Source organism: Mustela nigripes, chromosome 10 (genome assembly GCF_022355385.1).
Source record: "Mustela nigripes isolate SB6536 chromosome 10, MUSNIG.SB6536, whole genome shotgun sequence".
Taxonomy (NCBI): domain Eukaryota; kingdom Metazoa; phylum Chordata; class Mammalia; order Carnivora; family Mustelidae; genus Mustela; species Mustela nigripes.
The window spans coordinates 40,554,391-40,625,182 of NC_081566.1; the positions used below are offsets into that span (position 1 = coordinate 40,554,391).

General features: G+C 43.3%; 3 protein-coding genes across 6 annotated transcripts; all 3 read right to left on the reverse strand.

The window, feature by feature from the left end:
• Window positions 1-2,169: 2,169 nt before the first annotated feature.
• On the reverse strand, window positions 2,170-32,900 carry KLHL12 (kelch like family member 12). Of its 3 annotated transcripts, none has more exons than XM_059413128.1 (12): window positions 32,741-32,900; window positions 30,178-30,411; window positions 25,256-25,409; window positions 23,732-23,949; window positions 17,820-17,969; window positions 16,195-16,309; window positions 7,600-7,706; window positions 6,334-6,529; window positions 5,060-5,218; window positions 4,432-4,530; window positions 3,886-4,072; window positions 2,170-3,704 (listed from the first exon to the last, which is right to left on the reverse strand). In XM_059413128.1, exons 1-12 carry the CDS (start codon window positions 32,897-32,899, stop codon window positions 3,578-3,580), a joined length of 1,905 nt encoding a protein of 634 aa, XP_059269111.1. In that variant the 5' UTR covers window position 32,900; the 3' UTR covers window positions 2,170-3,577. The 3 variants fall into 3 exon arrangements, with proteins under 3 accessions (XP_059269111.1, XP_059269109.1, XP_059269110.1); XM_059413126.1 differs by lacking the exon at window positions 32,741-32,900 and adding an exon at window positions 32,273-32,469; XM_059413127.1 differs by lacking the exons at window positions 4,432-4,530; window positions 32,741-32,900 and adding an exon at window positions 32,273-32,471.
• Window positions 32,901-38,840: 5,940 nt separating this feature from the next.
• ADIPOR1 (adiponectin receptor 1) lies at window positions 38,841-54,774 on the reverse strand. 2 transcript variants are annotated; one of them, XM_059413129.1, is made up of 8 exons: window positions 54,580-54,774; window positions 46,719-46,953; window positions 45,109-45,225; window positions 43,667-43,838; window positions 43,034-43,220; window positions 41,634-41,821; window positions 40,034-40,227; window positions 38,841-39,714 (listed from the first exon to the last, which is right to left on the reverse strand). In XM_059413129.1, the coding sequence occupies exons 2-8, from the start codon at window positions 46,857-46,859 to the stop codon at window positions 39,586-39,588; spliced, it is 1,128 nt and encodes a 375-aa protein (XP_059269112.1). In that variant the 5' UTR covers window positions 46,860-46,953; window positions 54,580-54,774; the 3' UTR covers window positions 38,841-39,585. The 2 variants fall into 2 exon arrangements, with proteins under 2 accessions (XP_059269112.1, XP_059269113.1); XM_059413130.1 differs by lacking the exon at window positions 54,580-54,774 and adding an exon at window positions 54,274-54,562.
• Window positions 54,775-58,171: 3,397 nt separating this feature from the next.
• Window positions 58,172-63,341, reverse strand: LOC132026160 (NADH-cytochrome b5 reductase 1). Its single transcript, XM_059414080.1, has 9 exons — window positions 63,260-63,341; window positions 62,801-62,950; window positions 62,606-62,678; window positions 62,051-62,157; window positions 61,681-61,810; window positions 60,894-60,977; window positions 59,893-59,978; window positions 59,333-59,432; window positions 58,172-58,992 (listed from the first exon to the last, which is right to left on the reverse strand). The coding sequence occupies exons 1-9, from the start codon at window positions 63,272-63,274 to the stop codon at window positions 58,820-58,822; spliced, it is 918 nt and encodes a 305-aa protein (XP_059270063.1). The 5' UTR covers window positions 63,275-63,341; the 3' UTR covers window positions 58,172-58,819.
• Between the last annotated feature and the right edge of the window lie 7,451 nt (window positions 63,342-70,792).

The window sequence follows — 70,792 nt, forward strand, 5'->3', positions numbered from 1 at the left end:
CTTTTTGGTGTTGGAAAAAGATGCCTCGAAGCTTTAATTGCTGGTCTCTGTTCTGATCATACTGTTTACTATGTGGCAAAACACCGTGTTGATACGCTTTAGAAACCAATCTATTGAATTATCACAATTTCCGTATGGGGTTGTCACTAATTACTCTCAGTGCAGAACTGAGAAAGGTAAAGATCAGAAAAAGCCACTGCTCTTGGTGATTACACTATACTTTCCTGTTCCATTTGATTAGATCTCTAGCTTGCCCCCCGTTTTAGTGCATTAGGCCATGGATATCCTGAAATGTCAAGGGAAGGAGAATATGAAGGAACTAAGCTATTGATTTTAGGTAACATCTAATCTACTACCTACCACCACCATCTGCCTGTTTTTCTTCTTCCTCTTTGTCCTTCAGTAATTCAACATTTAGTGAGTCGTTCTGTAATATAATTACACCCTGACAATACAATGGTAATAGGGACCCTATATTTGAGAACAGGAAGTCATACTCCAAACTAATGATATGTGATAAAGACTACTATGGGAACAAAGTAAATGGAAGCCAGGATTAGGGAATAATCCTCACCTGGAGAGTCAGAAAGGCTTTTCCTAGGTGACATTTGAATAAGGCATCTGAATGTGACTAGGATTTTTTTTTTTTAAAGATTATTTCAGATAGAACAACAGCAGCATACACAGTTGAGAACAAATGTAAGAATGGTTAGTAGTTCACTGAACTACCTATACCTACGGGAAGAAAGAATAGTAGAGGGAAGTAAGATCAGAATGGTAGAGCAGGCCCAGAGCACCATGGGTCTAAAGTCACGTGAAGGAATTTGAATTTTTTTTTTTAAGATTTTATTTATTTTTTGACAGATCACAAGCAGGCAGAGAGAGATGGGGAAGCAGGCTCCCTGCTGAGCAGAGTGCCCAATGCAGACTCGATCCCAGGACCCTGAGGATCATGACGTGAGCCAAAGGCAGAGGCTTTAACCCACTGAGCCACCCAGGCACCCCCGGAATTTGATCTTTGTAATATGGGCAATGCGAATCAATAGAATTTTGGGCTAGGAATAATTTTGATATTCTCTGAAAATTTGCTGTATGTTAGGTATTGTAATGATCCTAGTTGTACTTTAGGAAGATCACTGATGACAAAATGGAGGGGTTCTAGACTGGAAGAGTATAGGTAAAACTATCAAGAGGCTATTATTCCAGGAGTCTGGGCAAGAGATATAGGTCTGAACTATGCAGTAGCAGAGGGAATACATATATAGGAATGTATTTGGAACTTTAAAAGATAAAATCATGTAATTTAGAAATGCACTGGATGTCTGTATTGTAATAGGGGTGATACAAGATAAATGATAGATTTCTGAGACAGGATAACTAAGTGGCTGGCTGCCATCTAAGAGAGCTAGAAAAACAAGAACCACCCCTAAATTAGGGGTACCTCTGTACACGCATGAGCAAAGCTTGTAAGACTGGGAGGAGTGGAAAGAGAGCAAAGAGTTTCAGTTTCTGCAGAATATTCAGTTATGGATGCCATATATGAATGATTTGGGAATTTGGTCTGAAACTCACAAAAGTCAGCAGTAAAGATAGCCATCGGTTCTTTACCCCCTCACTTCCCTGCCTCCCCTGGATCTCTTCCTGATAGGAGGAGTCACATGTTTCATAGCTGTGGTCTGATCAGCAGGCGCAATCCATCTGCTGAGGAAAGGTTGGCAGGCTCCTTTACAGAAAATAACTTCCTCTTTGGCTCCCCCTTCCCTTTTCTCTGGAAATATCAGGATTTTTTGCAGTGTTGCAGGACAGGCCTTCCGGATAGCTGTTTACGTCACGTGACATAACTCTAAGCGAAGAGTGAATAAAATCCTAAAGTCAAGAGGGTATGTACTAAATGAGCTCAAAATTGAGTCCTCTTTATTCTGTTTGGCTTTCATGTAAACTCCAAGTGTGAGAGGAGTCGATACCTATGCCATTTTTATATAAATATTTTACCCACAAGGATAAAGGGATAGGCTACCTCTTACCCATGTCTAACAGAGAAACACAGAAGAGCTACTTGGCTAACATGTAAGGTGAATGGGAAGAAGAGAAAGGACATACAGCTGATCGCCTGCTCCCCCCAAATATCTGCAAGACAGTGCTGGTTAGCCATAAACTCTCTTACAGGCATTTGAGACAACTGATTTTTAATATTTTCTTAAAAAAATACAAAGGAAATGAACTCTTGAGGTCAATACAACTCAGGGGAAGAGGACAAAATGAAATTTTGGAATAAAGGGAAAGTGCATCCTTGTTTAGGTTATCACATCCCCAACACTCCCAATACCCACAAAATCAAGAATTTCACTCCAAAACACAGGGGAGCCTTGCATGGTGGCTCAGAAATGGCGATACCAAGTACTGGAACTAACAAAAGGATTTTGGTTGTTCTTGATTATTCTGTCCTGGGATGAGTAAAATCCACTCTAAGGACAGGTGAGGGAACCTTCTAGTAGGAAAAGCACTCATTGTACCAAACACAGCAGTAAAAAAGCACTCCTCAGCAGGAGTGTGCCCTTAAAAGAAACGGGGCTGTAATCGGGCAGCTGCATTTGTATGCTGCTCAAATCCTCAAATAAATAGTAACAAAGTATAATAGTGTAGTAGTATTTGATTCAACACAGAAAGAGTGTCTCACCCCCTCAGGGCAAACCATGCCATGGATAGGCGAGCCCTGGCAGGAAATAAGACGATTGTAAAATCACAGGTACTTCTAGTTTGTTCCCAGGCATACCGAACTCCCACATTTATTCCCTATCTGTTCACCCCAACATTTGTTCACTCTTATTCTGTCAGTCTCCAGTGCCAAGATGCACACCATTCTAGTTCAGAAAGACCATGGGGAAATAAAAAGATCCTTCCAATAATACACCCTTGTAAGTCTTCCAGGTTATACTTCAGTGGTGTTCTAGGTTCATTCACATTCCATTAAATTCCATTGACTTCCCTTACTCTAAACCCAGTCCTGATATACCAACCCGGTCCCTTAAGGGAGTGCCAGGTCTCTCCCCAAGCCCTCCAGATTTTGACAGGGGGCTTTTCCCTTTGTTATTCTCCGGAATGGAATTGTGTTGCCCCTAGCTACTGTAGACTAGGAAAGATATTCTTGGAAAACAAGACTTGGGTTTTACCCAGCTTACTCAAGTTCGTATCCTCCCAATCATCTACACGCTGGATACTGCCCACATCTAGTAGGTCACACTCACCGTCCTTCTCTGCAATACATGAGGCACAACAGACACAGATTCTCCTGAGCACACGAGAGTGCTCTCTACACCAGAAGGGGAGGTGATCTGGCCTCTCAGATCCATTCGGTGTGCACGGTCTTCCCTTGAGTGTCTGTTACCCACCCTCCTCAGGGACAACTACCAGTGCAAGGCGGAGTGTGTGTCAAGTAAGTACAATCATCACTGCGCTGGTGCTTGTAATCATCCTGTGCACACAGTGAGAAATAGATATTCTGGAAAGGATCCTTGACTCTCCCATAAACTGTCCCCCTTGGACTGGTCACTAGCTCTGGATGGTGCTCCAACAGTGGTCACTTCTCACGAAGAACACACACGCCAGCATCACAGCGCTGGGTTCCCATGGATGTCACTACTTCCCAGTTGTCGATGATAGGGTCATAGCACTCAATGCTACTCAGCAGGGAATTCCCATCATATCTGAGTGGGGAAGAAGCAAAAGAAGAAAATAAACTTTCTCTTCCTTTCCATACAGTCCTACATTAAAGGCTGCCACTGGAGAGATCTCCCCCAACCTAAAGTCTGTCTTGATCCAAGGATTTGGATTGGATCACTTGGTCCTGGATGCATGACGACTTTAGTCTGGCTTCCAAATCCTTACCCTGCAATAGCATAAAGTCTCCCTCGAAGCACCGTGGCCCCTACATAGCATCGTGGAGTGGTCATACTAGTGACAGTTGTCCAGGAATCGGTGCGAATGTTGTATGCTTCCACAGAAGAAAGGTGGGCTGTACCATCAAATCCCCCTACCACATAAATATGGTCATTCAGCAGGGCTACTCCTGCACCTGGGGGAAAAAAAGGCATAGCAAGTGAATACTACTAACCTTAGGATCAGAATTCTAAAAAAACATGATCACTAATGGCTAGCTAAACTCTAAGGTAGTTGAGGGATGTGGACTAGGGCCAGACAGGCCTAGAATTATCTAGTTGTCTTTATTATCACTATACAGGGATAATAAAGATAGTGATAAGATAGGCAAAGAGGAGAACAGAACCTCACTCCTTTTACTCTTAAGTGTATAGTGAAGAAAGAACTTCAACTCTGATTTGTTGATCTCTCATTTCTGACTGTAGCACCACTGCATAATGTAAAGATTTGTCAGCATGGTCTACTGTCCTTTCCCTTAGATATGACTGGTCTTACCAGAGCGTTTGGTGGCCATGGGTGTAACATTAGTCCAGTGTCCTGTGTGGGGATCATATTTCTCAACTGAATTTAAGATATTCAGGCCATCATATCCTCCTGAAAAAGCAGAGAGCATTTCGGAAAGAATGGGAAATCCTCATGCCCATTCCCAGGCTGCCTTTCTCTTGGGTATTTCAACTAGTTCTTTTAATTTCAGTTCTTAAGAGTTTCAATAATCCAGAGAGAAATCTGACAGTAACCTAATTTTTGCTTCCACAAAAAAGTCCCAGCTAAGAGAAAAGATATGAAGATAGACTAGGATTTTAGTTGAAAAAGTCTATGAACTTTATTTTATTAAAAAGGGATCCCCATCTTGGGGCGCCTGGGTGGCTCAGTGGGTTGAGCCTCTACCTTCGGCTCAGGTCATGATCCCAGGGGCCTGGGATTGAGTCCCGCACAGGGCTCTCTGCTCAGCAGGGAGCCTGCTTCTCCTCATCTCTCTGTCTGTCTCTCTGCCTATTTGTGATCTCTCTCTCTGTCAAATAAATAAATAAAATCTTAAAAAAAAAAGAAAAAAAAAGGGATCCCCACCTAGAAGTTGCCACCCATTAAGTTCCCTCCCATTGCTGCCTCCCAGACTGAATACCTAGGCAGTAGATCACTCCGCTGGCCACAACTAGTCCAGCACCCTCCCGGGCTGTCTGCATATCTCCTAGCATGCTCCACTGGTCAATGTTTGGGTCATATCGCTCCATACTGGTATGACGCCTGCTTCCGTCAAAGCCTCCGGACACATAGATCATATCTGCTCAGAATGAATGAATCATAGACTATTAGAAGATGAGAGATTTCTAATAACTCCTCTCTTTATAAATTCCCCACAAGTACTTCAAATGTTTGGGAACAAAAACAAAGTGTTTTTCATGGGTATGTCAAGTCTTATAGATAAGGAAGGAAGACATCACAGTTAAGACATCTGAAAAGAGGGGCGCCTGGGTGTCTCAGTGGGTTAAAGCCTCTGCCTTCAGCTCAGGTCATGATCTCAGGGTCCTGGAATTGAGCCCTGCATCAGACTCTCTGCTCACCAGGGAGCCTGCTTCCTCCTCTCTCTGCCTGCCTCTCTGCCTGCTTGTGATCTCTCTCTGTCAAATAAATAAATAAAATCTTAAAAAAAAAAAAGACATCTGTAAAGATGGGGTGCCTGGGTGGCTCAGTCACTTGGGCACTTGACTCTTGATTTTGGCTCAGGTCATGATCTCAGGAGGACTGTGGGATTGGGCCCCACGTCAGGGTCTGTGCTCAGCAGGGAGTCTGCTGGAGATCCTAACCCTCTGCTCCTACCCCTACCACACCCCTGCTAGTATGTGCCCGTACTCTCTCTAAAATAATAAATCTTAAAAAAAAAAAAAAAAAGACATCTACGGGTATCTGGGCATTTCAGTTGGTTAAGTGTCTAACTTTGGTTCAGGTCATGATCTCAGGGTCCTGGGATCAAGCCCTGAGATTGGGAGGGGGGTGGTCCCTGCTCAGCAGGGAGTCTGTTTCCCCCACTGTCCCTCTCCCCACTTGTGTACTCTCTCTCTCTAATAAATAAATAAAATCTAAGGAAAAAAAAAAAGGACACCTACAAAGAATGGGGTCAGATGGAATCCTCAAAGACTGGCTCGAGTTTGCAAAAATACAACTAGGACCAATTCTCCACTCAGCACATGGAACTTGATTTACCAACTCTGTTGTCAGTGCTGAAATATCCATTAATCCTGAAAAGCTTTGGTAACATTACTATTTCCAAAAGCAAAAAGGAATATTTATCCTTACCAGTATCTTGCACATTTCACATTCCTGCCAGCTAACAGGAGAGGTAGGAATACTGATCCAGCCACAACAGAATGGAAACAATGCCCTGCACACCAAGCATACCTCCGAGGGTAGTGGCTCCAGCGAGGCCTCGTCGGACATTCATAGGGGCTACGGAATACCAGACCCCATCCTCATCTGCTGTGTAGTCGAGGCATTCCACTGAACTGAGGCGGGAACGACCATCATAGCCACCAATTACATAGATCCGGTCATGCAGGGACACGGAGGCCACATAACGTCTCTTACGAGTGATACTCTATGGGTTTAGGAGAGAAGAGATACAGATCATTTTAGGCATGCAAGTCGTAGACTTTACTTTTTGCCAACCTTCCTATTTTTATCTACATTCCTCTCCTTCACTTGTCACCATAAACCCTTTCTAAGAAAGGGGTTCACACTCATGTGGTCTCCACTGTCTACTGAATGAACACCCTCTTGCTTGTTACGATGCTTTTCAAGATGCAACCCTTCTGAACATTTGCCTCTTTCCAAGGTTTCCAAAAAGTTTAATGTCTTCCCATTATCCAGCATCTGATTCCTTTCTAATCTACTATCTATTCTAGGGCTAAAGAACTATATATCCTTTATATCCTTCTATAAGGCAGAAAAGTATCCCCAAACTGCTGATCAAAGGGCCAGCGATCCTAAAAGTTAGGAGGGTAGATTAAAAGATTTCCATGTTTTGTGGGGTACCTGGGTGGCTCAGTTGGTTGAGCTCGTCTGACTCTTGATTTTGGCCCAGGTCATAATCTCAGGGTGGTGGGATCAAGCCCCAAGTTGGGCTCCTACTTCAGTGGGGAATCTGCTTTTCTCCTCCTCCTTTTCCCTCTGCCCCTGCCCTGACTTGACTCCTCTTGCTCCAAATAAATAAATAATCTTAAAAAAATTTTTTCCCATGTTTTCTCAGAATTATTATTGTTCATCCAGCACTAAAAAGAGACATATTGAGGGAGAAAGATAACAAAGACTTCAAGTAAATACTAGCTCAATGTAATATAATTTAACATTGAGTTCAGTTTAAGAGAGTATGATAATAGAGCATGTTGAGAGTTACACAGAGAGCTCAGGAAGGTGCCCCAATAGTGGTGGGCCAGGAAAGTTTAATTTGACACAGGTCCTTTCATAGTTCTGAAGTCTGATCTCCTACCTAAATGGTCATTAACTACTGACAGACTGATCTAGAACCCACTATGTGCATGACGCCATTATGAAGAGCATCATGCGGTTACTAGACTTTGCTACCTGCAGGGCTGGATTAGTTAGAATCTCGAGTCAGGGACTGAGGACATTTACTCTTTCCCCATGACTGGTTCTCCTACTGCTTACTGGCAAAAAGCTCCACTCCTGGGTCTTGGGGTCATATTTCTCTACCACATCGATGGGAGACTGCTGGCTTCCGAAGCCCCCGACCACCAGAAGCACTTCATTGGCTCCTGAGGACAGAGAGAGAAAAAGACAGGTTACTTTACCATCCCAGGGGAAACGTAAGTAGAAACAGTTATAAGATTTTGTTTTATGTGGCACAGAGAACAATCTGCAATAGGACCTTCATCATAAGGCTGCCTAATAGGAAACTACTTCTTTCCGAGGCACTAGCTCTTGAGGACCTGGATCTCTGAAATTAAAATTTTAAGACAACATCAAAACTCCGAAGGCAAACTTGAACACGTTTTCCAACCTATCTAGATGACTCTGGTTGACATAATAAGTGAGGGTCTCAGTGCAGGTAGGGGACTAAAGCGGGCTTCCCTTCTCAGCCTGTAAAACTCAAAATGGGAGTTTTTGGTAAGGGGGAAAGAACATTCTCCTAATGTAGTCTCAAGAAAGTTAGAATTTATGGTTTAAGAACCAAGTTATAGATTTTAAAACTCTCTTTCCATCAGTTTTTTCCAATTTAGCCAACTTTAAGATCATGTTCCCTGCCCATTCATCACAACTGCCAGGTAGTCGTAACAGCAGGCTTTTAAAGAGACTCTTTCCCTACTGTTTTCCCAAAGAAGGTATTCTGGTGGCCTTTATATCTTCCCCTCTTCCTTAAAGGCTTCTTGTGATATCTCCTCCTTTACCTCTTCAAAGAGCAAAATATTGGGCGCCTGGGTGGCTCAGTGGGTTAAGCCGCTGCCTTCGGCTCAGGTCATGATCTCAGGGTCCTGGGATCGAGCCCCACATCGGGCTCTCTGCTCAGCAGGGAGCCTGCTTCCTTCTCTCTCTCTCTGCCTGCCTCTCAGTGTACTTGTAATTTCTCTCTGTCAAATAAATAAATAAAAAAAATCTTAAAAAAAAATTAAAAAAAAAAAAAGAGCAAAATATTTCGAGAAAATCCTCTGTACATGTGCTCTCCTAGAGTTCATGGAGAGAATCAAGCATTTTGTAAATTCAATTACTAGAAGGGCACTGAGGAAACCAAAGCAATCTTATAAGTAACTAAACTTGAAAGAGCGAATGGAGTACCTTTAAAAAACACAGATGCAGGGGCACCTGAGTAGCTCAGTGGGTTGAAGCCTCTGCCTTCGGCCGAGGTCATGATCCCAGGGTCCTGGGATCGAGCCCCACATCGGGCTCTCTGCTCAGCAGGGACCCTGCTTACCCCTTTCTCTCTGCCTGCCTTTCTGCCTACTTGTGATCTCTGTGTGGTTGTCTGTCAAATAAATAAATAAATTTTTTTAAAAAAGATTTTATTTATTTATCTGACAGAGAGAAATCACAAGTAGATGGAGAGGCAGGCAGAGAGAGAGAGAGGGAAGCAGGCTCCCTGCTGAGCAGAGAGCCCAATGCGGAACTCGATCCCAGGACCCTGAGATCATGACCCGAGCCGAAGGCAGCGGCCTAACCCACTGAGCCACCCAGGCACCCAATAAATAAAATCTTTTTTTTTTTTTAAAAGATTTTATTTATTTATTTGAGAGAGAGACAGTGAGAGAGAGCATGAGCAAGGAGGGAGGTCAGAGGGAGAAGCAGACTCCCCATGGAGCTGGGAGCCCGATGCGGGACTCGATCCCGGGACTCCAGGATCATGACCTGAGCTGAAAGCAGTCATCCAACCGAGCCACCCAGGTGCCCCAATAAATAAAATCTTAAAAGAAAACCAAACCACAGATGCACCCCAATGAATAATGGCTCCGATAATCATTATCAAAAGCTACTATAATCATTAAGGAAAAACAAAAATACTACTTCATAATGCTCCATAGGAAGTACACCACCATCACCAATGAAGTATTCTTGCTAAAAAAAATGAACCCAAATCTTGAAACTTACTAGTCTAACCACCAGTTTACAGGCAATTCAGGGGACAGAACATACTAAATGACACTACATGGATGCAATCAGCAAAACTGAGAATGTGGTAAATTCTACAAGTCAAACAGCTTGGTTTCTTCAACAAATAAATTGCAAGGAAATATCAAAGTAGGATGGAAAAACCAATGGATTAAAAGAGCCTAAAGAGAGGGGCACCTGGGTGGCTCAGTGGGTTAGAACCTTTGCCTTCAACTCAGGTCATGATCCCAGGGTGCTGGGATAGAGCCCTGCATCGAGCCCCACATGGGGCTCTCCGCTCAGCAGGGAGCCTGCCTTCCTTCTCTCTCTGCCTGCCTCTCTGCCTACGTGTGATCTCTGTCCGTCAAATAAGTAAATAAAATCCTTACAAAAAATAAATAAATAGGGACGCCTGGGTGGCTCAGTTGGTTAAGCAGCTGCCTTCAGCTCAGATCATGATCCTGGCGTCCTGGGATCAAGTCCCGCATCGGGCTCCTTGCTTGGCAGGGAGTCTGCTTCTCCCTCTGCCTGCCATTCTGTCTGCCTGTGTTCGCTCTCTCTCCCTCTGACAAAAAATAAATAAATAAATAAATAAACAAATAAAAGAGCTCAACGCAACATGTGGACCTTGTCTGGATCACAAGTGGGGCAACATAAGTGTTCAAAAACAAAACTGGGGGAATATGAACATGTCCTTGATATCTGATGAAAATAAACTGGTTGTGGGTTTTCTTTTTTTAAAGGCTTTATTTATTAGAACACGGCAGGGGGAGCAACAGGCAGAGGGAGAAGCAGGATCCTTGCTGAGGAGGGAGCCCAATGTGGGACTCCAACCCTGAGATCATGACGGCCAACCGTCTGACCCACCCAGGTGCCTCTGGCTGTGCAATTCCTTTGAAGAGTGAGAATGGCATTTTTTTTTAAATAATTTTATTTATTTGACAGACCAAGATCATAAGTAGGCAGAGAGTCAGGCAGAGAGAGAGAGTGAGAGAGAGAGAGAGAGAGAGGAGGAAGCAGGCTCCCCGCCGAGCAGACAGCCTGATGCGGGGCTCAATCCCAGGACCCTGGGATCATGACCTGAGCCAAAGGCAGAGGCTTAACCCCCTGAGCCACCCAGGTGCCCCAGAGAATGGCATTTTAAACACATTTTTTAAAAGCCCTTTATCTTTCAGAGATACATATGAAAGCATAATATATATGGGTAGAATTATATCTTGAGATTTGCTTCTAAATTGGCGATGAGTTGCTAATTATTGAAAATGGATGATGGGTATGGGGAGTCTTTATATTATTCTGTTTCTGTGTATGTTTGAAATTTTTCCTAATAACTCACACATGAACCCTTAAGTTTAACCTCATTAAAGAGAGCATCTGTCTTGTGTACTTGCCAAATAAAATAAGTGGATCCTTTTCCAAGGTGAGCCAGTAAGCAGGTCTCAGGAGTCCGTTCCTTTTAGAAAAGCAAAGCATTTGAACAAAGGGTTCTTTCATATTATGCTTATTTGTGCATAGAATTCCTTCAAGCTTGGAGAAGCCAGAACCACAAAGTATTTGCTTCTTCCTTGGTAGCATTATTCCCCTATTTGTCCCTTTCTTATGGCACCTTTTCTCTCCCTTTGATTTGAACAGAGGCAATAAAGGCCATCCTTCTATCCAAACATATTTCCCCTGATAGACAAATATGATGCTAGGGACACCTGGGTGGCTCAGTTCATTAAGTGTGAGACTCTTGATTTTGGCTCAGGTCATGGTCTCAGGGTTGTGAGATCAAGCCCTTTGTCAGGCTCCATGCTGGGTGTGCAGCATGCGTAAGATTCTTTCTCTCCCTCTGCACGGCCCCCCACCCCCGGCCCAAGTAAGAAAACAGTAATAAAAAAATCTAAATCTTTTTAAAAATAGTGATGCTAGTGAATGATACCGGTATGGCTAAGACAATGAAAATACTCCAAAACTGAGAGGTATTTTCTATGCTTTGTACATTTAAAAAATTTCCACTGATTTTCAGCTTTAATTCCTGCTGCTTTATGTAATTACCAAACAAAAAATGGCAACAACAACAACAACAAAAAACCTAGGGAAAAAAACATTCTTTCTTGATAATCTGATCTCACTCAGGCAGATTTTGAGGGATGGGGACATAAAAACACATAGGAAATATTCAGATTATGCTACAAAACCCAGAGAACTGACAATACTTCCTCTTATTTCAAAGTTTCTCAGTAACTATATGTCTACAGTGGAACATGGACAAAGGTGTCAGTGAGTCACTCAGTTATTTTATGGCTCTAAATGCCTAGCACCCTAGATCATTGGTTCCAGAACTTCTTTGCCACAAAGCACTCTTTTCATTATTTTTCCAAGATAGACCTCATGTTCTAAAAAACGATCTACCAAGATGTATTAATAAACTAACTTCCCTATTACTGCCAGGGTTACATATAAGTGCCAACGTAAGTATGAGAACACCAGTGTTTTCACAATGAACAGATATAATTTTAGTTTTGATGTCTTTATTTAGTGTAGTAGCTTTGTCTAGCAGAAAAGCCATTTCCTTTTAGAAAATTTGAGAAATAACTTGAGGATTAGTATATTCTTATCTTTACTTGCATACTAACCCCCACTGGTTAAAAAGACTTAGAAATCATTTCTTATGATTATAAAACGTAAGTAAAATACATGCTCACTGGTAAAAGAACTTAGAAAATAGAGACAAGTATTATGCAAAATGTTTACCTGTAATTCCACAACATGAAGACACACCAAAATTTAAGAGATTATTCCCTTCCAGCCTTGTTTTTAAATATTTATATAACATAAATGGGACCACATTTTTTGTATCCTAGTTTTTTAAATTATTTTTTTATTATTTTATTTTAAGTAATCTCTACATCCACAACCAATGTGTGGCTTGAACTCACAACCCTGAGATAAAGAGCTGCATGCTTCACCAACTGAGCCAGCCAGGCGACCCCCTCCAGCTGCTTATATATATATATTTTCAAAAATTTTATTTATTTATATGACAGATCACAAGTAGGCAGAGAGAGAAGGAAACAGGTCCCCACTGAGCAGAGAGCCTGATGCAGGGCTTGATCCAAGGACCCTGGGATCATGAACTGAGCTGAAGGCAGAGGCTTTACCCCACTGAGCCACCCAAGTGCCCCTCCAGCTGTTTATATTTAATTTCCCGAAGATATTAACAAAAATCTTTTAATGCATAATTTTACTATTCTTAGGCATTTCAGGTGCTTGTAATTTGGGACTATAAATAATCACATATAGTCCTGTAATAAATATGCTTGAATATGAAATCCCAGTTATTTTCTTAGGACAGAAATAGGAGGGTTGCTGGAGTGAAGAATGTGAGCTTAAAAAAAACTTCTAATATACATTATAAGAGGAGCGCCTGGGATTCTCAGTCAGTTAAGTGTCTGCCTTCTGCTCAGATCACGATCTCAGAGTCCTAGATTGGAGTCCTGAGATGGGCTCCCTGCTCGGCATGGAGTTTGCCTCTCCATCAGCTCCCACCACACCACCCCCCCGACCTTGCTGGTACATGTGCTTGCTCTTTTTCTCTCTCAAATAAATAAAAAATTTTTTAAAGAATATATGTATATTCTAAGAATACTTTCTGAGGTTTAAACCAATTTATATTGCCACCAACAATATAAGGTTGCCAATTCATTCTACTCTCTGTAGCTAGATAGTTTTCTAATCTCTGATGCTTTGGTAGACAAAAACAAAAAATTGTAGTTATTGTTTTAATTCTTTCCTTATTACTAATAAGACGTTACTAGTAATTAGGTTGAATTTCCCCCCTCATATTTAGTAGTCAATTGTACCTCATCTGTGAACTATACGTTCAAGTCTTTAGTGTTTCTCTCATGTATTTTTATTATGAGCTCTTTATATACATATATACACACATGTATATATACCTTTATAGATATATATCTTTATATATAATATATATTATATACAAATAAATAACTCTTTGCCACGGTTGTAGCAAATCTACCTAATCTGTCTTATGATGTTGTGCATGATTTTTATTTAGTCAAATACACTGACCTGTTCCTTTGTGATTTCTTCTATTGCTTTGTGCCTAGGAAGTCTTTCTCTCCCAGGAGAACTCCCAAGTGTTTCAATGTCTTCAGACCCTAAGCTGGGGACACTACTTTAACAAGCTAATGTGAAACGAGCTAGTGAAAGGAATAATTAGAAGGAACCCTGTTTCTTCTCTACTAATGAATGGCGGGCTGGGGGGACAGGGGACTGGACTTGTTAAGTTAGATTTCTCTGTATCATGAAGAAAGTATGCCTAAAACACCTGACAAAAAAAGTATGAAAAAAGCACATTAGTAAAACTGAGACATCTTGACAGGGCCACTGTCATTACTGGGTGGTGGGGGCAGGGGACGGAATGTGTGTGGGCTGTGGTGTGCTGTCAGAGGACTACAGCAGACAGCCTGCAGGACTGTTAACATCACAGGGTTCAGAGACTACATTTCCACATGTATTGATTTTTAGCTTAGAAAAGGAGATGGTGACAAATTAGCAACTGCAATTTCCACTGTACCTTCTATAAAAGAATAATGGGTAAAAGGTAACTAAGACAAAATCCCCACCCATTATCTGGCATCAATTTTTATGTAGCTGTAAATTTAATTTCCTTATGTGTATGCAGAAGAATCATTATCCTGGTAGCTGGTTTAGCAATCTGTGTAGAGAGATGGGTAAAAAAGACATGATGGTAGGAACAAATTTACTTTTAAGGCACTGACAAGGAGATGCTAAAATAAGAATCTAGTTGGAGACAGCTTCAGAATTTCTTTTCTGGAACTTCTGAAAAATAACCTCACCACTCTAAGGGCATGTAGAATCATATACTAATCTCTCAAGATCTTCTCTGTATTTCTAACATTTCTACACTGAAATACATCGACGTACAGTGCTTATGCCGTTAAAAAATTATAGGAGACAAATCATCATTCTACTTAAAGCAGTAAGTAAAGCTTAATTATCAATTAACAACTTCATATATATGAGTCCACAGTTAGATAAGAGAAAAAGTAGACAAGAACAAAAAATGCCCCATAGATCATTTATAATCTATAATAGTGGAATAGGAAAGATAGGAACCAGAAGTTAGGTAATATCTGAGTACTTATTTAACCTGTCAGCTACAATGTCAGGCATCTTACATATACTATCCTATTTAACCTCCACAACAACCCACTGAATGAAGAAATTAGTATCCTCATTTTAGACTTCCTTTAAAAAAAAAAAAACATTTTATTTATTTATTTGACAGAAAGAGAGATCACAAGTAGGCAGGCAGAGATAGAGGGGGAAGCAGGCTCCCTGCTGAACAGAGAGCCTGATGCAGGGCTTGATCCCAGGACCCTGAGATCATGACCTGAGCTAAAGGCAGAGAGGCTTAACCCACTGAGCCACCCAGGCACCCCAGTATCCTCATTTTAGAGGATAAATTGGCTCAGATAAATTGATACCTTACCTAAGGTCACACAACCATCATTGATGGAGTTGTGATTTGAACCTAAGTCTCTTTGCTAAAGTAACAGCTAATGTATGTGCCAAGAACGGTCCTAAGCCTTTTAAATAAATTACTTCATTTACCCTTCCTAACAAACTTGGACATAAGAACTGTGATGATTCCCACTTTACAGAAGAGGCAACTGAAGCACAGAGAGGAAGTCTCCTGCCAAAGTTAGTATACCTAGTAAGTAGTAAGCTGGGATCTGCACGCACAGAGTCTGGCTCCAGAGTCAAGGCTCTGAACGACTGCATGTCACCACCAAAACCCCTGTACTGCACTCCCATACTTGTACACTTCTTTTCCTTCCTCTTCTCATTCCAGAATGTGAAACTACTACATGGCGTTTGAAATAATTTCTAATCCAGAAACTTCCAAAAATAGTGAGATTAAGGGGCACCTGGGTGGCTCAGTGAATTAGGCCTCTGCCTTTGGCTCAGGTCATGATCCCAGGGTCCTGGGATCCAGCCCCGCATCAGGCTCTCTGCTCATCGTGGAGCCTGCTTCCCTTCCTCTCTCTCTCTCTGCCTCCCTCTCTGCCTACTTGTGATCTCTGTCTGTCAAATAAATAAAATCTTTAAAAAAAAATAAGTGAAATAAAATTATATCTTTCTTAAAAAAGAAATATTTTATTTATTTATTTCACAGAGCCAGGCGGAAAACAAGCAGAGGGAGTGGCAGGCAGAGGGAAAGGGAGAAGCAGGCTCTCCACTGAGCAGAGAGCCTGATATGCGGCTCGATCCTAGGACCTGGGATCAGGACCTGGGCTGAAGGCAGACCCTTAAGCTAGTGAGCCACCCAGGCACCCCAATGAAATAAAATTATAACTTCTACTGTCTAATACTTGACAATTTAGAAAGTGTTGTTACATACTCTATTCCATTTAATCCTCCAAACAGTTATGTGAAAGAGATAGGGAAGTATCCTTAGTTTATAGGAGAGCTCAGGGTGGTAAAGTGACTTGTCCAAGATGACACCATTACTAAAAGATTAAAAACAGGTCTGACCCAGGTCTTTGTACTTCTTACTGAATGTTTTCAACTACATCAGCCACCAAGAGGTGTTGAGAAATATCCCTTCCTCCTGCCAAGATGCTAGCTTACCTAGACGAGCCCTCGTCCTGGGTCCCTGCATCTGACTTCGCAGTTCAGGCCTCAGATGAAACTTCTTTGCTTCATCAACTAGATCCCTGCACTGCAAACTACAGCGGATGAAAGGCTGAAACACAGCAGACAGTACAGTGACCCCCAGGGGCCACATCTTTAATATACAAGTATAAATGGCACACATAGGAAGTAACTTCTTGATACAGAAAATCAGTTCCAAAAGGGCTGCTGGTAATAACTATGCAGTGGGCTTCCACAAATTAAGAGAACAATTTTTTTAATAGACAATATATTATTACATGGTTCAAAAATCAAATGACGTAAAAAGATGTATTGAAAAGTATTCTCTCTCCACCTTAGCAGTAGGCATTAACTCTTTTTATTAGTTTGTTTGTACAGCCTTCCAGCGATTACACAAATATGAGTAGGAAATAGCTAATAACAATCTTTTTTTTTTTTTTATTCCTTCTAGTGTTTTATTTTGTACATTTATATGTGTGGGTAGCTAATAACAATCTTAAGGGAAAACTGAAAGGCCTCTGTTAATTCCTGAAATGGTAGGAAGAAGTAAATCTTGCCTGAAATAATTTCCCCAAGGTTCATAATAGCACCATCAGGATGCCTGTGTCTCCTGACGGAGCTCTGTACTGGGCAGCTCTCCTTTACATCCCCAGATTCACTCCACATCCTTTCCCAGTCTGCTTGCTGGCTTAGAAGGCTGACCTACATGAAGAATGTCATAGGGTCCGTAGGCCCGCTGGCTTCCGGCTGGGCTGAGCCAAGGAGGAGCTCTAGAAGAGCTCAGAGGGAGAAGGGGAGTGAGGCCAGGCTCCCTCACTGCGGGATGAGTGGTGAATTTGGGATTTCAGTCTCCTGACTTGGACTCAAGAGTCTGCACTATGAACCACAGTGTAAAGAACAGAGTGATGGCTATATGAGTTGTTAGAAATTACAAATATGAGAAAAAGTTTGACACGTGACACTAACCAGCCTACAACTTTTCTAATGTGACCTGGAAAACTGTGTACGTAGTTAATTCCCTAAGAGGTCTGGGGCTGGTCCAGGAGGAAGAACACATTCACTGACCTGATCTTTATTTATATGTTAAATGGCAGTATTTGCCCAAAATACGGTCTAGGTAAATCGGTGATATATATGGTAAAAATTATGAAAACCTACCACACAGGAAGAACTTGGGTCAGAAAGACACTTTTATAAATAAACACAGTATACCCCAAATTGGTACTAAAAATGCATCGAACTACTTTCATGTTGGAATCAGGAGAAGTCAAAAATAGACTTGATAATCAAAGCATCTTTTTCAGGGCTGTTTGGAACTGGAACTAATGGAGAAGGGGACATTTATCACCTCATGTTGCTTATATAAAACACATAGGGACATATAAAACAAAAAGACAAGAAAACAAAAATTAAACCATAGGTTTCCATCTCCAGAAGGCTGACTTGCCAAGCGACTGTCTAGAGACTAGTACCTAGTGCCACCCTCCACGTCAATCCTAGACAGGCTAGCTAATGTAGGCTCATAAACAATTTTGAGGACACAATACTAAGTTGCAAGAGATATTCAAGGCTTTGGACCCTGTGTGTTCTGCGTGCCTTACCTCAGCATCTATTACGTCTGTGATGTACCTGGGGGTCAGCAGGGGCATCCGGACGTACTGCAGCAGGTCAGGCAAGGATTCTTCTCGCTCCTTCTTGGCATGCTTCACCCAGTTGATGACAGCTTCAAAGACGGGCTCTTCAGAATCCACCTAAAAGTGTGTAATTACACAGCAGGGAACTCTGTTTTTCCAATGATCTCAGAAAGCAATCGTGCTTTCTCCTTCCTGTTCCCCATGCTCTCCCACCTTTATTTCTTCTCTTCCAGAAATTGCTAAGCACTTGGGAAAACAACACTTGTCCCACACGACTCACTAAGACCAATTAAAGAGCTGCAGTCAAACTGGATAAAAAAAAAAATCTGAGGGGCGCCTGGGTGGCTCAGTGGGTTAAAGCCTCTGCCTTTGGCTCAGGTCATGATCCCAGGGTCCTGGGATTGAGCCCCATGTCGGACTCTCTGCTCAGCAAGGAGCCTGCCCCTCTCTCTCTCTCTGCCTACTTGTGATCTCTGTCAAATAAATAAATAAAATCTTAAAAAAAAAAAAAACTCTATTAGAATTCTTTAAAACAACAACAGCAACAAAAAATCTGAGATGGGGCCTAATAAACCATCAGTCACAAGTTGGCTTTTACTTCAGAAGTTTTTCCATTTCTGAATTTTTTTTCTGGTCATTTCTGAAACTTTACAAGGGGAGGAGGAATCTGTTGCCCTATTCAAAAGTGGGTTTTTGTTGTTGTTGTTGTTGTTTTTTAAAGTATGCTCTTTGCTCAATGTGGGGCATGAACTCACAATGCTGAGATCAAGAGATGCATGCTCTACTGACTGAAGCAGCCAGGTGCCCCCCAAAATCAGCTCTTAAGATAACTTCTGTTCAATAAGTGTTGTCTGAGGACTTCCAGGATTGCTCCCCAACTCTTCCATCCAAGCCGATGAGGCGGGAACTTCTCTTATGTCATTATGCTATAATGCTGCAGTTTCCTAAGAAGTGTCCATTAGCATCTAAACAATTCCTATTTATCAGGCACTGTGCTTGGAGATGATAAATATAATTAATCATTTGGGGAGTGTATCTGTTCTGAGGTACCTTTCAGAATGTGACAGTGCCTAGATAAAGACATCATTCGTGAACTAAAAATAGAGAAAATGTCTCAGAATATTCATTCATTGGCTTTACTAAACACCTACTAAGTGCCAGCCACAGGGCTGGAAGCTGGTTATACACTGGTAACAAATCAGACATGAACTTTGTTTTTATGCAGGAAGAGAATGCAAAAATGAACAATCCCACTTTGTCATTATATACCATGTAGGAAAAGTACAGGGGCTAAGAGACAGAATAACATGAGGTTTCCTAATTCAGACTGATGGGTCAGAAAAGGCCTCCCTGTAGAAGAAATACATTTCAATCTGATGAATGGGTAGCAGTTAGCCAGGAAGAGTGAGAGAGGACTCCAAGGCAAAGAGAAGAGCACAGCAAAACCCTTGAGATGTACTGCCTAACACGGTAGTCACTAGCCATGTATGGCTATTTGTAGTTACACTAATTAAAATTAAGTTAAGTTAAAAACTCAGCTTCTCAGTCAACTAGCCACATTTCAAGTGCTCAGCAGCCACATGTGGCTACGGATTAGCAAACCGGACGGCATAACTATCGATCCTCTCCGTCTTCACATCACAGTCTACTGGACAGCACTGTCCTAGAGCAAAAACAGACAGACTACAGGCTGGTGTAGTAGAATGAATGAGGCAGGGGAAGAATGGTAAAAGATCAAGCTGGAGAGGTAGCCAAGGGATAGCTCAGAGAGAGCATTAGAAGACTGGAATTTACTCTAGCAGCAATAGAAAACCACTAAAAGGTTTCAACCAAGCTTGTGATAGGATCATACTGATGTTTGCAGATTACCCTGACTACCATGGGTAGAACAGTTTAGAAGGGCCAAGAGCTGGGATACCAATTAGAGGCTCCTCTGGTACATTAGGCAAAAGGTGATGGGTGCTTTGGGGTACCTGAGTAGGGTGCCTTGGTGATGGGTGCTTTGGGGTGCCTTTGGCTTAGGTTACGATCCCCAGAGTCCTGGGATCAGGCCCTGTGTCAGACTCCCTGATCAGTGGGGAGTCTGCTTCTCCCTTTCTCTCTGCCACTTACCCTGCTTGTGCTCTCTTTCTGTTAAATAAATGAATAAGACCTTTAAAAAAAAGGGGGGGGGGGGACAGGTGTTTAGACTATGGCAGTGGTGAGAGAAATTTATGCACCAAATCTATGGGAGGTCAAACTAACCCAGCTGCCTGATGCATTAGATACAGAGACCTGTGCAGAAGGTGGTCCACAATTAAAAGTCTTTTTTTACAGACAAGGACAAGTAATAGTTGTAAATAGCTACATGTTAGGCTCTGATATAGTCTAGGTTTAAATGAGATTTATCAATTTATAAAGGGGTTTTCCAATCCTAAGCAGATATCCTTGATCTCACTGAAGATGGAATAAACTAGTATTGCAGAGAAACAACTAAACTGGGAGGAAAAAACCCCTGCATTAATACTTCACTATGGAGAAAAATTTCCCCATCATAAATTTTCACAGGGAACTATTTTATGTATTGGATACTGATATTTAATGATCAGAATAGCCCTATGCACAAAGCACAATTACTATCTATGGCAGAGGAAACTGAAGATTAGTGGTTAGGTTAACATGTGTCACACAGCCAAAATAAACCCCAGGATGATTCTAAACCCCACGTCGTTTTAACCAGTACAATATACTGTTTCCCATTGCGTTAAATACTGTCGTTTTATATAATTAAGAGGAAGTATTAGTTGGGGAGTAAAACATCTGGTTCCTCTTTCTGGCTGGTATATGGAAGAGAAAAAAATGTGCCATTTGCTGTCTTTCCAGAAAAGGAGACAGTCGCAGTTTCTGAATAAAAGTTATTTTGCTGTACCTGTTCCATTTAATTTTATTCCAAAGTTTATATAGTTCTAAAACAAATGATTGCTGTGGCTGCTTGCTGATTTGGTCAATGAGAAACTAACTAGGCAACCTGCTCATAGTTTCTTGGAACAGAACAATCTGGAGCCAGATTGCCCAGATAGGACGACTGGTTCTACCACTTACTAGCTCTCATATGATGGGTACCCTCAAAGCCTCAGTTTCTTCCTTTAAAAAGTGGAGACACTTTTGAGAACTATATTAGATAAGATATACCACTAATATGGTATATCTTATTAATGGTATATATAGTATTAAGGTATATGCCGTATTATTACCAATAATACCAAGAATGGTACCGTTAAAATGAAAAGTCCAGAGTACAGGGATTTTTATCTTTTTTGTCCACAATCAGATCACAGGCACATGGAACTGTTCTGGATACACCGCATATATTTAATAAAGGAACCAATGGTAAAAGCTGAGTTAAGTTTTAGCTCTTTTATTACTATGCACAGTAAAATTTCAAGTCTATGGTACTCATCCTATGTATTTTCTCATGTATGGATAAATCAAGAAAAATCAAGATATCCTAGCAAGTTACCAGTTTCCCAAGTCTGAAGAATGTGCCATTTGTCTATACCTGGCATTTCAGTGCATGGACACAATGTCCTACCATAACAAGAATGAGAACAAAACCTCAGAAATATTTGGCTCAGTAACATTTGTAACAGCAGCTTCTCTGGACTAATAGACACCATGTCGAACTGTAATATGATTCCTCTTCAGTTGGGAACAATGTCACCAAAGTGCCCTAAAACCAATTTTCCTTCAGAAAATTCAGTAGGGAAAGGCAAAAAGAAAAAGTTGACTAAAATTTGATAAGAGACATTATTTTTTTTTTTTTTTTTTTTTTTAAAGATTTTATTTATTATTTATTTGACAGAGAGAGAAATCACAAGTAGGCGGAGAGTCAGGCAGAGAGAGAGAGAGAAGCAGGCTCCCGCTGAGCAAAGAGCCCGATGCGGGGCTCGATCCCAGGACACTGAGATCATGACCTGAGCCGAAGGCAGCGGCTTAATCCACTGAGCCACCCAGGCGCCCCGATAAGAGACATTATTAATACTATTTATTATATTACATAAAAATCTTAGTTTTAATAAAATAATTATCATTGGGTTTATAAAAGTATATTATAGGATTTCTTTCTTTTTTTTTTTTTTTAAAGATTTTATTTATTTATTTGACAGACAGATCATAAGTAGGCAGAGAGGCAGGCAGAGAGAGAGGAGGAAGCAGGCTCTCTGCGGAGCTCGATCCCAGGACCCTGGGATCATGACCCGAGCTGAAGGCAGAGGCTTTAACCCACTGAGCCACCCAGGCGCCCCTATTACAGGATTTCTTTAGCAAATTCCTTCCATAGCACTTACAAAATTCATCAGACTTTGATTCTTTCCAATATTAAACTGAGGTGCCACGAATTTCTGGGCTCTGTGAGGCATTTTCTGGGAGCTACTAACTATATAATTCGACCACTGGAAATTAATGCTTTGGGCTTCAAAGACCTCTCTAGCCCTATATTGGACTTCTCACTCCAACTGTCAGCCTAACTACAGATCTCCTGCAGTAAAAACTCGGCTAAGCTACTGACACTGTAATTTAGCATTAGGATTGACCAACATCCCTCTTGCTGGGTAAGTCACTGAACCCTTGCCTGCCCACAGGTAGTTTCCCCTCTGCTAGGTGAAAAACAACTCCTTCAGGGCTCAGTTCACATGTCCCTTCTTCCCACTCTGTCCCACTCCCAGCCCCGTCAGGCATTTATCATTCGCCTCCTGCTTATGGTCACCAACCTTTTTTCACTTCCTTTTTTTTTTTTTTTATTTTAAAGATTTATCCATTTATTTGACAGAGAGAGAGATCACAAGTAGGCAGAGAGGCACACAGGGAGTCGGGGGGAACAGGCTCCCCACGGAGCAGAGAGCCTGATGTGAGGCTTGATCCCAGGACCCTGGGATCATGACCCAAGCTGAAGGCAGAGGCTCAACACACTGAGCCACCCAGGTGCCCCTTTTTACTTCCTTTTTGATCCACTTCCTTCTTAAGATCATGACCTGAGCTGAGGACAGTCGCATAACCAATTGAGCCACCCAGGTGTCCCACTTCCTTTTTGATCCACTTCTTTTTTGATCTCATTTTAACTTAGAAGGTTTAATTCTTCTTTTTCTCTAACTTCTTCACTTTGAATAAGTTCATTACTCTCATTTATACTCTGTAAGTTTTGCCTTTTTGTCTGTTCTCTACCACTACACGGTGAACTACTGAAAACAAGAACTGTATCTCACTCACTTTGGGATCCATAGCACCTGGCACGTATAGTTTATTGCAAATATCTACTGCTGTATACCAGAAAGTCTTAATAAATGTTTGTAAAATGAATGAATAGTAGAGAAGTGTCCTACAGAAATCTACTTTATTTCCAATTTCTGCTTATTCTACACTCTCTTTAATAGTGATTCTTGGGACACCTGGGTGGCTCAGATAGTTGAATGTCGGCCTTTGGCTCAGGTTGTGATCCCAGGGTCCTGAAATCAAGTCCCACATCGGACTCCTGCTCAGGAGGGAGTCTGCTTCCCCCTCTGCCTGCTGCTCCCCCGCTTGTGCTCGTGCTCTCACTCTCGCTCTCCGTGGCAGATAAATAAAATCTTAAAAATGGTCAGTTGTAAGACATCTAGAGAAACATTAAAAAAAAAAAAAAAAGTGACTCTTAACCATTGGGATCATGAAGGTGGCTAACTCCCTCCCATAAAAATGCAAATAAATTTGGCATATAATCTCAGGGTATTGAGTGAAACCTTTGGAGCCAATACTGACAACTCGATTAAGGTGCCCTCCTACAGAAACACAGTAATTCCACCTTGTTTTTCCCAAGTTCTGTAATGGCCCAGTCTTGAAGAAACCCGAATACCAAGCCAGATTTGTACCTGAATCTCATCACATTTGATTAGCTTTTCCACCTCTCCTTGACTTAGAAGAATGAATTCTTCATGCTGTACCACTTCAGGAAAATGCTTCTGGCTAAAAACTTCAGCTGCTTGCATCAGGTCAACACAGTTGTGAGTTTCAGCAAAATCCCTGATACCCAGGCAATTGGAGGGGTCCAACTGACTTTCTAAGAATTCACAGCAGGCTTGCTTCACACCTAGGACAAACACAGACAACGAACACTTCAGGGTACTTGACCAGGTGTGAACTGGTCTACATCCTTGGATCGAGGTATCTTCTCTACAAATCTTCTCTACAAGGTAACAGAGGAATCCTGGCTCAACATCTGATGATCAGATTAGAAATTTTATGCTTAAGGAATTCAATTTCTGTTTCATGTGCTATGTGACCTTGGCCTTCACAACTATGTCTCTGTTTTGGCTTTAAAATAAGTATAGTAAGACAAACTGTTTCTATGGACACTGGCACAATTAAAAATGCCTATAAGCCTCTTGGGAATCAAGCTTTTATAAAACCAATCACAATTTAACATAATGTACCCAATTTCTACTCTATATGCAAACTTACTGAAAGACTCCAATGAAGGAAAACTAGAAGATACTAACACCAATATTTTATTTCTCTAATTGACAAGTTCAGATCATAAATCTAACTTTACAGCTGTGCAATAGTGCAAAAGCTTCATACTGTTTTCAGTCATGTATTAAAAAATAAAAATTTTCAACCATGTGTTTGAAAAAACTGAAAATCATAGAAACATCAGGGCAGATTAAGAAAGACAGACTGGGGGGACGCCTGGGTGGCTCAGTTGGTCGGGCAGCTGCCTTCGGCTCAGGTCATGATCCCAGCGTTCTGGGATCAAGTCCCACATCAGGCTCCTTGCTCGGCAGGGAGCCTGCTTCTCCCTCTGCCTCTGCCTGCCATTCTGTCTGCCTGTGCTCGCTCTCTCTCCCTCTCCCTCTCTCTCTGGTAAATAAATAAAATCTTAAAAAAAAAAAAAAAAAGAAAGACAGACTGGGAATACGAATGTTTAATCCTGTGAAAACATTATACACTTTCATTTTTGTATGTCAATTTAAATTTCCAAGAGATAGTTTACATTCAAAAATTAGAAATACAAAAGGGTTTACCATGAATAATCCCTCGGCCTCCCTATCTACCTGGCCATCTAGTTCCTTTCCATGTAGGCCATGAATAGTTATCAGTCTCCTGTGTTTCCCTGTAGAGTTAGTGTATACATATATGTAAGAAAATGTGTCTATCATTCCCTCTTCCACTTTTTAAAAAACAGAAAAGGCGTAAATACTCTCTTTAAAAAGAGCCAAATACTCACATGTGGAGAGGTTCTTTGAAATTACGATTGAAATCTGATCTTCTGTGCAACAAGCAGTAAACATGAGTGCCTACAGTCTGTCTCTGTAATTTTCAGGATTAAGTTTACACCATTAATTTTAAACATTCCCAAGGCTACCCTGGCACGACAGCAATTTTAACATCCGTACCTTTCAGCTGAAGCAGACAGGCTGCAGGGAGCAGTTCTTGCACATTCTCCACTGTCACGTGTACAGTTTCAGTGTACACAAAGTCCAACAGAATTTCCATGGTAGAAGCAGTTAAACCTTGAATATCAACATAAGGTTTTCCCTTCTCTGAAAGCTGAAGATTCAAAGGATATGAAATAATGGTGGTTATACTTCCCATGAGATGAAGGCAGAATCTCATATCCAAGAGCTTGAAGGAATGTTAACATTAATTGAATAAACAGCTTTAAAAAATTATAGTCTAATTTGTTTGATTTGTATAAAGCAAATATGGCATATATTTGTAGCTTTTCAAATTGGGGGCAGCTGTATGTAACCCAAGAGCACACAGTGAGGTGACACCTTGGAATATCAATTTTACTAGTGAATAATTTAAAACACTACTTTTGTAATAAAACAAACATAGATCTATTACAGAATAGAATGCAAGAATTCTGTGAACATACACTACTGTGCCGCTGAGCTTTCACGGTAAAACTCAAAATTTCAATGACATTTCATGCTTGTAGAGGATCCTGTGGCTTACAGCTCCAGACTCTCCTACTACTTAGTATTGTTCTGTTTGTCCTTCTACTACACTTGGTAATGATGAAACATGCACGTCATCTTAAGGGACCTTCTACTGTGACACTGAATGTAACTGAACTTTTGATACTTTTTCAAAATATTGGATTGAGTCTATTTTGGGATTACTGAATTGTTAGTGGCATATTTAGTCCTTAACTTAAGAGTTACGAGTATCAAAAAGGACAGATAATCACAGAACACTTTGACCAAGAGTGGAATTCTTCAGTTTTTACAGGACAGTAAACTACCTGGAAACTGATTACCTTATGAAAATTTTATTACATCTTAACCTTAGTTAGAAATTAAAATTACAAAACTTCCATTATAAACTAAATGACTTTATCATCTTTGATTTCTCCGTAAGCCCAAAATAATAATCAAGAAGTATTCTCGGGCGCCTGGGTGGCTCAGTGGGTTAAAGCCTCTGCCTTCAGCTTAGGTCAGACGATCCCATGGTCCTGGGATCAAGCCCCACATTGGGCTCTCTGCTCAGCAGGGAGCCTGTTTCCTCTTCTCTCTCTGCCTGCCTTGCTGCCTACTTGTGATCTGTCAAATAAATAAATAAATAAAATCTTAAAAAAAAAAAAAGTATTCTCTACCAAAGCCAATAACAAAATCAACCCCTAACATTAAAAATGTCGTTAGTGGGGCACCTGGGTGGCTCAGTGGGTTAAGCCTCTGCTTTCGGCTTGGGTTGTGATCCCAGGGTCCTACAATCAAGCCCCGCATCAGGCTCTCTGCTCAGTGGGGAGCCTGCTTCCCTCCCTCTCTCTGCCTGCTTCTCTGCCTACTTGTGACCTCTGTCTGTCAAATAAAGAAATCTTTAAAAAAAAAAAAGTCGTTAGTAATCATTTTGGAAAAATATTTTATTAACATTGCAAAAAGTAAAAATATTTACAAACAGAAACATATAAGTAAATCTATTCCAGAAATTTCTTACTCAACAAACCATATTCCCATCAAATGACTTAAATATGAAAACATTTTGCTATTTATTAACTCAGAACAATTTATAGTATCATTTCACATTCATATTTGCTTTACAATTTTTCCAAGTGCTCCTTATTTCCTATTATTTCACCTAATTCTCACAGCAACCTGGTAAAGATTTAGAGGTCTGGTATTATTCCCACTCAAAGCAGTTATGTGACTTAACCAAGGTATTTAACTAGTAAGAGACAGCTAAAACTCAGGTCCTTTTGTCTCACTCAAACGATCTTTTCGTTGGACTTCAGTCAGGGAGCATTTCAGGGCTGGAAGAGAACAATGAAACCATCTAGTTCAACTCCTTTATTTTAAAGATCAACCCAATGAAGTTAGATGGTTGTCAGGGTTCACAAAGCACTGATAAGAGAACTGAGTCTTGGACCTAGATCTCTGGACCCTCTCCTTTGTATCATTTACTTTAAAAAATAAAGACAAACCATCTGGCATTTTCTTGCCTAATACCAGTTTTTAAAGAAAGACTATAAAATAATCCCTGATGAGAAAAAAGAAAGAATTCTTTTATAGAACTCCATATCAATGTGCAGAAAGAGCAAAGACAGGCTAATTTTCCTCAAGCTGACAAAGAACAGGATGTACAATATATAATTAGTAGTCAGCAGTCCTGCTCCATTAGTACCTCATGCTCAGCAGCTGCTGAGAGAACCTTCCTTACCCAGTTAAATGCCAACTGCTTCTGATGCTCCTGGGCAGTTATTGTTTCTGGAGGAAAACAGGACGTGATCGGTGATGTTGTATTATACAAGAGCGTTTTAAAATTAGCCTGAATTAGCAGGAATGATCTGGCAGGTTTCCATGTTTTTCCTACCAGCCATGTGACCAAGCATTGGCTCAGAGCATCATAAACTATTTTGGCTTTGAAATTATAGAATATAAAAATCTGCATATCAGAGGCTGAGGAAGCACAGTAGTTAAAATTTGTATAAAGCAACTAAGTAAGATTTGTATAAAGCAATATGGCATATATTCATAGCTTTTCAAATATGGCATATATTGTTTAGGTTTAGAGTCAGAAAATTTAGAAGTAAACCCCACCTCCACCATTTATAAGCCACATGACCTAAGGCAAGTCATTTAATATCGGGGACCTTGTTTCTTCGTTTGTAAAATGAGATGGCAACATCTAACTCTAGGGTGAATGAGATATAACCATCACTCTCCTATTCAGATCCAACAACAACACCTTCACTAAGGTAAAAAGATGAAAGAAAATATTGCTGGTTTAAAAAAAATGTCTTTTAAGATTTGAGAAAGAGGGAGAGAGAGCACGTGCACATGCTCACGAGCAGGAGGAGAGGGAGAAGCAGGCTCCCCTCGGAGCAGGGAGCCCAACGTGGGGCTTGATCCCAGGACCCCAGGATCATGACCTGAGCCAAAGGCAGAGGCTTAATGAACTGAGCCACCCAGGTATGCCCCGTTTTCTTTCTTTCTTTTTTTTTTAATTTTTAAAGGGGCGCCTGGGTGACTCAGTCAGTTAAGCCTCCAACTCTTGATTTTGGGTCAGGTCATGATCTCATGGTTGTTAAGACTGAACCCTCCGTTGGGCTCCCCACCAGAGATTCTTTCTCTTCCTCCCTCTGTCGGCCCCTTCCCCCGTCCCTGCTTGTGTGCTTTCTCTCTTAAAAAAATTTTTTTGAAAATAATGTTAACGTGATATTTCAGACATATGCATAAATACAGACAGATACATGATATAATACACTGGTATACTCTCACTCAAGCTTCAAGACTTGGGTGGCTCATAAGTTAAGCATCCAACTCCTGATTTTTTAATTATTTGACAGACAGAGATCACAAGTGGGCAGAGAAGCAGGCTCCCCGCTGAGCAGAGAGTCCGATGCAGGGCTCGATCCCAGGACCCTGGAATCATGACCTGAGCAGAAGGCAGAGGCTTTAACCCACTGAGCCACCCAGGTACCCCCAACTCCTGATTTCTTGATTCCAGCTCAGGTCATGATCTCAGGGTTGTGAGATCAAGCCCTGTGATAGGCTCCATGCTCAGCTTCCCTTCTCCCTCTGCCTCTACCCCCTACTCCCGTACTCTCTCAAATAAATAAATCTTTACAAAGAATTCAAGATAATTGATTTAAAATTTAAAAAACCAGACTTGCGATTTTGAAAAATAAAAAAAGTTGCAGTGTTCTCTGTTGTTTGGCTTTCTAAGAGCACTTCACAATATATTCAAGAGGCTCACTCTACATTTTAAGTATTCTGCCAACTACTAAAGCAGTTAAAAAAAAGGATTTATTTATTTATTTATTTATTGGGGGGTAGGGGTGGGGGCAGAGAGGGAGAGATGCTTCAAGCAGACTCCCAGCTGAGTGGAGAGGACCAGGACGGAAGGCAGGTTCGTCTCATACCCATGAGATCACAACCTGAGCTGAAACTAAGAGCCGCTTAACTGGCTGAGCCACTCAGACACCCCTAAAACAGTCTCTTTCTTTCTTCTTTCTCTTTTAAAGATTTTATTTATTTATTTGACAGAGAAAAAGAGAGAGGGAGGGAGAGAGAGAGGGCATGGCGGGGGTAGAGGGGGCAGAGGAAGCAGGCTCCCTGCTCAGCAGGGAGCCCAACGTGGCTCAATCCCAGGACCTTGGGATCATGCATGAGCTGAGCCGAAGGCAGACGCCTAGCCAAGATAGCCACCCAGGCGCCCAACAGTCTTTCTTCATACCTATAAGCACAACCTTTTTTCTTGTCAAGTCAACCATTTCCTTATTCCCTTTAACTGCTTACACCCAGCATCTTTTTCCAGGTTAAACTCCATACACCTCCGCCGTCACGCAGTCATTTATTAAGTCGTCCTCCTCTCATCTGAAATTACTCTAAATCTACACTGGTCGCATGACTGGTGATTTTCTTCATATACTGTTAGGTGGAGTTGGATGAGGACTAAATCCTACTCTTCTTTCCTTCCTTCCCCATTATCCTCCTCGAATTCACTTTAAAATATTAGACTTTAGAAGGAGGAAAAAAAACCAGGAAAACAAATTTTAAAAATAAGTAAAATCCAGTAGCTGACATTTGTGTTTTACCACATGCCAGACACTGCTCTAAACACTTCATGTCATTTTCTCAAATAACTGCCACAATAACCATATGTGATTGCACATTGCAAATACCCCTAATTTAGAGATGAGGAAACTAAGGCATCGTCTAAAGGCAGATTTTGACCACAGTCTGCCCACCGAACCACCATACTATAGAAATGTACTATTACATCAAGCTTCTACTATTTTATCCAATGAGATGAGACAACTACAAGGTTACAAGTATGCGTTTCATTTGTGAGGTGGTGACTGACCACTTACCTCGCTGGTGAACATGGCACAGAAATAGTCGCTACAGGCAGCTAGCACGATCCGATGGGCAGGGAAGTCTTTCTGCTCTACTCTCAGGGTCACATCACAGAGGGTGTTGCTCTTCCGGAGAGAGTTCATTGAATTGAGGATGGATTTAGCGTGAGTATTTGTCATTATGTCTTTGGGGGCCATAATGCCTCCCATCAAGCAATATGGAGAAGGAATGAAAGGGGTCCTTGGATGCTGCACGTGCAAGAGAAAAAAAACCCAGGGCACACTTGAAGGACTAGGAAAATTAAACATATTCAATTAGCTATACAAACTGAGGCAGCTTCCTCAGACCAAACACAAGAGTACTCCTACTACTGGTCTTCACACAACACTCTAGCCACAAACCCAAGTAAAAACAATCTCCTCTTCCTACAAATTCCAATATCGAGTGCCCCTACCACTTGACATTTACTATAATCAATACTCAACTGTACTTTAAATGGAAAAAAAAAACCATACATATCTTGCATATCTTCACAATGCTGTCACAGTCTCAAATGATAAAATGAAAAGATAAAATTTCTTAGAGGTGTGATATCACTATTACTTAATATACATAAATAGATTAAGTAGATAAGTATTTAGAGGATAGGATTCTGTTTTATATATATTTTTTCCCTATACTAGAGCAGGTGTACCTTAAATGTTTAGATATCAAATGCAAGAAAAGAAAGATTGTGTATTCAACTTAGAGCAATAAAGGCCAGAGTCACTGAAAATAACTTTTTTCTAAAGACATATGCAAAGAATTATTATGACTTCCAAATATATCTGGATTTCTTCTTAAAATGACATTTCAAATGAGGCCCCATTACCTACACTACATAATGGAAATACTGCAAGCTTACCTATGGGCTCTCAAGTTATTGAAGGCTCTACATTAGTAGCAAATGTCCAGTAGTAATTCTTCTATACTGAAACCAAGAGCCTAATTATTAGGGTAGAAACCTATTAAAACTCCACTACTAATTTCACTGCTATAGCCTGTCACTTGCAAAGTTCACTTACATGCATCAAGTTAAAAAAAAAAACCCAGTAATACATTCTTATTTAAAAGACCCAATGTACTTTTTACTTTCTTGGTTGTTGCCAGGCTTTAGTGACCTTTCTTTTTTGTCTCAAAAAAGGACAATTTCTGGGGAATGAAATGGGATGGTTATTAAGAGTCTATTTGGAATCTATAACTTTCTGATATAATCCAAGGGGGAAAAAATTAAACAATGATCTTCAAGAGTCCACAACTCACAACCATAATTTTTGAATAGCACAAACGAGATCCTAAATTCTCACCTACTTCTATATGCAGTTAGCATTATTATTTTATAAGAACTCTACATAAGCTCTCCAACAACCTGCAAGATCCATTTTACAGAATAGGAGGCGATTCGTCAAAGTATATGACGTTTTTCAAAAGTATTTTCCTTAAGTCTATTTACTTCCAATTCTGGAGAATTAAGAAAAAATCTGAACAGATGCCCATTTTCGGTGAAGATTTCCTGAGTTACCACAGGGCTCAGCCTAGGACTGGATTTTACAGTTTGTGTCACAACCGACAGTTAACCTTAATTCCGTGTAGTCTTCCTCCTTGGGCATTCCTGCCTCATCACGCAAAACCTCGGCCCTATCTTTCCCTCTCACCTTTCTGGAACTTCTGTTAACATCTGAATAGAGGGGTACCACCACGGAAGACTCGGGAGGAGGGCGAGAGCGGAAAGATGTCAAATTCTGGAGAGACTAAATTCCAGATGGAAGAAGGGGAGGATTCCAGGTGGGAGAAGGAAAGACAGCCTTCCCTCCTGACAACACCGGGAACAGCTCTGGCAGTTCCAGGTGGAGGTCGTGGAGGGGCGCGGTCAGGAAGGGGCTGAGAGGAGGACGCTCTACACCAGAAACGCCCCCGGCCCCGCAAGCCTCTCTCAAGTCTCCGGCGTCTCTGCCTTCCAACCCCGAGGGAGTCGATGGGTGGGGGGGCTGGGGGGAGAGGGCCGTAAGCGGCAGCCAGGGGTTAGGAAGGGAAGGGCAGAGCTGCCTGCCACCTCCTCCTGCAACTCACCTCCGCTCGCGGGCCCACCCAGCCACGCCGGGCCTGTTCCCCGCCCGTGGGGATTGGGTGGGGCGCGGGGCCAGCAGCCGGCTCAGGAGGAGCCCAAGCGCTGCCGCCGCCCCGACCCGGAGGCTCTGGAGCCGTCACCGTGGTCGTCCGGGATCTCGCCTCCGCGGCCGCGCGGCGTGATGACGTAATGCAACTCGAGACCCGCCCTCCTCCCGGTCCCCGGTTGCGTCACGTGATCAGGAGGCGTCATGTGACCTTCAGGTACCCGGGGGCCGGCTTCGGCCCACTTAGAGAAAGGCGGAAAGAAAAGGTGGGGCAGGGTGGGGTCCGGCAAAGAGGGGCGGGTGTACAGTTCTCTGCCGGGTGATTGGCTGAGACCAGATTCTGCCCCAGTCGCCCGAGACCCGGCAGACGGAAGCGATTCCACGTTTCTAAACTCAAGGGCTGGTTGCAGGAAGCATCTTTTACCTGCCGGGTTTTTAGGAACCCTCTCACTTCGAGAAAACCCACGGGGGCTTCAAGTTTCTTTGCGTCCATTGTCCACAACGGCCTTATCCCGCGGACCATGGCTGTGGGGAGAATCCTCTGAGCCTTGCGATCCACTGACCTCAGCATTCTCTGCATCATAATGGGCCTATCATCACCCTCGAGGTGGTTCTCCTCTACTTCTTGTAGTGCAGGACAAAGAAGTGGAAGGAACTTGTGGTCACTAGAAGTTGGGCGCTGTGAGGGAAATTGCAAAGGATCGTATGGGAAGCCCCAGTAGTCATCATATCCCCCTCTTTCTCTTCTGCTGGCTTTTCACCAGCTCGCGGGTGCAGAGTGGAATTTTGTTTCTAACTGATTCTGGCATACTTATCTTAATGGTCCAGAGGGGAATGAGAAATTGCCAACTTCTATGCACGTCCAAACTATTTTTGATGGTACAGTGCTTCTGCTTCTGCCTTATCCAGGGGGAATATGTTCCAAAGCTCCCAGAGGATGCCTGAAATCACAGATAATGCTGAATACTGTTTTTGCTATGTTTTTTCCTGTGCATATGTATCATGAAGTTTAATCGTTAAGTTAGGCATAGTAAGAAATTAACAACAGTAGTAAGACAGACTACACCAACACACTAAAAGTTGTGTGAATGTGATCGCGCTCTCTAAAACTATGGTACAGTATCCACTGTTCTCTTGATGATGTGAGATGATAAAATGCCTACGTGATGAGATGAAGTGAAGGGAATGATGTAGACACTGTAACATAGTGTTAGGTTACCCACTGACCTGGCCATATGTCTGGAGCATCACCTGGTTCCATAGATCAGTGACTACCAGTAACCGAAATTGTGGAGAAGGGAGAACTACTGTACTGTTTTCCTTTGTAGGGCCTTTGATTTACGGATAATAAAATGATAGCCTAGTGGATAGCAATCTAATTTTACAGTGTTTCCATCTTTTGTAACATCTCTCTCTGATCTAAAAGTATTCCTGATTGGGCCACCTGGGTGGCTCAGTCATTTAAGCATCCCACTCTTTGTTTTGGCTCAAGCAGTCATCTCAAGAGTCATGAGATTGAGCTCCACCTCAGGATTTGGTGCTCAGCAGGGAGTCTGCTTGAAGATTCTCTCCCTCTGCCAAGCAGCCCCCACCCCGCTTCTCTCTTGCATACACATGTTCTCTCACAAATAATCTTAAAAAAAAATGAAAGTATCCCTGATTTACACATTATGGGTGGGCAAGCAGGACTGGCACAAGTTCTATTGCATTTGGAAAACATGAACGAAAATGATGAATGAAGATAACTTTGAGTGATTTTCATAAATTTATCCCTCATATATACTCATGCACAGGTAAAATGATGTGTGCACCAGGTTCTCTGCAGATTAGACTGAAAACGAACAAAGTACATCAGTAGGGAACTGCTTCAACAAGTGTGGTACATTCATATACAATCCAATATCATGAAGTTGTGAACAGTGTGTATAGGTTGCTATTATTTGTGTAAATATTTGGGGAAATATTAATACTCAAAATTGCCTGTATATGTACAGAATTCACATAATGTTGGTTTCTTTGGAGAGAAGAACTGGTTGGTCATGAGACAGGGTGGAAAGATCTTTCCCTCTATAAATTGTGCCTTTTGAGCTTTTTCATCATGTGGATTAAACATACATCCAATTTAAATAAAAAGTGAAAATGGGGCACCTGGCTGTCTTGGTCAGTGGAGTGTGCAACTCTTGATCTTGGGGTGGTGAGTTTGAGCCCCATGTTAGGTGTAGAGATTAAAAATAAAATCTTTAAAAAAGCAGGGTGCCTAGGTGGCTGAGTTGTAAAGCGTCTGCTTTCGGCTTGGGTCATGATCCCAGGGTCCTGGGATCCAGCCCCACGTTGGCCTCTTGGGAAGCCTGTTTCTCCTTCTCCCACTCCCCCTGCTTGTATTCCCTCTCTCACTGTCTCTCTCTGTGTCAAATAGATAAATATAATCTTTTAGAAAATCTTTTAAAGGGGCACCTGGGTGGCTCAGTTGTTCAGCATCTGCCTTTGGCTCAGGTCATGATCCCAGGGTTCTGGGATCAAGCCCCACATTGGGCTCCCTGCTCAGCAGGAAGCCTGTTTCTCCCTCTCCCACCCACCCCTGCTTGTGTTCCTTTTTTCGCTGTGTCTCTCTCTGTCAAATAAAATCTTTAAAAAAAGAAAATCTTTTTAAAAAAGAATCCCATGTTTTCCAGATGCAAAATAGCATTTTAATGATAGAGTGCCTAATTCCTGTCTGCTAAATTGAGAATTTTTCATGATATGAGAGGGAACTTAAAACAAAAAGTGGCTTTGTTTAGAATATGCCCACACTTTTCCCAGAGAATAAAAGATGGAGAAACTGCTAGCAAAAAAGCCAGAACACTGAGGGAATTAGTTCAGGCTTATCCAGTTTTCTTCAGGGATATAGTCTCAGCATGTTTTGAGTCTTTAAGTCATGAGAACGCTATCCTTTCCCCACAAGAATATTTCTAGTCATTTGGATAACTAACCCAAAACCCTATAACCCAAACTTATTCTACATTTTTAGGCCCATTCTGGAGGGCTAGGGCTGGATAGGGTGAGTCAGTCCGGTTCCAAACATCATCCTGCCTTTATGGTTTGGGTATTTATATTAAAGGGTTTCAGGAACAGAAAACAAAGAACTGGTCTTGGAACTCCAGATTAAGTACATAGAATATAGGTTGAATCTCTGAAACCAGCTAGGTAGGATCCATTGCATTTCTGTACCACCAGAGCATGGCAGACAAAAGAATATCTCTCTTAATCATTCACTGAATGTCATCAGAGCAGGTCCCCAGTTGCTTTGAAATTCATCAGTGAATTTGCACCCAGGTCATGTCTTCCAAGGGCTGGTTCCAGGCCCTTTTCTGGGGATAGGAGAGAGAGATGCTAAAGCAGACCTTTTCTAGGGAAAACGGGACTCCATTGTCAGGGAACTCTGGGTCAAGGTCTTCTCCCAAACAAAGGGCTTTGCTGAAGCTTTCTTAGATTGCAAGGCAGTCGAGGATGCCTCTCCCAACCTTCTCTCCCTCTTTTCTTCAGTTGGGGGGTGGTCAGAATCAAATCACAGCTTCATGGCTCTCCCTGCCTTCTCTGGCTCCCTTTGTATTTTCTTTTACATATATGCGTTTCCCATAATAAAAATCCTTGTATACTTAATTTCATCTTGAAGAATGCTTCTGTGAGGACCAGACTGACAGAGTGTTCAAGAATTTCCTTAGATTTTATCCATTTGTAGTAATTTAAGAGTTTACTAATGTTCCCAAACTTCTATGTTTAAATTGAAAATGGATGTTCTAAGAATAAAGATAAGTTAGTCTCCATCCTAATTTTTAATTTATTGATAGGGAAAAGCTAAAGGCTGATCCTTTTTTTTTCTTGGCTTTTCTTTAATCAGAGATTGGCAGTGTTTTGTCATCATTTACTTCTTTTCTTCTAGTGCCTACTATACAGCAGGTCCTGAACAAGTATTTAGGAAGTGAATGAACTACATGTATACAGCTAGAGAAAGAAGATAATATTCATTTGCTACTAGTTAGCAGTTCTGATAAAGGCAAGGGAGGATACTGAAATCAGAAGCAGAAGGGATTTTTAAATGATCCAAAGCTTTAGAGCATGGGGTTTAAGTCAGCATGATCTCCAGATACTGACTCCAAACCTGTCCATCAACTTGGCAGAAAGTCTTGGTCTTTTGGGACCTTAAGTTTTCCTTCCTTCCTTCTTTCCTTCCTTCCTTTTTAAATATTTTATTTATTTGATGGAGACTCAGCAAGAAAGGGAACATAAGCAGGGCGAGTGAGAGAGAGAGAGAGAGAAGCAGGCTTCCCACTGAGGGGCTTGATCCCAGGACTCTGGAATCATGACCTGAGCCAAAGGCAGACACTTAATGACTAAGCCACCCAGGTGACCCACAGGGCCTTAAGTTTCTCTCATCTGTGGATTGGGATAATGCTACCTACTTCACAGGGGTAGAGATAAAAAATATAGAATATGACATATGAAAAGTACAAAGATAAAAACCTTCTCTCTTAGATCCTCTTTTCTGGGTCCTACTACTGACAGATGAGCCAACACCTACACACTAGGGTTTACTAATTGCTAGGAATCTCTGTATGTCCACATGTACAAAATGGATGCAGTCGGGTCAGATGCGGTCTGTTTCCTTCCAGCTTTATACTAGTGACTGCAAACTTAGCTGCTTCCAGAAGCTAGGTCAGTGACCCCAATGAGTGAGGGGCAGTGACGCACTGAGAGCACAAGCCCTCCATCAAGGGCATTGCTGGTACTGAGCAGCAGGTGACTGTTTGCACACTGTAGGCCAAACAAAACATGTTTGTGAAGGTTTGCAGCCTGCCAGTCACCAGTCTGTGACTTGTGACATCAGCTCTTTAAGGACTTTCTGAACTTCAAGTTGTTTTGTATTCAACGGATATAAATACTTCTGTATGTGCAAGAAAACATAACTATAGTATAAGGCACGCCCAGGTACTCACTGCCTGGTTAAAAAGATGGGCACCAGGGTGGCTCGGTGGGGTAAGCCTCTGCCTTCGGCTGAGGTCATGATCTCAGGGTCCTGGGATCGAGGCCCGCATCAGGCTCTCTGCTCAGTGGGGAGCCTGCTTCCCCCTCTCTCTGCCTACCTGTGACCTCTCTCTCTCTTAAATAAATAAATAAAATCTTAAAAAAGAAAAAAGAATATAAATGTTACTTTTGAAATATTCTATGGGCCCCTGTTCTAATCCTGTTCTTACTCTTCCATAGGTAACTATGTTTTTTTCTGAATTAACATTGCTTCTTTCAAGTTTTTACCATGTCTATATCCGTGAACTAGCACTAGTTTTGCACATTAATAGCTTTATGTAAACGCAATCATACCAGATGTATTCTGTGAGTTGTTTCCCTCCTCTCCCTAATCTGAAGATTCATCCATGTTGTTGCTTGTCACTGTAATTTTCACTACTAAATAATGTTTTCTTATAGGAGTAAACCAAGATTTATTTTTCCATTCAATAGTTTTCAACACTTGGCTTGTCTGTAGTATGTTGCTACTAGAGACAGCTACAATCATTCTTTTGGTATAAGCTAAGTTTCTCAAAGGTAGTGCTTTCCCAAGTGTGAGCTGTGGCCCACTAATGACTTATGAACAATGTAATGGGTCAGACGGATCATTTTTATTTATTAAAGATTCTATTTATTTGAGAAAGAGCATGCGCAGGGGGAAGGGGCCGAAGGACAAGCAGACTCCTCACTGAGCACAGAGGCTTGAGGCTGGATCCCAGGACCCCAAGATCACGACCAGAGCCAAAGTCCAATGCTTAGCCAATTGAGCTACCCAGATGCCCCAGGAGCATTTCCAAAAATGAAGTGATCAAGGATCGATAGCAGATGCATTTCATAGTGTAGAGTGTTGTTTCATAAAATGTTTGAATATTGTAATCTGTTTATATGGTCTGTGCCATGTCCACATGGAGTCATCTACCAATGTGCACTTCCATCAACAGCATCTGGTCTGCTCCACATCTATATCAACACTCAATATGACCTTCAATTTGTGCCAATCTGCCAGGACTGAAATTTTTTATCACTTTGGTTTTAATTTACATTTCCCTGATTACTACTTGAGGTTGAGAAACTTTTCCTCTGTGTTGGCCTAATTGGATTCTTTTTTAAAAAGAACCATTTGTTCTCCCAGTTGTACAAACTTGACCTTTGAAGTGAACCCAACTCTGTAACTCAAGAAGATTCCTATCTAACTGCATACAGTCAGTTAAGACTGCAGACCGTATGCCAACTAACGAAGACAAATCAAGTTGAGCACAATTCACAAAAGCCCAGAAAAGCATGGAATAACCCCTTGATGAGACATCCTCAAGCAAGGCAGCTTTAGAAGAATGAAACTCTTAAGTAATATGCAGTCCGCATATGCCAGCCTGTCAATCAATGACTATGATTCAAGTTTGTATCTCAGCAGAATCTGAAACTACATTATTGGTTTTAATCCTTCGGAGTTGTGTACAAATAGTTGAGACCACACATGTTAAATCTTCGAATACCGAGTGTCTTCTGTACTTTCTTTTATTATCATCATAGTCTTTGCATCAAGATACATAGCAATGATAGCAGGTTTCTTTTTAAAGCTTAGTATTAAATATTAAATATCTTTCCCCATTTTAATTTTACATTACTCTGCCAAGAAAAAAAAAAAAATAAAAGTCAAGTTATTTGAAGCCTGGACACACTTCCATGATTAGCCGGGCTATGTAAAAGTTGGTGGCTTTGTTCTTCCTGCTGTAAAAGCAGATCCAGGCCCAAGAAAGATGGGACCAGGTTCTAATTGTTTTTGAAAAGTGTGCTACAAAAATGGATGGCCTGTTATAAGCCAGGTTACAAAGTAAGGATGGGGGTAAGGGAGGGATATTTTCCTCCAGAAAGCGAATTTCTGAAGAGTCCCAGTCCATCATTTTTTCCCAAAATGGTTGGAGGAGGGGTAAAATCTCAACATGAGCTTTGAAGTACTGTCTCTGTGAGGGGACGGTAGTTGCCTTGCCAACAAGGGGGAGCTGCTGAAGACAGGCATGGCTAAATTGGGCCATCCCTGCCCTCCTCAGCTAGGGAACTGGAAAGTATTGCCCAGTGGGTGTGAAAGTGGGCTGAAGCTTGGTTGGTACTGAATTCTCTAAGAGGTTTCTTCTAGAAACAGACAACTCAGACTCTTCCTCTCACGTCAACAAAGAAGTTATTTTTAAAAGCACTTGGGAAGTTCCTCCTCCACCCCTCAGGTAGGAAGGCTCAGAGAAGGGAGTCGTCAGTACAGCCGCCCTCTAGGCCGTAACGGAATTCTTGAAGGTTGGAGACCCCGTAGAAGTGGACAAAGGCTGCGGCCACCACCAGGACATGGAAAATCTGATGAGACTGGAACTGTAGGAATGACAAAAGAAGGGCCTTTAGGACAGTGGCAAGGGGAGATCAGAAATTTGCCTCTTCTAGTATCTCCTTAAAAGTCTTTTTACATCATAAAAGTGATGTATTTGTTGTAGAAAATTTTTTTATAAATCTTGTGAGAGATACACCAAAATGTTAATACTGGTTATTCCCCTGCCATTTCTCCCTGTGTATATATAGGTACCCCAAAACACTACACTACGCGGTCCCTGTGTTTCTTACCGCCTTGTACTCAGACCTTTAACTTTGGCTGGCCACTCACATCATAGGCCCTGCTGGAAGAGTCCCTTCTTACCCATATGTCAAATTTTCCAGGAAAGAAACGCTCAGGAATTCGCGCAGCATAAAGGCCAGCTCCGGTGATGTACATCACAGCCATGAGGAAGAACCAGCCCATCTGGCCCACTGTGGTGGCCTTGACAAAGCCCTCAGCGATAGTAAAGTGCATGGTGGGCACAACACCACTCAAGCCAAGTCCCAGGAACACTCCTGAACAGAGCAGACACAAGATTGTCAAGGAAATAGCCACCACGTGGCAAGCACCACTGTCTTACTCTACAATTCAGATGTTTATTGTCACAATTAGCTATTTTCTGGTGAACAGGACATGTTTAGGAAACTCAACCACATGGCGATAACAGACAGCAGACATTTCTTCAACATCCAGAATGGGAAGAAGGCTGTCTGTGTCCGTGCTAATCTAGCCATTACCTTTTAAGGAGCACTGAGAACAAACATCTGACATTCTTAATTATTTGTTAAGAAATGGGAAGCCTTGGCCAAAAGCCTATGTCAAACACCTCTCATGGCTGACTTGGATACAGAACCTAAATGGCAAGGCTTCAGGTGGGTGGCTTCCAAGTCAGAGAGGAGCTGGGCAGCTTTTCCATTAAGTTCATGAAAAAATTAAGCAACGGGACTCTGACCTCTTCTGAGTAGACAGACACACCCAGATCAGAAGTTGTCAAGGCTCAGGGACACACAAGTCAGGTAAGAGGAAGGGAAGAATGGGTATTTGTCTCCACATCACTACCCTCCACTTAACTGGAGGGCAGGGCTGACCTTCTGCATTTTTGTAGGTGCCCTCATTAAAGCACAATGCCGGCACACAGCTGGTGCCTCATGAATATTTAATTCTTTTAACTGAAGGTTTAAGACACAGCACATATTAAGAAGTCCCAAGGGGGGGCGCCTGGGTGGCTCAGTGGGTTAAGCCGCTGCCTTCGGCTCAGGTCATGATCTCAGGGTCCTGGGATCGAGTCCCGCATCGGGCTCTCTGCTCAGCAGGGAGCCTGCTTCCCTCTCTCTCTCTCTGCCTGCTTCTCTATCTACTTGTGATTTCTCTCTGTCAAATAAATAAATAAAATCTTTGAAAAAAAAAAAAAAAAAAAGAAGTCCCAAGGGCCTGATAACTAGTGGTAAGTAATGTGCTGCTGCAAAAATGAAGCTTAAAAGGAGAGTCCAGATGAGACAAGACAAAGATGTTTATGTTTGTAGCTGTTACAATAGTTGTGACCAGTGGTTATGTGCAAAGTGTTTTTTTTTTTGTTTTGTTTTGTTTTTTGTTTTTTTTAATTTACCAAACCAAGCCTTCCATTCCCTTGCCTAGAACTCAGGTCACTAAAATGGCTCTGTCTATTTTTTAACTTTCTCAAACCAAATTTGAGAGCAATCACTTCTATACTTACAGCGAACTGACCAGCTTGGTAGTTATCTGTCCTGCCAGCATGCAACTCAAATACTATGAAACACGGGGAGAACTGAACTTTGAAAATTCCTGGTGCTTTCTGAGTTCTAAACACAAATCAGGGCTTGGATGGGGTCCCCCAACTGCAAACCTTAGGGTCCAGGATTAGGCCTATTAGACTCAAGGGCCGAATATAAATGAAGTTTACCTGCTCTTGTCTGCCGGTGCTTAGGAGTGGCAAACCGGTCCCACTGTGCCACGATGATGGCAGAAATGCCCAGGACACAGACGATGGAGAGGTAGATGAGCCGTGGCTGTGGGGAGCAGTAGAAGGAGTAATAGAGCCAGGGGACAAAGCTCCCCATAATCAGTAGAGCAATCCCTGAATAATCCAGTCTAAAAAAAGAGCCATAAACATGAAATCAATTAGTGGGAGAAATGAAGAAATCCCAGGGCTTGTTGAATTTGTTCTTTCTGTTCACCTGCTCCCAGATTTCAACAGCTCCACTCAGCCTCCCCTCATTTCCCATGCAATCTATCCTGCATCCTGGATCAAAAATCCACCAGGTCAAGCGCATGTATTTTGCAATGGAAAAATTTCTAAGAATCCGGGATCCCAGGACTTCATCCCTTCCCTTAGTTGTGAGCAGCCAAATCTCCCCCTAGTGGAGACTTCAGTTTAGGAGTTCTGTCACTAGTTCATACCCAGCTTCCCACTCACGAAGGGCTCTGAATGTTCTTCAGTTCTGATCACTTAAGTTCCCCAAACAAAACCCGTGAATATGGAGTACTCCTAAGACGTACTGTTGTGATTTAATTGGCTTTTTAAATGATGAAAATGTATTCCTGTTAATGGTGTTATGGGAAAGCCAAACTAACCTGCCGCTGCCACCACCAAAACCAACAACCACCACCACCACCACAAGCAAATAAACAGAATTCCAGGCAGAGAGTTGGAGAATCTAGAAAGCATTAGAGGATGGACATCTGGGGCTTCCAGCAGTGCGTGGGCAGCAAAGATAAGGCCAGCTGGACAAGTGGGGAGAAGCATTAGCAGCATGAAGCAGGAATACCTTATCATGCCCTGCTGTGGCTCGGGCCAACCGGAAGGTCAGATAGTACTGAGTTCCTGGGCTCAAACAGCAGCCCATTGGTACCCCAAATTTCACAAGCAATAGTACCATACAGGTAAAATCCATCTGTTGAGGAGGCTGCAGTGTTATTTTTTCATGAAGGATTTTTTTTTTTAAAGATTTTATTTATTTGACAGAGATCACAAGTAGGCAGAGAGGCAGGCAGAGAGAGAGAGAGGAGGAAGCAGGGTCCCTGCTGAGCAGAGAGCCCGATGCGGGATTTGATCCCAGGACCCTGAGATCATGACCCGAGCCGAAGGCAGCGGCTTAACCCACTGAGCCACCCAGGCGCCCCTCATGAAGGATTTAAGAGAAGAACTTCACCACCCAATTCTACCCACAAAATAGAAAGCCCTTCCTCTGCGACATCAGGGAAACTTTAGGAGTGATTGGACCTTTCAGCACCCGGTCAGCTCATATCACAAGATGTGACAATAGTGTGTGGTCTTTCAGTACTGATGTTCTTTCAACTCACTTGGAAAAAGTCCGAGAGACTTTCTCTGAATGACAATAAACGGTGTGAAAGAGCCAGGAGAAACTGAGGCAGAGCACTGCACCCAAAAAGAACATTCCAAAAACCACCTTCTCCTGTAGAGGGGCCATGAAGTACATATTTGGTCTGAGCATGGTCAAGATTCCCAAAAAGAGAAACAGCACAAAACCTAGAGGAGGGAAAAGAAAAAAAAAAAAAAGCCTAAGACAGTACATGCACCTTGATGGTGTTAAATCAGCACTAAAGCAAAAGAGTTTAGAACTGTGGTCTAAAATTTCAGGAGAAAATGGCACCAGTCATAGAAACTCTGACTAAAACAGCACTTTTGGAAATGTTGGTATTTTGTTTGGACAGTGGGAATTCACGAGATAGAAGCGACTGCCTCCACGGAGGACAGTGCTCCCAGGAATCCCAAAAGAACATCTAGTTCCAATTTCTTCTCCTGGTTCTAGACCTTCCCTTTCTAGTCTCAAAGATCAGTGATCAAGGATCAATCAATCAGTCAGAACAACTTTGTTCTTTTCTTTCCCCTGGACAAAGGCTATATAATCCCTCCTTTGGCATTTAAGGAGACCAAAACATTGGATTTCTTCCCCAATCACCCCAATCACTCACCAAGCAGATGGGTCCAGATGTTGCCAGTTTCTGTATGGATGCGGAAAATGCTCTTGAAGCAAGCCCGGAAGGAGGGCATAGGTGGTCTATGGCCATGTAGCAAGTAGTCATTGTCCTTCAGCCAATCAGGGAGTACGTCATATGGGATGACCCTCCAGCGTCCTTCCCAGACCTGGAATACATACACTCTAAGAAGGGCCCTAAAGAATGGTAGTTTCTAGAAGGACAAGGGAATCAGCCTGGACTTGCAGAAATCCAAGACACAGTACGAACGAGCCCATCACAGTACTGTATATCTTGACCAATTTTTGCTAATGCCTTTGTTCTTGCGTCATGTTAGTTTATCTGGATATGCTTTAGATAAATGTATCTCAATCTTGAAAAAAAAATACGGCAGGACCTTCTTTAAGCTACTTGAAATTTCACAATTAAGTAAAAATAGTGAATGAAAACAAAGAAATAGAAATTACATATAATGGTTTCAAAAACATACACTTTATCCCTCCTTTGCCCCTCTAATCCAGAAGATTCTATTTGCCCCCTGCTTAATCTTCTCCCCCCAGCAGATTCTAAGTCCTTCCTAGGTTGGGACTATGTCTTTACAGAGCAGGGGTTCTTAACCCAGGACACACAGACAATGGATAGAATCCAGGGAGGGGTGGAAATCCAGATGGAAAAAAAATGATCTTTCATTTTCTCTCACCTCTACCTGGAATCTAACACTCCCTTCAATTATAAACATGACCAAAAGCACAGTAGAGTTAGAACCTGTGACTGTCACCCATGGAAATGGGAGAGAATTTCATACACTAGTTTTGCAGATATCAAAATATTGTTACTCTTCACTGCTTAGAAGTATAAATTTTAATAAAATACATTATCGGGACGCCTGGGTGGCTCAGTTGGTTAAGTGGCTGCCTTCGGCTCAGGTCATGATCCCAGCATCCTGGGATCGAGTCCCACATTGGGCTCCTTGCTCGGTGGGGAGCCTGCTTCTCCCTCTGCCTCTGCCTGCCATTCTGTCTGCCTGTGCTCGCTCTCCCCCCCCCTCTCTGATAAATAAATATAATCTTAAAAAAAAATACATTATCATTTGTCATTAATGCATATCTAATGTATGCATAAAAGGAGCCTACATTAAAATTTTGGAATTTTTAAAGATTAGAAAATTCTAACAATTGCCAAAGGTATCCATAGCAAAAAAGAAAGAAAAAAAAAAAAAAAAAGCTAAGAACTTCTGTTTTAGAATATATTCTGAGCACTGCCTAACACGGTAGGTAGTAAAAATGTAGCTACCCTTCCCCTTGATATCCTTCATCCTAAGTAAAGACAAACCCACAAGAGGGAGTAAAAGTTCTTCAGTCCAATGCGTGGATGCCAGCTGGGAGAATCCCGGGGAAGCCCACTGCCGTTGTCCCAGGACAGAAGCTACTGGGCTGTACCTTATACACAAACTCCTCCATCTTCTCCATGGCATGGTGGGCCTGCAGGGGAAGCGTCAGTACCCGCACCTCCTCCTCCTCTTCCTGGGGCACTGGGCATGCTTGCTCTTCTTCTGCCTACAGGGATGAAAAATACGCAAAAACCAATCCCAAGAGCCGTCTCATAAACTCTGCTAGTCCAGATCAGAAAGATCCAGAGAAACCCAAACTCAACACTTCCTGCCTGGCCACACTCCTACACATAGGACCTTGTGGCTTTTTCTCCAAAAGCACGAGTTAATGAGTTTATAACACGGTATCTCAAGCTTGTTAATACTTTGCCAGTGCTGGAGTGAGAGCTCGATTCAGCACCCGGGAGGTAGATGGGATGGGGGCTGGCATGAAAGGGATACGGGACTGCCACGCCAGTCCTAAATGTTCTTTAAGTTTGGAGGCCCCTCCTCCTCTCGGACAGTGGTTCTCAACTGTCTCCAATTTCCCAAATATCTCTCTATTCTAGACCACTAAATTCTCGAAACTATGGAAGAGACAGAGTCTCAGAGATTCCCTTAAGAATTTAAATCTGTTTATAGTTCCCGGTCCACAGACTCTGGGGATTATATCGTGACTGTAACTTTGTCTTCCTTGCAGCTCCCAAGGGTCTCAGGGCCTCCAGACTGGTTCTGTAGAAAGCAGCAGCGCTGAGTCCTATACCCCAAGGAGCCTTGACACCAAGTGTGCACATGGGAGAGCACTTCCCTTTCAAGGAGAGAGACTTTTCTCTCAGTCCCAAGGCTCTAAACCATGGAGATGAAGAGCCGGGCAGTTCGGCTCCTTCTCTCTCTCTCCCGTTGATGGTCCCTGGGAAACAAATGGTCCCTCTCAAATTTTGTGGTATAGATTTCTGCTTGCCTACCCCAATATCCATTCTCTCTCTCTCTTCCTCAGTAACAAAGTCCTTGGTTTTACTCAGGGTGGCAATGTTCCTGTAATTTTACTCAGGCCCAAAGAAGAAACTACTTTGCCTATATTCCAGTGCAGCCGAATATAACTATGTAATGAAGTTCCAGCCTATGGGATGTAAGTGGAAGGGTTGTGAGGTACTTCCAGAAAGGGTGGGCCTTTCTTCTCTTTCCCCTTCCTCTTTTCTGGTGGCTGGTAGGGAAGTGTGATGGGTAGAACTGACAATGGAGGAGGGCAGCAAGACAGGGCCTGACTGGAGTGGAGCCTCTGTTATCAGCCTGGGATGGATTACTTCTAGAATTCTTTTACATGAGACACACCATCTTGTCAAGACTACAGGGGCTTTTGTCTGTTATATGAAGCCAAACCTAATCCTAACTGATGCTTCATTCATTCACAGGCATTTACTAATTACTTACTGGACTTCAGGCCTTGTGTTAAGTCCTGGGGTTATAAAGATGAGTGAACTTGCAAAAGCTTACTGTAGGAAAAGGATACAAATAAGTAAGATACATGTAATGTAGTATGATAAGCCTGGGACAGAGATATTCCCAGGATGCTATGGTTCCTCCTTTGGGGAAAGAGGTGAGATCTTAGAAAAATGGATACTGACACAGGCCTAATGAGAAGTTCTGATCAAGGCAATGACTCCTGGGAAGACAACTTACTTTGGTTGGGTTGGCAATTACCCGTTTGCCCTTCTCTTCTAGCAGGGGTCCCAGTTCAGCCAGCTCCACCGTGTCCGTTTCCCTGTTACTGGCCGGAGCTCCATTGCCCTGTGCCACCACAGATCCTCTGTGAGAAGACATCTGGCTGGTACCCCAAAACCCTGCAGCTTCAGCTTGGGGAAAGGTTGGGGTCTCTCAGCCCCAGGGGGCAGAGATCTCCCTGTGATGGTGAACACTGAAAGCAAACACAAACAAAAAGGGTATTGGCAATTGATTCCTCTTCCACTTTCATGACGAGTCAACCCTGAGTAAGCTAATCAGCTGACACCCTATCTCCAATTCTGAAGTCTAGGTAATTGCTAAATTAAAATCTATTCCTTGTTCTCCCTCTTCAATGTTAGTCTTGACTCAGAACTTCACTAATCTTCTTTTTTTAAAATTTTGTTTATTTATTTGACAGACAGAGATCACAAGTAGGCAGAGAAGCAGGCAGAGGGAGAGAGGGGGAAGCAGGCTCCCCGCTGAGCAGAGAGCCCAATGCGGGGCTCCATCCCAAGACCCTGGGATCATGACCTGAGCTGAAGGCATAGGCTTTAACCCACTGAGCCACACAGTGCCCCAGAACTTCACTAATCTTACAGATAAGGCTGAAAATATAACATCTGATTGGCTGTCTTCAAACGATCTGTGGTTATTGTACCAAACTGTCACCACAGAAAACCAGTGACTCACCCTCAACCACCCCTTGCCACAGGTGTGGAGCCCATTTAATGAGAAGAGTCTAACCTACCATTCCCAAAGCTATTCTGCCCAAGAAAGCCTTGGCTCTGAGAATGAAGAGCAAAAATAGGAGGCCAGGCCCCGGCTGTAATGCAGCTGACCCTTCAACAACACAGGCTTGAACTGCGAGGGTCCATCTATATGCAGATTTTCTTCAAGACATATATGTACAGTACTGTGAATATATTTTCTCTTCCTTAGGATTTTCTTAATAAGTTTCTTTTTTCTAGCTTTATTGTAAGAATACAGAATGTAATACATGTAACATATAAAATATGTGTTCATCAACTGTTTATGTTATTGGTAAGACTTCTGGTTAACAGTATGCTGTTAGGAGTTAACTTCTGGGAAGTCCAAAGTTATCCGAGGATTTTCAACTGTGTGGGGATCAGTGCCCCTAACCTTTGTGTTGTTCAAGGGTCAACTGTATTTCAAGACCACCTAAGCTTGAAACAAATCAAATGCCAACTGAACTCGGGTGGGCTTTTTCTACAAATGCTCTGCCAAGTGTGTGTCACATGCAGAAGGAACCTGATTGTGAGCCAGATGTTTAGTGGTTAATTTCTTTGCAATGTCTACTAATTCTGTTGTAGGATTATAGCCTGGGTTCAACACGTGGATAACAAGCTTTCATCATAATCTTTCCTTAAAGCAAGCAATAACTTACCTGGGACCAGGAAGTTGAAGACAAGGAGGCAGCCCCAGCCTTGCTCTTTGCCAAACACATACCAAACAACCAGCTCAGCAAGTGCTTGTCACAAACACCGTAGCTCATAATCTAAGCCCCACTCAAATTAGTTTTTCAGAAACTAGAGACAAGTACACAAATCCTTAAGGAAAACCAGAGAAACCTAGAAGTCAGTTTTCTAGGAAAAACTTCTAATACTTGAGGTTTCCTTGAGCCTGACTTCAGGCAGTGATCTTTCAATCAGGCCTCAGGGAGATGAAAATGATATTGAAAAGAGAGGGAGAGTGTCCAAAGATATTCACCATTTTGTATATTACTAGCCCTCCACCCAAAAGAAAGGAGTTTATTACTCACAGCAACACTAATGACCAGAATATTAGCATTTTTATGCCCTGGCTATCTGAACCCAATGACCACAGGGCAATGCAGAGAGGGTTCAAGCAGCACCTGCATGGGGAGCGGGCTGCATTACCAGAGAGGAAATGGAAGCTTAGGGAACCCAAACCTTTTATAATAGGCAGTAACCATGACTGCTCATAAGAGAGACACTCCCACCGCTGTTCACTACATAAACATCTTTGATAGCTCATACCAGTTCTCTTTTTACCCAAGACTAATTACAGTTCCTTCTCAGGGATTATAATTGGATATAAGTAGTCAGATGAGGGCAGTCCTTAAGTTTCAAAAGTCATGCCACGCTCAACTCACAAGCACATCTGAAAGCAACAGGCAAATCTGGTTCGAGAGCACACAGTAACTCACTTCACAACAGACTTTTACACTGTGTCGACACATGGACAGTTCTTCCTTCAAATGGGCGAGATTCCGACAAGACAGATGCCAGCCCACAGTCAAAGCCAACAACTGAGCCTAAGGAGAACAGGCAACTGGAGGCCCCTGAAAACCTCAGGAAATAGGCAATCCCCATAAGAAGCACTGGGAAATGTTTTTCAACAGGTTGACCACAAAACAAATTTCCTTAGAGTGAAGACTACAGAATTAACAACTTTACTAAGAAATAATTTATACTAGAGAAACGAAGAAAAGCTTTCTGCACTTCGGACAAGCCTGAATTGGGAGCATACACTTAGCCTAGAACACTGCCAGGGCAGAAAAAAACCACAACAAACAAAAAAACAACAACTCAGGTTCTGTGCTATGTACCCTTGATTTTGGTCAGAACCCATTTCAGAATGAATGCATGGAGGGGACAGCATTCTAGTCAGCAAGCATATGACTTATTAGCTTCTTGTTACCAACTAAGGGTTTATGTACTTTTTCTTATGTTTATGGGGGTTTTTCCTTTTCCCCCAGGGTAAGCTGAAATATTCATGGAGTATTTAACAAATACATTTAGCACTAGCACCCTAAGGCGTTCTAAGGTACTGTGCAAAATACACAGCTGAACAAGTGTCATCAAAGGATGGCATGACGTCACTTGTAATACGTACAGAGTCAGTGATACAATTTCACAGTCCCAGGAGGGCAGTGGTGGGGAAAGCACTCATAACCTAGAATGTTCCCATACTAAATTCAATTATTTCGAATGCAGTGTCACTATTTCACTAGAGGCAATGAGACTCACAGAGTCTTAAGTGTAAGTTGGGCAGTTAGGGTCAGAGATCCAATGCAGAATTCAGCTTGGTATTCTTACTGATTTCCTCATTTGATCTGCAAAGTTTTTACGCCCTCAAGTCTAGTGTTCTCCTACGTTGATCTCTGTCTCTTGGCCATCATGTCTTTTCCCTTTCAGTCCAAATCACTCTCTGTTAATTCTTCTGATGCTCGCCAGCTCCTCTATCCCTAACTCCTACACCTCCCCTCAGCATTGACTGCTAGGCCCGGTCACTACACCTAACAGACATCCCAATTAACTCACAAATCAGCCACCAGCTATGACTCATCATACAAGATATGGCATCATGCATCATGTAAAGTACATACAATGGAGGTCAATGGAGATCATGTCATCATAGTGAGCAAAGTCCATTGTCCAGTTTGGTCTTCTAAACTGTAGCAACACAGAGACAGGAAAGGGAGAGATAGGGATCGGAGGTCCGGCAAGAGAGAAGAGCAAATAATACTAGGACCTGGAAAAATAACTTCTGACAGGGTGACCAGTCACAAACAACTGGGAATTATTACAAGCAAGCCTTTTTGTCTGTATTCTATAAAACCAGCATAAACCCGTATGGTGGTAAGACCAATTCTGGGAACGCTCAGGAGAGCCAAACATACTTCAACTTTCTGCCACCTTTCTATATCCTTAGTATTTTAGAGGAAACACATTTCCCCTCAAACTCACCACACCCAGTGTAACAAATTATAACTGGGCCAAACTCCACTGAGTGCATTTTTGATGGGATTTCTTCAATTCAAGCTAATAAAAATCTTTACCACTAAGCTTTCCAACTGGATAAATCTATGATCTTAAGAGAAAAGAGCTGTGGAGGCAGGGAGGTGTTTGTGCTCCTATAAATAAGATAATCCTCTGCCACACTTGGGGAAAGAACTGATTCTTAATCACCAGCCAGTTAGCCAGACAGTTTACTTCCCTCAGTTTCTGGAGACATTTATTCTGAGAACCAGTTCCTAAATTTTCCAAGCACACTCCTTCCCTGGGGTCAAAGGCATCAAGCTTCTTCTGCAAAGTTTTAAGCCAGGGTTTCTGGACTCTTAGAGATTCTGTGTGTAGGCATGGGTAGGTTCTAACTATGCCTGCCTGACTCTATCATTCCAAAGCAAGATTAGTTTAGCAGTAAAGTCAAAGAACGTGGCCATCTTCACTACATCTGCTCTGTTAAGGGACGTGGCTTCATAGCACTGCTAGGGGAAAATAAGTCAAGACAAAGACCCATGTTTGAAAATTACCAAACTGCAGCAGTGGGCCTTAGCATTCTCACTGGATGCTAAGTGCCACAGACGTAGTGTCTGAAGTGGAAAATCACACTTTAACCTCCCTTGTAGCTTTCCTCCAGCTACCCCAACAGAAGACTTTTCGATCCCACAGACAGAAAAGATTTAAAAAATATATATTTTTTTAATTTACTTATTTGACAGAGACAGCGAGAGAGGGAACACAAGCAGGGGGAGTGGGAGAGGGAGGAGCAGGCTTCCCGCTGAGCAGGGAGCTAGATGTGGGGGCTCGATTCCAGGACCCTGGAATCATGACCTGAGCTGAAGGCAGACACTTAATGATTGAGCCACCCAGGCACCATCAGACAGATAAGCTTTTCAAATGCCAGGACCCCATCCCCAAATTTTTTAAAAAATTTAAAATTAAAGAATATACCCAGGCTGATGATGGAGTTTCATGCCAGTCCCTGTTTTTAATATTTGGCTTTTAGACATACAGTCAGTACAGTTCTACATCAGAGCGGTCACGTTACACTGTGCACCTCAGAAACCCCATCTAGGTGCATGCCTAAAAGCCAATCAGTTGGAACTGGTTTGCCTACAGGGCACTTTCAAGGAATGCTTCCATTGAAGATAAGTTACAAACTTTATAAACACTAATCACGCCCCCAACATTACTGAGCAGGAAAAGGGAATTAACTTTGAGAATGGTGAGAGGAACAAAGTTTGGTGGGTGATATTAGAGACAAATGGACATCAAGGACAAAATGTAATGACTTGGATAAGTACCAGTACCAGAAAAAACAATAGCAACACCATAATTAATTAAGCTTCTGGGTTTGAACATGACTGTTTAGTTCATCAGTGCAATCACACGTAGACAGGGCAGGATAATACAGCAAGGTTTTTTCTTCTTTTTTCTTTTTCTTTTTTTTTTTTTTTTAAAGATTTTATTTATTTATTTGACAGAGAGAAAGATCACAAGTAGGCAGAGAGGAAGGCAGAGAAAGAGGAGGAAGCAGGCTCCCCACTGAGCAGAGAGCCCGATGTGGGGCTCGATCCCAGGACCCTGAGATCATGACCTGAGCCGAAGGCAGCGGCTTAACCCACTGAGCCACCCAGGCGCCCTCTTTTTTCTTTTTTTAAGATTTTATTTATTTATTTGTGATAGAGAGCACGCATGAGTAGGGAGAGAGGCAAAGGGAGAGGCAGGAGCAGGGGGAGGGGCAGAGGGAGACACAGACTCCCAGCTGCAGGGCTCTATCCCGAGACCCTGAAATCATAACCTGAGCCAAACACATCCTGAGATCATGACATGAGCCAAAGGCAGCTGCTTAACCAAATGAGCCACCCAGGTGCCCCTACAGTAAGAGTGCTAAAGAGTTCACTTTGGGGCACCTGGGTGGCTCAGTCATTAAGTGTCTGCCTTTGGCTCAAGTCACGATCCTGGGGTCCTAGGATTGAGCCCCGCTTCTGGCTCCTTGCTCAGCGGGAAGCCTGCTTCTCCCTCTCCCACTTCCCCCTGCTTGTGTTCCCTCTCTCCCTGTGTCTCTGTCAAATAAATAGAATCTTTAAAAAAAAAAAAAAAGAGTACAGTTGGGCTTTATATTACAGGGGTCAAAGGAAATTTCCTAGGGAAACAGAGAAGAAACTTAATTGGCCTAGAAAGAAACACAAATTCTATTCTTTATCCATCTGACAATACCTACTGATTGTCTGCAGTGTACGTGGCATTGTGGCTGCAGAGATAAGGCAAAGAATTAGCAGTCTGACATGGTTGCTGGCCTCTATTTTAAGAGAGGGGCAATAACTTTCTTCTACTAACATCACTACACAGCTAAATGCCATTAAGTGCTGGAGGAATTCAGAAGAAAAGCTCAATTTTAGTTGGAATGACCAGAAAAGGTTTTGTGGAAGATTTTAAGGAAGTATCTTGATAGGTAAAATGGAAGTAGCGCCCATTCTAGAAGTGTACATAGCATGAACCAAGGCAGGCTTGAAAGAACACAGTCCCCAGGGTAGTGAATAATCCACTTTTCCATAAGGGACTCTTTCACAGATAAAATGAGGCCAGACTTTAAGAAACTGAAGACAGCCTAAAAGCCTACATAAGGTGGAATCCTTTATCCATTAGCAATGGTGAACCTAGTGATGCTTTTCTACTTGCAGGCAAAGTGGTCATTTATTTTTAAATCCCTTGGGAATCATGTAATTTCTTGGCCACTGAGAACAGAAAGCTTTCATATTCTATTCCACAATCAGGTATGGTTTTGTGGCGGTCTACCGGAAGACGGACCCTCACACACCACAGTTTTTCAGAAAATTGATTCCCCAAGTACCAACTGCTATAGGGGAGCACAGAAGTTACTCCGGAAATAAATTTAGTGGCTGCAAGCTGGAAATAGCTACCCTGACAGGGCAATCTACTTAGCAGCTCCCAGTCTAAATTCCTGGTGCTGTACAGATGCTCTAAAATATCAGCAACAACCTAACAGGTGACCCAGCCCCTATTAAGAGAGAAAGGCAGTGAACAACCCCACTAGGACTTCACATTAGAAAAGAACCAGCCATTATGGTGTTAACTTAATTAACATCAGCAGCCTATATATTCCCTGCTGTTTTCTCACCAGTGTTCTAAATACTTGGGGGAAATAGTATGGTTAATCTGGGAAAGTAGTATGTAGGCCTCCTATTGCTCCCGGCACCTGAAATTGTAGAAACTGAAATTCGCCACCTCAGTTTCCCAATAGCCTGAGAAGTACCAGAAACTGAGGGGAAGTATTTATCTATTTTGTTTTCTTAAAAGCCAAAGGCTTGAAGACCCAAAATCTCACACGTAAGATAGTACACATCAATGTGAAATTTCTGACGAAGTAAAATTCCGTTTTTCTCCCAGTTTCGATTTTGCTCACGTTCCAGCTTTTGGGATTACCTTAAATAAAGGTAAATCGTCCACTAATCTCACTTTCTCCCCCCGCCTCCCACCCCGTCGAGGTGGGCACAGTCTGATCTGCCAAAGACTTGTGATCGAGGACCCCTGGGGCTGCCCCTGTCACCAAGGGCTGAGAGAGGCGCTTCTGCGACCCAGGCCCACACCCCCATTCCCCACTTGCCTCGCGCAGCGGCCTTGGGACCGGGCTTAGCTCTGGCCTAGCCCGTCCCGATACGATCCCCGGGTCGGGATCCCGACGTCTCAACCCCCCGCCAGGGCTGGGAAAACTCAGCACTCACCAGGACTGTTGGCAGCCGGGGGGTTAAGCCGAGAACCAGCAGCCCACCCGCCCTTAGACTGCCGTGGAGGCCGCCCCGGAGGCGGCGCGCAGTGGGAGGGGCCGGAAATGTTTACAACCCAGACCGCGGAGCAGCCGGGAGGAGCTGCCGGCTCCGGGGTGGGGGAACTCGAGACCCTCGCGTGTCCGGGCGGGTCAGCCCCACGGGCTGTCCCCGCCTCAGGTCTGGGTCGGGGCTCCCGGGGGTCCTAGCGCTGCGGCCGATCCTCGCCCACCCGCTCGCCGCGGCAGCCCCGGGGGAACTTACGGCCGGCGGGCGGGCTCTGCTGGGGGCCGCGGTCCCCCGCGCTACATCCCGCGGCGCTGGAGACGGCCTGCGGCCGAGGGGCCCCGGATCTTCAGCGCCCTCCTCGCGCCGGAAGGGGCGCGCGACCACACAGCGTCACCTCCGCGGCCGCGTCACCTCCTCTTAGGCGCTCCCTCCCCTACTGCCAGGCATTCCTCCCGCAGTCCCAATCACTGGCCCCGTCCCCTAGGCCACGCCTCCCGAGCGCGGAGTGCCGCCCACTCTGACTCTGTCCCGCCCCCTCCGCGGCAGGCACCACCCTCGAGGCGCAATTTCCCGCGGCAGGCCCCGCCTCTTCGCTCTGTTCCACTGGTAAACTCCGCCTCTCCAGACCCTGCGAGGACCACACCCCCGAGTTACCAACTCCAGCGCGTGATGGGAAGGAATTTCAGGGATTTAGACGGAACCCAGCGAAGGAATGCCAAATTCCCTACCATGCACCTTGTCTTCTAAATTGGGAAACTCTCTCTACTTCATCTATTACCAACGCTAGTGTTTTTTATCTCTACAACACTTAGTTCCTTCTTCAATCCCACCGTCCCTTTCTCCCCTCCCCGAATGTTTCTTGAAGTGCCTATCGTGTGCAAGGCACTGGGCTAGACTTTTAAGTTTTGACTCCTGAAACAGCGGGGCTGTTTTCTAACTAGTCCTGCTTGAGAACTCTGCTCCAGCTCCCTGCTCCCATACCGCAGCCAGAAGGGTGGCCCCAGAGTGCTTGTCTGGGAGACAACTGGGCGGTGCAGCCCTCATATGAATCACAGAACACAGAAACTTTGAGGAACTGACAATTTTCTCAATTCTCCCAAGGATGGTATATACCTAGTGCTATCCTACATGCTAAGAGAAAAGGCAGTTTATTATATTCTTACATGGATGGCTCAGGGCACTGGGATTAATTTTTTTGGTGCTGGTTTTAAAAGAGACTCAGGAGTCACATAGAACAAAGTTTCTGACCCTGGCCAGCCTATGATCTTGAGTACATTACTGACCAAGAGAATGATCTCATCTGAAAAATGCGAATAAAATAGTGGTGTTTCAGGGGCACCTGGCTGGCTCAGTCATGAAGCACATGACTCTTGATCTCTGGGTTGTGAATTTGAGCCCCATGTTGGGTATAGAGAGTATATTTATTATTTAAAAATAATAAATATGGGGGCGCCTGGGTGGCTCAGTGGGTTAAGCCGCTGCCTTCGGCTCAGGTCATGATCTCAGGGTCCTGGGATCAAGTCAAGCATCGGGCTCTCTGCTCGGCAGGGAGCCTGCTTCCCTCTCTCTCTCTGCCTGCCTCTCCATCTACTTGTGATTTCTGTCTGTCAAATAAATAAATAAAAATCTTAATAATAATAAATATGTATTTATTAAAATATTACACTTATTATTTATAAATAAAATGGTATTATTAAAAATAATAAAAAATAAAAATGTAAAAAATAATAGTCATAAAATCTTTTTAAAAAGCACTAGCTCACTGAATCTTTGTCAAGATTAAATGATAATTTATGCAGTTTCTTAGTGTGATGGCTGGCAAATGCTTCATAAAAGTTAGCTATTATGAGTTGCTCACTGTATAAAACCCTTAGAAACTTCCATTGTCCACAGAATTGAGTTTTAAATTTCATTTTTTAAATTATTTATTTGACAGACAGAGATCACAAGTGGGTAGAGGGGCAAGCAGAGAGAGAAGAGGAAGCAGAGACTCCCTGCTGAGCGATGCTCGATCCCAGAACCCTGAGATCAGGACCAGAGACTAAGGGAGAGGCTTAACCCACTGAGCCACCCAGGCATCCAAGCTCTAAGCTTCTTTAGTGTGACATTACAAAGGCCTCGATCAGCTGGCTCTCACCTACTCTCAGGATTCATCTCATCTTGCTCTACTTTCCCTCTGGCATTTGGGCCTCAATGAATTTCTAGTTCTCCAAATATGGACTTTTCTTTCATTTCTCTAGGTTTTTGCAAATGCTGATCATTCTGCTGGATTGCCCTTCCTCCCATTCTCTGCTGAAAGACCAAAGCAATTTACAATACCCAGTCCTGGGTTTGGCTTTGGACTGAGACAATGCCAGGTGCAATTCTGGCTCTGCCAGCCACTGATCAACCAACTGTATGACCTTTGGCAAAATCTTAATCTTAGACTCACAGGATTATCACAAGGATTAAATTATACAGATGAGTATTTAGCACAGCATGTATTAAATGGCTAACTCAAAAATGTTAGTTCTTGGGACACCTGGGTGTCTCAGTTCATTAAGCAGCTGCCTTTGGCTCAGGTCGTGATCCTGGGGTCCTGGGATAGAGTCCCACATCCGACTCCTGGCTCGGCAGAGAGCCTGCTTCTCCCTCCCACTCTGTCTGCTGCTCTCCCTGCTTGTACTCTCCGTCTCTGCTAAATGAAAAAATAAAATCTTTTAAAAAATGTTAGTTCTCTCTCCTACTCTGAATCTTTTCCCAACCCTTCCCATCTGCATCTTGTATCTCTACTATACTGTTAATCACACTGCACACTGTGTTATAATTGTTTATCACTTGTCTCTCTTACTGTAGACTGAGTTCTTTGAGGGTCTAAGACCAATCTTTGTCAGAATTGTATCCTCAGGAGCTAGCACACTGCTTGGCTGGTGGCAGGTCCTTAATAAATGTTTCTATGTTGAGTGAATGAGGCAGAAACCCATATAAGACAAGGAATGGTGAGCTCTTGTGTGGGAAATTCTCTTTGTTGGGCTGCTTCACTATTTGAGCCTAACAATCAATGCAAGATCTTTGTTTTTGGAGGTGAGGTGAACAAGTGTGTCTCATGGGGCACAGTGGCCTACACATTCTAGTTGATCATGAAATGTTTGATGGCATGCTAGTAACAGCATTCACTGATGACTCCACTTTATGGAGGGGTGAATTCTGCGGGTCCCACAAGCCTTTCTCCTGGGGCCCCAGGGAAAGCAACACATATTCCATGCAGAGAAGCAATGTTGACCTTCCTCCTGGGATTGATTCATTGTTCTGTCCCACTGAGACTAACAAAGAAGATCTGAGGAAGCTGCCCTGGTCCAACCCTGGGAGAAGGGCAGTCAGGATAGATGGGCCTGGAGGAGGCCAACTCTCTCCAGGCACCAACAAGTCTATCTGGGGCTGGTGATATCAGGTTACTATTTAAAGGAGAAAGTGTCTCTTCCAAATAGAAAGACAATACTTTAGTTTGCTTGCCAGGTACCCTAAAATAGAAGTATAGTGAAGGAAGGGGAAGGGTGGGCCAAGAGAAGGCAGCGAAAGAGTGGCCAAACCAAGGGACCACTGAGATCATACCTGGGTTCAAAAAGCATCCCCTCTAACTCCCCCACCCATAAAAGCCTCTAGGGAGAAGCCAATCTTCTGGCTCTTCTGAGGCAGCTGTTTGTTATGTGATCCCTGAGTTGGTGGCCGGTCAGATTTCAGCACATGGGCTCTACTGCTCAAAGGTTCTCTGGAAGGCCTGGGAGAAATTCTGTGCTGGGAAAGTCTTCCTCCCAGGATTCCCAGGCGTGAAAAGCCTTAGAAACAAGGACTCCAAACACAACAACCCTTTAGGTATAACACAGGGGCCTGAGCCCCATTTATTTGCATAGCCAGAGGTTTCTGCCATAAGCGGCTGCCTTAGACTGTGGGTAGCCATCTCCTTCCAGCCTGGGCAGGGGCAGGGAGAGACAGACACACACATACATTATTTCAGATTCCCTTTTCTGAAGTCTAAAGAAATCATTTCCTCCTTTCCTGCAATTGCTATGAGACTATGTAAGGCCACTCAATTTGCACTCACACATGCAGAATCTGCTTGGGTTCAGCACCAAATATTAAGTAAAACCCATGACACAGATTGTTCCTTTCATCACAGACACCCAGTGTGATGCTATCAAGGAACTAGCTCGTCTTGGGACGAATGCACATGCTTCCTTCTTTCTGACCCGTGGAAGAAACTGCTCTGTGGGCCTGACCTGGACCTTCTATTACAGGGAGATCTGGGGGGCCTTCCAGGGAACTACTCAGCCCTGGCCTTCCTCCATGGCTACAAGGATGTTGTCCCTGCAGGTAGCATCCAGATTTCTGCTGCAGAGTAAGACAAGAAGGCTGATACTGTCAAGAAAGTAACCTGGGACTTAGAGCATTTGAGTACTGACTGAGGACAACTGCAGGGAACAGGACCAGGGAAACAGCACCATGGAGAGCAGGATGCTCAGTAGGTGAATCGCATCTTTTGGGAGTAGCCCAGTTTGTCCAGGTTGGGATGGCAGGCCAGTTGCACCATCGGGGGTGGCCCACAGAGCAGCAGAAGCATGTCGTCACCTGGGGCCGGCAGATGCTCCTGGATCATGTCCGCCGTCACAAAGCCCTTGCTGTAGGCCCAACCTGAAATACAAAGGCATGAAGAGGGCAGACACTACAGACTCAGGCTGGCAAGGGGGTCGGGGGCCATAGGGTGGGGAGGGGTGAGTCCTGGGTAAAGCCTCTTGAGAAGGGATCAAGTTGTAGCAGTAGCTAGGTGGGTATACCCAGTCTGCTTCAGGTTCATAGTCATCCCTGCCACTACCCCCCGGAAACAGGAACCAGAAGGAAAGAGCTCAGCAGAGGCACTAAGTCTGTGCCCTCACACTTGGGAGTTTGGTGATGTCAGGCAGGGTTGGTTTAACTGAAATCCCCAGGGGGAGAAGGCCCTGATTTGGAGGATGTCCAGAAATGGGGCAGGTACCTTCTGGGGGGTGATCTAGGGTAAACCACAGCTTAAAGCGATTGGGATATCGGGCCTGCAGCTCCTCCAGGTCCTCCCGCAAGATTATGTCCTTTTCAGTCTGAAAGGGGAAGCCAAGACTTTAGGAACCTCCTTAGGTGTGTGTGAAAGTTCTTTGCTATAACAACTTTCCAACCAGGATGAAAACAAAAAGCTGAAGTTATAAGGAAGAAGCAAGGCGTTTAGAGAGGTAGCATGTGGGGAAGAAGAGGGGAGTAGCTCTCACTTACACAGGAATAAAAATGGAATATTTAACAAAGGAAATTCAAGAAGCAGCTTTCTACACTTAGAACTAGGTTCTTTGTACGTTTTCTTTTCATTTTCCCTTGGTGGCCAGGGAAGGAGTTTGGCTCAGTGCTTTGTCCTCCTTGTGGCAGGAGAGGGCCCTCTCCCTTGAAGGGGGGGGGGGGGTCCTTGGGCAGAGGCCACAATTGGCACTGGACCAACTGTGCCTGCCTGGGTCACACCTCTCAGCCTCTACCACAACTTAGAAGACTGAGGCCTGACAAAAGTAAACCAACCTGGTTGGCAAAAAGCAGACAGCATTGGGTTGGATCATCAGGGTCTTTCAGGATGGCCCGGATCAGCTGTAGCATGGGGGTGATTCCTGCCGACAGACAGCCCATGTTGAGATGAGATGGCCGCAGCCCCTCCCCTGTCCCCACGCCTTAGCTGATCAACCTTTCATTTTCATTCTACTCCTTCACCACTCTGCTCCGTCTTCCTTTAGTACCTGAATCCTCTGTCTTGCTGTGTGTCCTGCAGCACTGACCTTCCAGGGAAGACATGCCCTTGACCCCACACTCAACTTTGTAACTGGTAGGTGAACTGTGGTCATGCTTGCTATTCACATAAGATTATACTGTTAAAATCCTACTAAGGAACCTATCTCAGACTCATCCTCTGAAAATCTATTAGAGGCTAGGACTCCAATGTCACAGATAACTATGAGTACCTACTGACTGATTCAATGATGAAGTTTCGGGAACACCAGGCTTGTGGGTAGAGAGCATTTGCTGGACAGAGCTAGATACTAATCCTGCCCTTGCCCATTATTATTTAGCCCTGTGGAGACCATTCGATCTCTCTGAACCTCCACTGTTCCCATCTGTAAGCGGGGAAGACTGGTACTTACTTCATAGATACACATATAAGGTGACTGGCATCATGTCTAATATTGAGAAATGTCCAGTGTTTGTTCATTTTCTTCCTTCTTGACTACCCTATTTCTAGCTGCTTCTCCATTCTCACCTAAAGATTATTAGATTCATTCAACTGGAGGTCTTGGGAGAGCCCAGATGATTTATTTCTCATTCTATTTGTTAACTATTATTATTATTATTATTCTTTGCTTTCTGCCTGAATATGATTTTGTTTTTCTGATACTGGGGAGTTCCAGGCATTGCCAGGAACCCCCTGATTAACATCTTGGCTATGATTACCAAACCTTCTAAGAGTCACCTGGGTGTTATGGCAACAATTAACAATGGTGGGAGAGAACGGCCCCTCAAGTGACAGTCACCTGTTCCGCCGGCAATCATCCCCAGTTTCTTCACCACTTGGGGTTCTGGTGGAGACTTTTTGTTTGGCTGAATGCTAAAACTCCCTGAAAAGTCAAGTGAAGAGAGGGTGGAAGAAAAAAAGGCAATACCGGAAAATAAGAAAACAAACACAGAACTGAAAACATGTCCCAGGCCAGTTCAGCAGCTGCTACGAAATTGGATCCCACAGCTTGGGTGTGTGGAGGTTTGATCTGAGCAGCCCTGACAATAATATACTTGAGGGACAATGGGGTCAGGACTATCTGTCCTATATTATTAAGTCCCAGTCAGTTTAGGGCCACACAGAGAGTCATTAGCTGCTTCTGGCAGAGGGTCACTCCCTGGTGAGCGCGACAGGCATGGGGCCAGGTGGGAATCTGTTTTCCCAAGTGGCACAGAGCAGCTCTGGAGGCTTGCTAATGCACGAAGCTGTTCCCATGGGCAGGGATGAAAAAAGCTATCTCCAGCTATCTGAACTGCTCAGCCCAAGAAGTGAATCTCCTGAGGGCAGGAAACAGAGATATGGGTTTGCTTTAGGCATCTCCACAGCAGTCATGGCTGGTGAATTTGAGTAGCTAGGGAACCAATCCCTGGGGCAAATGGAGCTGAGAAATATGCCTATCATATCAGTGCTGTGTTTAAAGGAAGGGTGGCTCTGGGCCTTCCCCATGGGCGCACATACACGCATGTGCATGGCCACACAGTGCCAAGACGACTACAGGCACTGGAGAAGTGGGAGACAGGCTTAGGGAGGAGAGAGACCATTACCTTTTCCATTGTAAGTGAGCAACCCGCTTGGCCCTCGAAATTCCACCACATCCCCAATCTTCAGGCTATTCAGGTATTGAGACATCTTCCCTCCCTCAGGAAATTTGGGGTGCACACCTTTCATGTAGACCTGGTAAAAGAGGATGGAACATACTTTATTTGGAATGTCACTGACTTCTGAGCCGCGCGCTGGAGGATCCTCCCTGAAGCTGGGGCAGGAATTACGCACGTGCTATCTTCCCCAGTCCACATACTTTTCATCATATGCCCAAAGGACACATGTCTCCTGCTATCAAACAACTCCCGAAAGTTTACAAATGCCAGAGAGAAAAGGATAAGGAGCTCCTGGGGCTCCTTCCCACCCCCTTACCTTGATGACAAGATCCACGTAGCCTTGGTCCTCGTCACTGGTGACAGGAGTGTATGGCCTGATGACCAGGCTGCCATCGATCCGTGCAGAGAGGTAGACATGTTTGCCTGGGGATCACGTGGGGAGCTACATAAAGGCTGCTTGTAGATGAGTGGCATTCCTTTTCTTTCAAAATACTTAAGGAGTTTGAGAGAATAAGGATGTCTTGCTTCCTAGCATGGTTCCAATGAGCTACCAGGCATGAGGTGACCCTTTGGGCCGCCAGTTGTATCCCTCATAAGCCCCCCATTGGAGAAACTCATCAATTACTGCGAAGGGCGGGTGAACTGATGGTCTGGGCAGTGAGAAAAAAATTAGTGTTTGCTCAGGGGGAGGGATAAACAAATCCTGCAGGGAGGAGGAAGAACTGGTTTGTGAAGGATGTCTGGGGGCACAGAAGCCACACCCGGAGTGGTCCAAGGGTCAGTGGTACCTGATGGATGCAGAACTGGGTGGGGAACGGGAATTACCCTGTTAGGATACCAGGGAAAGGAGCCCACTCCACACTTTCCTTACCCACAGGCAGCCCCAGAATGTGGTGGGCGGTGGGCAGGGCAAAGCGGAATCTCTTGGTGTTGTGGCTCACAGTCTGGAGGGGATGCATGACACACAAGTTTCACCAGGCAGGTCTGGTGCTGCGAAGCCCCCCGGGGCATCCCAACCACAGTGGATAGTCCCCCCTCTACCCAGGCTCCTTCCTTCGCAACTTACCGTCTTGTCTAGAAGTCGCAGCAGGTACTTCTCATTGGGATCCAAAAGAGTGACCTTTGGCCGGCGGGACCTCCGAACCAAGTAGGAGCCCAGAGCCAGGCCCAGCAGAGTCAGCAGCCCCACCCCTAGGGAGGCCAGCAGGACTGGGCTCTGTGGGTAGAGGAGGCAGCGTGACCATCATGCTGGGGAAGAGCCGGGGAGTGGGTGATGACTGCCCCGTACGACCAGCCGCCCCAGGGATAGAGACCCCGAGCTCCAGCGCGGGAGCCTCTCAGGGCCAGAAGGGTAACCTTAGCAGGGTCCCGAGCCCGACTGTGCGGTACCGGGACCCCGGCATCCTGGGTAGGTGCAGCGCCCTATAGGGCGGGGTTGGCGGCGAGAGCCCCTGGTCCGGAGCAGAGTTCCCAGAACCAGATGGGACGGAGCCCCCTGGTGCAGGGCAGCGAGCAAGGGTCTCACCGGCTGGACGCCCATTTCCGAGAACCGCGTCCTCCACAGCCAGGCCGGTGGACAGATCCCACAATGCGCCGCGGGGCGGGCAGGAGGCGGGGCCTGGTGAGGGCGGGGCCCGGTGGGGGCGGGGCGTTCGGGCTGGCGGAGTGGCTCGGCGCTCGACCACTTTGCTCCCAGACTCGGGGCCGCGGGGCATGGATTAATCCAAGATTTTTTTAAGACCGCAGCTCCATTCCTCCTTCTCCTCCCTAGCTTTCCGTCCCTGCCACTTAGATCTACTCTTCCCGAACAAGATGGGAGACCCGTCAAATGTAGAACCACACCAAGGGTGGGGAGGATTGGAAAAACCGAGTCTGCGGAAACTAAACAGAAAGCTGTCTGGCATTGAGCCAGAGATGGGCCCACAGTCGAGAAGGAAAGGCTGAAATTAATTACCTTAGTTTTCCAACAGAATGAATTGCAACAGAATTGCACAGTCTGGTGGGGGTTCTTTCAGGAATGAACCGTGTGGCATTGCAACTTCATTTTCCGGTCCCCCTTGACTGGTTATGCTTATAAGCGCCAGGCCATCTGGGCTGCTCAGTAGCTTCCTTTGGGTCCAAATCCAGCTTGTCCTGATAGGGGTTCTCCTATCCTCAGGGTCAAAGTCTTGGGATTTGGAGGCTGACTGTACTGGATAAGAATCTTGCCTCTAGCACATCCAGGCTCTGTGACCTTACTTAACTTCTCTGGGATTCCTTGTCTATAAATGGATATATACTACCATCTGTCTAGTCCATAAGGTTGTTGTGAGGCTTGAATGAGATATGTGCCTAGTGTACTACCTGTTAGAGCAAAATACTTGACAGATGTCAGCTGCTATCATGGCTCAGAAGATAGCACTGATAGGGTTTTAGAACTGAGCTCTGTTGGCAACAAAAATGGGACATGAGGAGTCAGAAATAGACGCTGAGAGCCCCCAGATGCCAAGATGGCCATTCTTTCTCCTATACAGTTTCCCAACCAGACTGACATTTGCCCTTGGTTTCTTCCTAGGTCTCTGACGTGGGCTGGTAGATACACATCTTCCGGTATTTTCCCAAGGTCTTATCTCTGTGTGTTTGTTTCCTAATCTCCTCTCTTTATAAAGCCACTAGTTGTATTGGATTAGGTCCCACCTACTGACCCCTTTAAAGTCTCTATCTCCATAAGAGACTCTTAGTCTCAGGAGACAAACTGAGGGTTGCTGGAGTGGAGGGAGTGTGAGGGGTGGGGTGGTTAGGTGATGGATATTGGGGGAGGGTTTGTGTTACGGTGAGCACTGTGTATTGTGTAAGACTGATCAATCACAGACCTGTTCCCTGAAACAAATAATACATTATATGTTAATAATAAGAAAAAAAAAGACTATCTTTGAATACAATTACATTCTGAGGCTAGAGGCTAGGACTTCAATATATGAATTTTGAGGGGGCTGGTGACACAATTCAGGCCATAATAGAAGGGTCTATTTTAAATGCTATTGCTTCTTAAAGTTTTGATTTCTAATTGTACATTATTAGATAGAAATAGATTGATTTCTATGTGTTGACCTTGTATCCTGTGATCTTGCTAAAGTCATTCACTAGTTCTAAGGGTTTTGTTTTGTTTTGTTTTTGGAATTTTCTTGGAATTTTCTTTGGATTTCTTGGAATTTTGGAATTACTTTGGATTTCTTGGAATTTTCTATACAATCATGTCATCTGTGAATAGAGATAGTTTTGTTTCTTCCTTTCAGTCTATATGCCTTTTCTTTTCCTTGCCTTATCGAACAGACTAGTACTTCCAGTACTTGTACTAACTTGTTCCCAATCTTAGGGAGAAAGTACTCAGTAACCATAAGTGTGGTGGTAGGTAGGTGTAGGTGTTTGTTTTGTAGCTGCCCTTTATGAGGCTGAGGAAGCTCTCTTCTACTCCTAGTTTTCTAAGAGTTTTTATCTTGCATAGATGCTGAACCTTGCCAAATGTTTTATTCTATATCAATTGATATGATAATCTTTACATTATAATATAGTGGATTATGTTGGTTTTTTTGTTGTTAATATTGAACCAGTGTTGCTTTCCAAGGATAAGCCCCTCCTGGTTCTGGTGCACTGTTCTTTTTTTTTTTTTTTTTAAAGATTTTATTTATTTATTTGACAGAGAGAAATCACAAGTAGATGGAGAGGCAGGCAGAGAGAGAGGGAAGCAGGCTCCCTGCTGAGCAGAGAGCCCGATGCGGGACTCGATCCCAGGACCCTGAGATCATAACCTGAGCCGAAGGCAGCGGCTTAACCCACTGAGCCACCCAGGTTCCCCTGGTGCACTGTTCTTTTTATGTATTATTGTATTTGATTAATATTTTGTTGATAATTTTTAAACGATATTCATGAGAGATAGTGCTCTGTAGTTTTTTACTTCCTGTACTGTCTCTGGTTTACATTTTTAAAATGTGTTGTTTGAATCAGAATCCAAATAAGGTCTTCACACTGAGATATGTTTCCATCTCTTAGGGTTTTTTTTTTTTTTTAATTTATTTGACAGACAGAGATCACAAGTAGGCAGAGAGGCAGGCAGAGAGAGAGGAGGGGAAGCAGGCTCCCTGACAAGCAGAGAGCCCGATGTGGGGCTCGATCCCAGGACCCCGGGATCATGACCTGAGCTGAAGGCAGAGGCTTTAACCCACTGAGCCACCCAGGCGCCCCTCTTTTAGGTAATTTTAAAGGCATAGATTTCTCCTCCATCTCTCTCTCTCTCTCACTCGCCTTTTTTTCCCCTTTTACAAATTTATTTACTGACAAAACAAGGCTATACTCCTAACACTATAATAACTTACTTGTAGAAGGTATTTGAGGCCCAGTATCTAAAAAGCACAGTGATGTCTAAGTCTATAGATATTCCTGGGTGAATCATAATAAGTCACAGGGGGTCGATCAGCAGGAAGGTAAATAGTTGTTATCAGGGAGCTCTGTTACTCCTTCTCAGATAGGGAGCTCTGTCCGGGTAGAAACATGTAGTCCAGGAAAATTTTTGTTCAATCTCTATGAACATAAGTGTAAAATTAATAAATAAAATATTAGCAAATTATACCCAATTTATTTGTTTATTCATTTATTTGCGAGAGATGGGGTGAGAGACAGAGAGTTGGGGGGAGGCAGAGGGAGAGAATCTCAAGCAGACTCAGCACCAAGTGTAGAACCTGATGTGGGGAGCCAATGCGGGGCTCGATCCCACAACCCTGAGCCAAAACCAAGAGGCAGACACTTAACTGACCGGGCCACCCAGGCAGCCCTCCAACAATTGTTATTGTTATTTTTAAAAGATTTATTTATTTGTTCGAGAGGGGAAAAAAAAGAGATCACAAGCTGGAGGAGAGGCAGGAGAAAGGGACAGCAGATTCCCACTGAGCAGGAAGCCCAACATGGGGCCTGATCCCAGGATCCTGAAATCATGACCTGAACAGAAGTCAGACCCTTAACCAACTGAACCACCCAAGCCCCAACAATTATTTAAAAAAACCCCAAAACAATAAACCATAATCATGTTGGATTTATCTCAGGAATTTTAAGAAAGGAAATATCTATATAAAATTCTCTGCATTAACAGATTCATGGAGAATGATCACATGATCATCTCATTAGTTGCTGAAAAAACATTTAATAAAGTTCAACCGTGGGGCACCTGGGTGGCTCAGTGAGCTAAGCCTCTGCCTTTGGCTTAGGTCATGATCTCAGGTCATGATCTCAGGGTCCTGGGATTGAGCCCTGCATTGGACTCTCTGCTCAGCTGGGAGCCTGCTTCCCCCTCTCTCTGCCTGCTTTTCTGTCTACTTGTGATTTCTGTCAAATAAATAAATAAATAAATAAAATCTTTAAAAAAAAATTCAACGCTATAATTCTTAGGAATCTAGGAATAGATGAGAACTTCCTTAACTTGGTAAAGATCATACATCAATACTGTATTGCAAATATCATATTTTAGATACATTTCCATTAATCAGGAACAAAGCTAGAGTATATGCAATCAATGCTATCATTTAATATGATATTGGAAATCCTAGCCCAAACATTGGCAAACTTTTTCTGTTTGGGTTGAATAACAAATATTTTAGGACATATAGTCTGTGTTGCAATTATTCTACTGTGCTGTTATAGCATAAAATCAGTCACAGGTAACACATGAAGGTGACTGTGTTCCACTTAAACTTTATTTACAAAAACAGGTAGTAGGAAATATTTCACATGCAGGCCATAGTTTGCCAATCTCTGTTCTAGCCAATGTAACAAGATAAGAAAAATAAATGAGAAAGAAGAACCAAACTTGACAAAACAGTCATTATTGGCATAGAGTGTTTCTCTGCATAGAGAATTCAATAGAATCAATGAGCTATTATTAATAACAAGAAAATTCAAGATGATTTTTGGATACAAGATTAAACTAAAATACTAGAAAATCAAGGGACATCTGGGTGTCTCAATTGGTTAATCACTGGACTCTTGATTTCCACTCAGGTCATGATCTCATGGGTCATGACATCATGGGTCACGAGACTGAGCCCCATATGGGTCTCCCAGCTCAGCGGGGAGTCTGCTTGTCTCTCTCCTTCTCCCTCTGCCCACTCTCTGCTCATGCTGTCTCTCTCAAATAAATAAATCTTTCAAAAGTCCATTATGTTATAATTGATAACTATGAGGTATAAATATTATAGTAACAGTTTAATATATTAATATCAACAGAAAATAGAAACTATGTAGGAATAAATACAACGAAGGGGGGCAAGGCCCTGATGAGAAAATTACCAAATTCCCTTAAAAGACATATAAAAACTTCTTTCCTATTTCAGTGGAAAACAGCTCCAACTTTCTAAGTGATTTGGTAAAAAAACTTTGTGGAGTTATTCTGTTTTCTCAAACCCTACAACCAGTCATTCAGGAAATTCTCTTAGGTTGATTTTCAAAATGTATTTAAAAATCTGGCTACTTCTCACCACCTCCACTGCCACCACTCTAGTCTAAATGGTATTCTCTCGCTTGAATACCTATGGAAGCATCCCAATTAACCCTGTTTCTGTCCTTATTTCTCTATAATGTCCTTGTGACACCACCGCCAGAGTAATCCTTTCATAACTTCAGTCAGATCATCTCACTCCTTTACTCAAACCCATGTGATCTCCCTGCCTCACACTTACTTATTCTGCTCACTGCCTCTCTCTCTTTAGTATATGTGCCCCACAAGGGTAGCCATCTCAGTCTGCATCCTGAGTGCCTACAATAGTGCAAATAATAAAACAGATAACCACTAGCTCCAAGGAAAAATTATACGTGAAAGAAAATATAATCATAGATTGCTACTGTGAAATCAAACAATCAGACAGTCCCTAAGCACAGCGTAGCTGCTAGGTTGCCTTGCCACATTGCCGTAATGCCAGTTGCTAAGGAAACAAAGAAACTATGATTTCCCATGACACAGTAGGTAGCCTGGACTTCATGATGCAATAATTCCCTTTGCTCCCTGCCCCAAGTTCTTCCTGGGAAAAACAACAGATTTATGTCACAGCTGAGAAACACTAAACTGTAGAAGTTCTCAGTCTTATGAAGGGACTGCTAGCGAATCCAACATTCGCCCTTCTGGGAGACATTATCTGTACTATCCAGGTTTAGGAAACATCTTCTTTGAAGAGGGAAAGGAGACCTTATTCTGCAGTGTCTCTGGAGTACTAACTATATCTCTAAATCTCTCCAGAGAGAGTCACTGTCTTTTAAAACAAATCTGCCCTCTGTTGTGGCAGAAGAAACTAGCTCTAACGTCTAAGTCTATTTGCTGTACAAATATCCTTGTAAAGAAAGCCGAAGGGGCACCTGGGTGGCTCAGTGGGTTAAAGCCTCTGCTTTTGGCTCAGGTCATGATCCCAGGGTCCTGAGATTGCTCTCTGCTCAGCAGGGAGCCTGCTTCTCCCCGCCCCGCGCCCCTGCCTGCCTCTCCGCCTACTTGTGATCTCTGTCTGTCAAACAAATAAATAAAATCTTAAAAAAAAAAAGAAAAGAGAGCCCAAGTTATATAGAAATGCCTTGGAGGACTGCCTGCCAATGACTTGTTCAGCAGTGAACACTTCACCTAAGCATCAGAATGTGATCGTGGAGAAAACTACATTGGAAGAATGAAAGGATAGGTGTGTGTCTATTTGCGGAGTAGCATGAAAGGGTTAACACCTCAGCTGTCACGGCATGGAATTGTATATAAAGCTAATCAAACAATGGTAGTTTATGTATAGTATTCGGAAATATGGATACAAAGAAACATCAGAAGAAACAGTTAAAAGGGCTGAAAGTAATTGTCAGGTCACACTCACTTGCTTTCCTTCTGATCTCTATGTCTGCTCATTCTTGCTCACCTTTGCTGGCTCCTGTTCATCTACTCAGACTCTTCATATTGAAATGATCCAGGGCTCAGTCCTTGAAAACCTCATGATTTTACATGCTGACAAGTTTCAAAATTTGCAACCAGGAGGTCATTAGAATCTTGACAAGAGCTTTTTTGTAGAGTGGTAGGGGCAGAATCCTAAGTGGAGAGGGTTTGAAAAATTCATAGATTTTTAAAGTATGCTAAAATGAACCATAAATTTAATAAAATAAAAAAAAATTAAAGTATGGACACAGTCCCTTCAAGGATTCAGATAATCTTTGTATTACAAATCCTAAGCAAAACCTTATATTTGACAAAACACCATAATTCAAATGTAAAGAATCATGAAATTAGAAGAAATCCTAGTAGAAATTCCTTAAAACTTCACACTCATAAATTCTGTTCTTTATAGACATTTTTTAAAGATACATTTTATGCATGCCATGATTTACTCACTGAGCTAGTGGTTTTGCCTTTTGTAGCTAAAATAATTTTAAAATAATGTCTTCTATGTGATAATTCCATTTCCCCTTACATACTTTTGACACCTTCTGCTTCTGAAAAATTGTTTAAAAGCAGTGTCATTTTGAGGCACCTGGGTGATGCAGTTGGTTAAGCTTCTAACTCTTGGGTTCAGCTCAGGTTGTGATCTCAGGGTTGTGGTCTCAGGTGAGATCAAGCCCTGCATTGGGATCCATGCTCAGCAAGGAGTCTGCTTCAGATTCTTTCTCCCTCTCTCCCTGGCCCCCCTCCTGTGCTCTCACTCCCTCTCTCTTCCTTTTTTTTTTTTTAAAGGATTTTTTTTTAAAGATTTTATTTATTTACTTGACAAAGATCACAAGTAGGCAGAGAGGCAGAGAAAGCGAGAGATAGAGAGAGAGAGGGAAGCAGGCTCACCGCTGAGCAGAGAGCCCGATGCGGGGCTCGATCCCAGGACCCTGAGATCATGACCTGAGCTGAAGACAGAGGCTTAACCCACTGAGCCACCCAGGCGCGCCTCCCTCTCTCTTCCTAAAATAAATAAATATTTTTAAAAAATAAATAAAAGTGGGGTCACTAGTCAGGTATGCTGCGGCTGATTGATGGGAAAACTGGCTTCTCCAGTGGGTGGGATCTTTCTTTGTTGTCAAGGCTGTTCCA

Excerpts from the sequence above, each read along its gene's own strand:
- KLHL12 (XM_059413128.1), bottom strand. The coding sequence starts at position 32,899 with ATGATGCAGAGAATGCTGAGGTCAGTGGATCGCAAGGCTCAGAGGATT. Across the intron at positions 23,950-25,255 it reads CTGTCTGCTTCAGCTGAAAG|GTGTGAAGCAAGCCTGCTGT; the intron begins GTACGGATGTTA and ends TGTTTGTCCTAG. Across the intron at positions 7,707-16,194 it reads CAGGACGAGGGCTCGTCTAG|GAGCCAATGAAGTGCTTCTG; the intron begins GTAAGCTAGCAT and ends CTCTGTCCTCAG.
- ADIPOR1 (XM_059413129.1), bottom strand. The coding sequence starts at position 46,859 with ATGTCTTCTCACAGAGGATCTGTGGTGGCACAGGGCAATGGAGCTCCG. Across the intron at positions 43,221-43,666 it reads CATCTGGACCCATCTGCTTG|GTTTTGTGCTGTTTCTCTTT; the intron begins GTGAGTGATTGG and ends TCCCTCCTCTAG. Across the intron at positions 39,715-40,033 it reads CTGGAAAATTTGACATATGG|TTCCAGTCTCATCAGATTTT; the intron begins GTAAGAAGGGAC and ends TCATTCCTACAG.
- LOC132026160 (XM_059414080.1), bottom strand. Across the intron at positions 62,158-62,605 it reads CATTCTGGGGCTGCCTGTGG|GCAAACATGTCTACCTCTCT; the intron begins GTAAGGAAAGTG and ends CGTGATCCCCAG. Across the intron at positions 58,993-59,332 it reads CCTAGATCACCCCCCAGAAG|GTTGGGCCTACAGCAAGGGC; the intron begins GTACCTGCCCCA and ends TTTGTATTTCAG.